Here is a 72,089-nt window from a genome sequence, read left to right as displayed (position 1 = left end):
TATTGATTTAACTCCCTAAATAAGAGCTTTTTTGTATCTGTACAGGGTTGGCTATTTCACAGTAGGACTGCTGGCCAAATGCACCCCCATTTTTGAAGGTAAAGCAGTGTTTGTGCAATTATATGAATATTTCATCACATTTTCCCTTACTAGGTTACAAAAATTAGTGGAGAAAGGAAAAATGAAAGTGCTGATGTCTGTGATAAGAAGCAGAGGTCTCATTAACTCAATGCAATTGAGGCAAAGATAGAAATCATTAGGCCTGTGGAAAGTGGTAAGTCATTAGCCTCAATCAGATGCTCACTGACTTCAAGCTGGTCAACCTTCTGAAGGGAAAGAACATGTATGAAATATATGAGTCACCAAGGATGATGCCTAAACGGCAAAGTGTGATTAGGAATGTCAGTATATTTTTCAGTTCTCTGGTAACAGAACACATAGGAAATTTTGTTTAAGTTTTATATATATATGACTTGCCACAAGTTTTTGAGAGAGAACGTTATGTGCAAACTCAGGGGAATGCCTAATTTAATGCATGGACTTTCACTCTTATAGAGTTGTTGCATATCTCACGTTAGACAAAATCTGTGATTGCAATACAAGTCTGCAATATTTAGATATACCCCACCATTTTTGTAATTACAAATATATTGGTAATTTTGATGACCAAATACCAATAGATGATAGGTACAAGCTATAGGTATAAGTTTAGGTACAAGTATAGGTACATGTGGGGCTTCCCAGATAGCTCAGTGGTAAAGAATCCACATGCCAATAGAGGGGATGGATGCAGGAGATTCGAGTTCGATCCCTGGGTCAGGAAGATCCCCTGGAGGAGGAAATGGCAACCCACTCCAGTATTCTTGCCTGGGGAATCCCATGGACAGAGCAGCCTGGCGGGCTACAGTCCATGGGGTCACAAAGAGTCAGACATGACTGAGCAACTGAACACACACGGATAGGCACAGTTATAGGTGCAAGTACGAATATGGGTGTGAATGTGAGTGTGGGTAGGTATGGATATATGTATGTACCCAGACACCTTAGCATGCTCCTTTTTCCAGAATTCAGTCTGTGAGAAAGAGTGTTTAAAAAAAAAAAAAAGAAATAGGGAAGTCTAAGAGGGATAATAGGATAGTGAAGAGAGAAAGGAGGAAAGTTTAGGGTTAGGGCCAATTCCCAGAACTTTCCGTGATGTTAACCTTCTATCTTTTTTTAGAGTTAGAATACCCCACTTATTCTGATTCTCTTTTATCTCCAGACCACCATCCCTTCTATTAAGACTTGAACCCAGTTATGCTTGGATCACGAGTTTTTATCAGGACTTTGGTTCCCAACCATCCTACCTGGAAAGATTCAAGCCTGGAAGATGAAGGAAGCTCAGGTTTTGATCTGGTCATCTATCTGGAGATGATGGGTAGATGAGGACAGTGGCCTCATCTCTTAACAAACTAAAATAGTAAAAATGTCATTTCAATATTTTCTTAAATAAATATTGAAAAGGCTTATTGTCATTATGCTCTGATACTTCACTGCTACATGAAAACATTTTGAAAAATGCACAGTAGGCATTTTTCCACTTGCAAATTTAACAGTCATGGCTTTGACAATGTGAGAGAGATCATGGGGGACTATGACATGCAGCAATTGGTAATTTTGCTAAGGCACTGATCTGAATCACCCCCACTGTGAGCTGGTATGTGGGGAGTTAGTCAGTTAGGGAGTGAGTGAGCCAGTACCTGCATCTGACGCTAGTTTGTTGCTCACCAGTGCTTTTCATAAATCTGGGGGATTCTTGGAAGTCTCAGGACAAACACCAAGTACCATTGTATAGCTCAATCCTGTTAGGTGTTGGAATTGCAATATGCAAAAAATGCATATTATCTTCCATGATGCAGATAAATCTCACTAGGATGATCACATATGACTGCCAGAGCCAATTGTAGGTGCCCAAAGTAGTCAAAACCAGGTAACTCACCTCCGTTTTACATTCTGTCAGGGCATTGGGCACAATAACTGGCATTAATAATTTAGGGCCAACTTGTTTGCATTGGGATAAACATTGATTTATCCCAATATAAAAATATATAGTTTTTAAAATTTATTTATATATTTAAAAATAGTTAAAAATATTTTGTCCACCAGTATTGAGTCCTGATATGCTTCTTCATCTGTGAAAAACACTGTCACTGCCTGCACTGTCCAACTTCCACCTCTTTCTTGCTAACACCCCCTCAATGTTTTCTATGACAACATTATATCCAGACCCCACTATGTCTAGGGGTGCCTGGCTAAAGAGATGTAAGAGGAAGCCATCTGGAGAACTTCTGGAAAATTTCTGCTCTCCAGATGTGGCTAAAACCATTCTCATCCCCCTCTTCCTGCCCTGAATATGGGCATGAGGGCTAGAGCTGTGGCAGCTTTCTTGCTCATGATTATGAGCCAATGGATAACAGAGAAAGGCCAGGAAAACTGCAGTAATGATGGATCCTGACACTTTTGAGCCACCAAATCAACCCTATCAGACTTTGTGTAAGAAAAATAAAACTCTATTCTCTTTAAACCATTGCAGATCAATATATCCGTTTCTATTGATGGGACAAATATAAATACAACAATAATAAAAAATCACAGAGTTTGAATATGTGATTCCTAAAGGCTCTCTAGTCTCATATTCTATGCTTGTAGAAATTTAGGAGGCTCTTTGAGTGGCAAGTTCAATCTCAGACCCACTTACTTCATACTTTTAGCTGGGGCATAGAGCTTCTATAAGACTCTTCCCTTCAATTTTTGCCACACTTTTTTCACTTTCCAAGTGAAAGACTTTTATCTATGGTATGTCATGATATCTCCTTGTATCTGTCTCATCTTGATGTCACATGTCTGTTACCAATGAATTATTTCAGGAAAGAGATGACTCCTTAGGAAGGACTGGCACAGGCTATTAATATTTTCTAAATCATATGAGAATCCAGGGCAGCCCGAGGCTTCAGAAAAGAGAACCCAGTGAGTCAGTGGAAAGAAACAGGGTCCCTCCATAGTTCCTGTGATGATCCTATGCATGTACCATGTAATACGAAACTAAGCAACCACTTTTCTAGGAACTCTACCAACTAGGAAGACATAAAGATGGTGCTTCTATCTGAAGGACAATAGAATTTAACTCAGTTATACTAACATCTTGAAAGCATCCACCACAGGCCAGATCCTGTGAGAGGAACCAGGAACATAAAAAGAGATAATGCCAGGGCCATGCTCCATGCTGAGACATGTACTCCTTTCACAGATAAGTCTACATTTTCATTTTTTAACCAGGTAAGGATGTAGTAACTTCATCTTCCTTAGAGATCCAGTGTCTCTTCATTTGTATTACTAAGCCAGATGCTGTTTACTGTACCTCAAGCTGGGGGTGCTGAGTGAGGGGGGAAAGGTGGGTGAGGCCCGTTAACTTACCATTCCTCCTCAGCCTATGCTGTTCTGCAGGCAGGATGCCCAGCCTGGGTGTCAACTTTTTACAAATAGCAATTGAAGCTGTCAGTTATCTTGATGAGTAGCGCTCCAGTGCAAGAACAGCATAATTGGGGGTAAAGTGTTAGTGAGCTAATTTTTTCACCAGCAACAAGAACAAAACATCTTTCTGGGGATAATGTGTTTACTGTTATTATTTGGTATGTAGCACAGAAATCCCAAATAATACAAGAATGAAAATTTCAAATTCCTCAACTTTAGGAAAGGCATAGTATATACTCTCTCAGGTTAAAAAAAAAAAAATACAGAGATTATCAGAACCTTATTTCTTTCTTTCTTCATAAAGTTTTCTCTCTCTCTCCTTTTTTTTTTTTTTTTTTTTTGTCTGATTTTAAACAGAAAAACTCTGGTGCTTATTTTTTGTTGGGTATTTGTATGCTTAAATATAAGGCATCAGGACTATAAAAAGACCCCAGTGTTTAAGCCTCAAGGCGAATATGATATGAATTTAAATAATCTATGACATTGTCCTCTAACACTCTGGATGGGTCATTATTCAGTGAACCAGAATGTAATTTCTCCATCCCTCCTAGTCTGTAAACCTAAGACCCCAGCAGCCTGCCCATTCTTGACCATCTTTTAAAATCTAACCCAAAAACTGAAATGCCGGTGGAGGATACCCTACCTTTGCCAGCAATGCTAATGTTTCTCTTCTCCAGTTTCATCCCTCTTCTGCTTGTCTCTCATCTGGCCCTCCTCAAACTGTCTTCTAATTGTTACTTGCCTTCTGTCTTCCCTCTGGATAGGGACTAAGTTTGTTCACCTATGTACCCCAGGGCCTTATGCAATTTCTAGCACATAGAATATCCTCAATACATTCTTGCTGAATAGGAAAAGGAAGGAAGGAATGTGGGAAGAGTGGAGCATCTTGGTAGGTGACCAGTACTCAGAGCAAGAGCTTCAGAGTCAAGCCAAGTGAAGGGCTCTGGCTCCTGGTACCCAGTAGAGGGCAACAGAGAACTAAGGAGCAAAAGCTAACTCCCCAGAAGAAAGTTCTCCTGTGATTGCCAATGGGAAAGGCCAGAGAGCAGGAAGGGAGGACAAAACCCATGACACCAAAACTCAGGGGTGCAGCATTGTCAGATGTCACGGGATGCACAGGCAGAACCCGGAATCTGGCAGGAATGTATGAGGAGGTTAGGATGAGTAAGAGATGCCTACAGTGGGTCCAAAATAATTTGGACGGATTGTACTTTGGGGGCCAGGCATCATCTGAAGGTTCATAGCCCTGGTCCAAGCAGGAAATGTCCCTCAGCTGAACTTAAGGTCTTGGGACTCCAGAGGTAGATAATGGATGAACAAACCTAAGCTTCTTACAACTGGATCACTAAGGAGAAGCTAGGACTTGGAGAGATGAAGATTAGACATTCCAAAAGCCACTGGGCAGGAGTTGAGCAGACAAAGAAACCCTTAATCAAAGGCAGCAGTAATGAGAAGGTCCCACTGGTCAGCCCAGGAATTCAAAAAGCACAGGGCCTGGGTGGGAGAGGATGACACAGCTGTGTTTTGAAGGAACCACAGAATTTTAAACAAATAACCCAAACCACACTCACAGAGGTTTGGTATTAGATTGCATCTCATAACTGCAAAGTCTTACCCTCTTGCTTACCACTTGCAAGCGTGGTCAATGGACTAGCACCTGCATCATTGCCAAGGAGTTGCGAAAATGCAGAATTTCAATCCCACCCCCAGGATCTACTGGATCAGACAGAATCTGCACTTTAACAGAATTCCCAGGTAATACTTTGGGACGCCCCCTTCACCACCAGCTGAGCCCTCACCACAAACACCTCTGACCATAACTTGAACTACTCTACCCATTGACCACGTTATGGTCACTGTGTATTCCAGTCATACCAACCTCTTTTGCTCCTGCAATATGCCATGTTTATTCCCAACACAGGGTGTCTGTTCTATCTGGAACCATGCGTTTTCTTGACATTCAGATTTTGACTTAAATATCAGCTCTTCAGAGAGGTCTTCCCCCAGCACCCAACCCAAATGAAATACCTGAGTACTCTCAACTACATTAAGCAACGCTACTTCTATGCATGGCGCCATTGCTCTCAACCTGGAGCAAACATCTGAACCATACAGAGAACTTATTAAAACACAAATTGCATGCCCCATCTTCCCAAGTTTCTGATTCAGCAGGTCTGGGGTAGATCTGAGAGTTCTGAGAATTTGCATTTCTAACCAACTGCTAGGTGACAACAGTACTGCTGAGTGGGACCACTGAGAATCATTAGCACTGTCTCACTATCTGCTGGTATTTTTCTGGTCACTCCTTTCTGTAGGGTCATCTACACTGTGCCAGAGTGTCTACCCAGGAGACTAAACAGTCTGTGTGTTCTGTTCACCCAGTGTCTCCAGGGCACGGTATGCAGTAGGTGCTTTGTAATATTTGTTGACTAAAGAATGGATTCATTAGTAGCCAACTTTTTTCACTATAGATTTTGCATCTTTTGTATGTGGCTTAATATAACTTAGCAACAGCTTTGTATTCCATTCTGTAATACATATAATCAGCAACCAGAGTTTTGTATTCATTAGACATTGTTTAACTTACAAAAATGTAAACCACACAGAGACAATTGAGAGTTATGTGTTATCTGTAGCTATCTGCTATTGATAGCACTTTTTATGCTGTTGACTTCATTGCTGGTCTTCTACTTGAAGACAGAGACTCTATCCAATCCCAGACCAATGCAGGGGACACAGGTTTGATCCCTGGTCCAGGAAGATTCCCACATGCAAGGGAGAAACTTCTGTGCCACAGCTATTGAGCCAGAGCTCTAGAGCCTGCAAGCTGCAGCTATCAAGCCCACATGCCTAGATCCCATGCTCCACAACAAGAGAGGCCACAGCAATGAGAAGCCCACACACAGCAACGAAGAGGAGTCCCAACTCACCACAACTAGAGAAAGCCCCCTCAAAGCTACGAAGACCCTGTGCCGTCAAAAATGAATACATAAATCTTTTAAAAATATGTTTTTTTAAAACCATGGCCTCTGTCCCTTCTGAGCACTTAATAATAAGTAGTATTTAGATACCAATTTTCACATACCTCATTTCTCTTAGTTTGTATTGATAACAGTATGAATACCTAGGAAATATTCATAATATCTATAAATCTTTAAGTTGATTCAGGAATACTTACATTCTTCAAACTATATCTCAAATTCATAATATCTGTTAAGTAGATATTACTACTACTATCCCCATTTCACAGAAGAAACTGAAGGTCAGAAAATTTAATAAATTTGAACCCACTTTTTTTCTTTCTCCTGGACAACTCACACAACCCTCTAGGGCACGATCTTTTCTGGAGACAGCAGCAGCAAATGCTAAGATATAATGAAAACTTTGATTAGTTTGGACATTCTTATGATGTTCTGGTTTGGCATCCGATTATTGAGTCTTAGGCAATAGCCCATTCTAGTTATCAGTTCAAACCTGTATACACTGAATACTGTTATTGTTTTAAACCAGCAACAAAATCACAAATATCTGCTAATAATATACAAGCAAACTTTGAGAATTTAATGTCACAACTGAAATCACATACTTCTTGAGGAAAAACATAAACTTAAAACAGGGAATATGAGATTTTATTGAGTCTACATTTTCGTATAATGTTTTGATTTCTTTGTATTCAAGTAAGTAAAGATATTTCCAATAAGAACATGATTTTTTAATTAGAAGTACTTTTTTCTTTTAAAAAATTATTTGCTTTTATTCTTCACAATGATTGCCCTTAATATAACTTATTAATTCTTCAAGAATGTTCCCTATCATAGTTACTTGGGATATACTGCTAGAACTGGGATTTGAAGCAATGTAGCAATTCATATGAATCTGTCTTCTGCTAAAGATGCTTTATAAAAGCATAATAAAAAAAAACTTCTAAAAATTCCATAATTGTACATACTAAAGAGGTATGAGGTAGAGAAAAGAACAGCAAGTGTGAAAAAGGGAGAAAGAATAAAAGGGGAGAGGCGGGGGAGAAGTTAGGAGTAGTCAGGAGAAGAGATAAAAGGAAGAAAGGGGGAAAGGAGGAAAGAAGAAAGGGAAGGAGAAAAGGGAAAAAGGCTCCCACTTTGGCTTTTGGTCTAATTCTGGCCTTTCCTACCCTCACTCCACATACCCGCTCCTCACACATGCACCACAACACACACACACACACACACACACACACACACACACTACTTCTTTGACAGTTGCCTCAGCCCTGTACATCTTGCACAGGATGTAGAAACTGGCAACATCCTGAGATCCAAGGTATTCCTTTCAAGAACACAAAATTATGGCCATACATACATCAATTATTTAAAAATTGTTTTAAGATTTAAAAGATTCTCAGAATGGAACCATTTTCAAAAATAGTTCCATGAAAGATTAATACTTAAGTTGCAAGAGAGTTCCAGAAAAACATCTACTTCAGCTTTATTGACTATGCCAAAGCTTTTGACTGTGTGGATCACAACAAACTGTGGAAAATTCTTCAAGAGATGGGAATACTAGATCATCTGACCTGCCTCCTGAGAAATCTGTATGCAGGTCAAGAAGCAACAGCTAGAACCGCACATGGAACAACAGTTTGAAACAGACTAGTTTCAAATCGGGAAAGGACAATGTCAAGGCTGTATTTTGTCACCCTGCTTATTTAACTTACATGCAGAGTACATCATGAGAAATGCTGGGCTGGATGAAGCACAAGCTGGAATCAAGATTGCCGGGAGAAATATCAATAACCTCAGATACGCAGATGACACCACCCTGATGGCAGAATGTGAAGAACTAAAGAGCCTCTTGATGAAAGTGAAAGAGTAGAGTGAAAAAGTTGGCTTAAAACTCAACATTCAGAAAACTAAGATCATGGCCTCTGGTTCCATCACTTCATGGCAAATAGATGGGGAAACAGGGGAAACAGTGAGAGACTTTTATTTTCTTGGGCTCCAAAATCACTGCAGATGGTGACTGCAGCCATGAAATTAAAAGATGCTTGCTCCATGGAAGAAAAGTTATGACCAACCTAGACAGCATATTAGAAACCAGAGACATTAGTTTGCCAACAAAGGTTTGTCTAGTCAAAGCTATGGTTTTTCCAGTAGTCATGTATGGATATGAGAGTTGGACTATAAAGAAAGCTGAGGGTGAAGAATTGATGCTTTTGAACTGTGGTGTGGGAAAAGTCTCTTGAGAGTCCCTTGGACTGCAAGAAGATCCAACCAGTCCATCCAAAAGGAAATCAGTCCTGAATATCATTGGAAGGACTGATACTGAAGCTGAATCTCCAATACTTTGGCCACCTAATGCGAAGAACTGACTCATTAGAAAAGACCATGATGCTGGGAAAGATTGAAGGCAGGAAGAAAAGGGGATGACAGAGGATAAGATGGTTGGATGGCATCACCAACTCAATGGACATGAGTTTGAGTAATCTCTGGGAATTGGTGATGGACAGGGAGGCCTGGCGTGCTACAGTCCATGGGATTGCAAAGAGTCAGACAAGACTGAGCAACTGAACTGAACTGAAGTTGTTTTCTACATTCAATACTCTAGAGTACTTTTTCTGGCTTTTTTTAAACAAAACACACTTCTTGAACAGATGGATGGATGATACACAGTTAGAGTAGGTATCCTAAATCACTAAACAGCATAGCCACAACCAGAATTTTCTTCCTGTGCCGTCTCCTGCACACATACCCACTCTGTTCCCCAATCCCAGGGGAGTATGATTCCAACATCAGAGTTTTGTCTTTGGGGAATATTTTCATTGTTACGAAGGAAAACAACATGAAATATTTCAGACTGGGGCTATCACATACACACTCACACATGCATTGACTCATGTGAATGTGTGCATGCACACACACAAGTACACGTGTGTACATACACACCAATACCAAGCATATGAAAGCTATACTCATATCATTCTCGCTCAGTGATAGATGAAGGGAAATGTTGAGATTTGGATTGTAGCTTTTGCCTCCTCAATAGAACCATATTATATTCCTGAATGAGCTGTCAAATATGCTGATGACACTGTTTAAAATTCACAATTGGGCATATGTTTCAATTTAATCTGAGAAATAGGAAGGCCTACTCTGGCCAGTGATATGCTGCTTATCTGTCACTTCCTCCTGGGTTGTCAGTGTTTCTGAAATGCCAGTGCTACAGGCAAAGCACTCTGATTAGAACGTCAACCTGCCTTTGAGCAAATGCTGCCAACTGCCAGCTTGTGCCTGGAAACTGAATGCCCCCTTAGCTCTAGGCCAGGGCTGGGGAGCCAGTTAGGAAATCCCTAAGAGATACAAGAAACTGATATGGAGAGCTGTGCTCCCAAAAGGTAAGCTGGCCTATTTAGAAATGTGAGTCAGTATTGAGAGACGCCCTTTGTGGAGGAATATACTCAAATATCCTCACTCTTTCTAAATCCCCATACTGTCAATGGGCTTCCCTGGTGGCTCAGAGAGTAAAGAATCTGCCTGCAATGCAGGGGACCTGGGTTTGATCCCTGGGTTGGGAAGATCCCCTGGAGGAGGGCATGGCAACCCACTCCTCCATTTTCCAGGCAAGAGTACTGGAGTGGGTTGCTATTGTTTTCTCCAGGGCTACAGGCTATGAGGTTGCAAAGAGTCAGACACAACTGAGCGACTAAGCACATACTGTCAATAGAAAAGAACTGTTTTATATTCATAAAGTAAATAGATAAAAAGAAAATAAAATCTGTCATTTCTTTTCTCATTTCAATTTGCATTACATACATACAATGGGGATATATTCATGTTGTGAAAGATTCAAACATCCAAAATTACATAATTTGAAACATGAATGCTTCCTTCCCCTATTCCTTGATGGGCACACTTCATATCATTTTTGCATGAACTGACTTACATATATGAACACTTTCTTAACACAAAGGGGATTAGATTCTACTATTCATCCTCTGACTTGCTTTCTTCACTTTAACAACACATCCTAGAGATCATATCATCCCATGTCTGAACACACGGCTCTATACCCTTTTTTTAAAGAGTTTACTAAACCTAAAACTGCTCTTAAAAAGTACACAAAATTTAGAGAAAGGTACGCAGATTTCCCATATATTCTCTGCCCTGCACACACGAGCCTCCTCATTATCAACATCACTCACTAGAATGGTACTTTTTTTTTTTTACCAAAGATGAATCTACATTGACACATTATAATCACCCAAAATCCACAGTGTACCTTAAGACTCAATTTTGGTGTTGCACATTCTATGGGTTTGGACAAATGTATAATGATAGGTATCCCCCAATATAGTGTCATGCAGCATATTTTTACTGCCTTTTAAATCTTCTGTGCTCCACTGGTTCATCACTCTTCCTCACCTTCTACCCCACAACCACTGATCTTTTCACTGTCTACATAGCTTTGCCTTTTCGAGAATATCAAGAGGATGAAATCACACAGCATGTAGCCTTTTCAGATTGAATTCTTTCACTCAGTAGTATGCATTTAAATTTCCTCCATGTCTTTTCATAGCTTGATAACTCACTTCTTTTTAGTGCTGAGTAGTATTCCATTCTCTTGATGTACCACAGTTTATTGACCCATTCACCTACCAAAGAATATCTTGGTTGCTTTCAAATTTTGGCAATTATAAAATTGATATAAACAGGCCTGTGCCAATTTCTGTGTAGACATAGTTTCCAACTCCTCTGAGTAAATATCAGAGAACTCAGCTGGTGGACTGTATGGTTAGGGTGTTTAGCTTTGTAAGAAACCACCACACTGTCTTCTAAAATACTATTTTGCATTCCCATCAGCAACGTATGAGAATTCCTACTGCTCCACATCCTCACTAGCATTTAATGTCAATGTTCTGGACTGTGGCCATTCCAAGAGGTGTATAATGGTATCACACTATTGTTTTAATTTGCATTTCCCTGATGGTACATGAAATGGATCTTCTTTTCATATGTGTTTTTGCCACCTGTGTATCCTCTTTGGTGAAGGATTTATTAAAGTCTTTAGCCCATTTTTACTTAGGTTGTTTTGTATCATTGAATTTTAAGAGTTGTGTGTATGTTTTTGAATGTTTTTATATATTATGTTTTTCTTCTTTTGTGAATTGCCTAATTTTTCTGGCACATTTTTATTGAGGTGTTTCCTATTTATAGTTACTGATTTGTTGGAGCTCATTATTGGATATTAATAAAATTGCCGTTCTATATGTTGAAAATTCTTTATATCAGTCTGTCCTCTCAACAAAAACTGAATTACAGCATAATTTTCATTAATTTGTCTTTTATAGGCCTATCTTTTCATTTAAGGTCATCAAAACTTTGGTTATGTGAGATGTGTGCATTAGGGTAATCTGGGAGAAGGGTGTACAAAAACTGTCTGAACTACCTTTGCACTTTTATGTAAGTCTAAAATTATTTTAAAATAATTTTATTATTTTTTAATTTTTAAAAATAATTTAATACATCTTTTTTTACTCAATTATTTTAAAAACTATTTTTAAATAATTTTTTTACTCATATTATTTTTAAATACTTTTTTTAAAATTATGGTAGCTTTTATAGCTTTGTTTGCTTACATGGTTGGTGGTAGTGGTGATTTTGCACCTAGTTTGTTAACACTCTTGGAACTGATTTTTGTGTATAAAAAAATATGATATAATCTAGATGTCTGTTTAGATTTTTTCCTGAATGAAGAGCCTCTGATCCCAATATCATTTACTAAATGGTCTGTTAGTTTTCTATAGATTGGATGCTTCATAATAAACTGAATTCCCACACTTACCTAAGACTGTTTCTGAACTTTGCCCCATTTTATTCTTCTATTTGGGGCTTCCCTGGTGGTTCAGATGGTAAAGAATCTGATTTATCTATTTGTAAATTAATACCCACACTTATAAAATTACTATTGTTGTTCAGTCGCTAAGTCATGTCCAACTCTTTGCAACCCCATGAACTGCAGCACATGACGCTTCCCTGTCCTTTACCGTCTCCCCAAGTTTGCTCAAACTCATGTCCACTGAGTCAGTGATGCCATCTAACCATCTTATCTTCTGTCACCCCCTTCTCCTCCTGCCCTCAATCTTTCCTAGCATTAGGGTCTTTTCCAATGAGCTCTTTGCATCAGGTGGCCAAAGTATTGGAGCTGCAGCTTTAGCATTGATCCTTCCAGTGAATATTCAGAGTTGATTTCCTTTAGAATTGACTGCTTTGATCTCCTTGCTGTCCAAAGGACTCTCAAGAGTCTTCTCCAGCACCACTGTTTGAAAGCATCAATTCTTTGGTGCTCAACCTTCTTTATGGTCCAACTCTCACATCCATGCACGACTCCTGGAAAAACCATAGCTTTAACTATACGACCTTTGTTGGCAAATTGATGTCTCTGCTTTTTCATACACTGTCTAGATTTGTCACAGTTTTTCTTCCAAGGAGCACATGTCTTTAATTTTAATTTAGTTTTTTGAATGCTGAGTCTTAGGCCAGTTTTTGCACTCTCTTCTTTCACTTTCATCAAGAGGCTCTTTAGTTCCTCTTCTCTTCTGCCATTAAAGTGGTATTATCAGCATATCTGAGATTGTTGATATTTCTCCCAGCAATCTTGATTCTAGATTTTGATTAATCCAGCCTGGTATTTAGCATGATGTATTCTGCATATAAGTTTAAAAAGCAGGGTGACAATATACAACCTTGATGTACTCCTTTCCCAATTTTGAACCAGTCCATTGTTCCATGTCTGGTTCTAACTGTTCCTTCTTGTCTTGCATACAGGTTTCTGAGGAGGCAGGTAAGGTGGCCTGATATCCCCATCTCTTTAAGAATTTTTCACAGTTTCTTGTGATCCACAAAGTCAAAGGCTTTAGCATAGTCAGTGAAGCAGATGTTTTTTGGAATCTCTTGCTTTTTCTATGATCTAGCAGATGTTGGCAATTTCATCTCTGGTTCCTCTGCCTTTTCTAAATCCAGCTTATACAACTGGAAGTTCTCAGTTCACATACTGAAGCCTAGCTTGAAGGATTTTGAGCATAATCTTGCTAGCATGTGAAATAAATGCATATGCTCCTTTCCTACTATCTTGATCCAATCTCTTAGAATTTGTAAAAACAAAATACCAAATCATAATCCCTCCAACTTTTACACAGGTATCTTTATCTTTTTATACTCCCTTCTGGTCTTTGTCCACACATAGGGTTTCATATTTTTATAATCAAAATGTACTCACAATTTTGCATTCTTCTTTTCCATATAATATGCCTTAAACATTTTCCCATGCAATCTTCATAATTACTACTTTAATGGCTATATAATTGTACATTTAGGTGATCTAGTATCATTTGTTTAACCACCCTCTAATTTTTCACTATTACAGACAAGTAGAAATGAACATTTTAAAATGCATCCTTTATTTCCTTCTGTTGTATTACTTCCTTAGAATACATACCCAAAAATGGAACTGCAGATAAGAGGATAGGAGCAGTTTTAAGGTTCTAGTGCTATTCTGTCATATTGCATCTCAAAATGATTTTACCAATGTATTCTTAGAATTTTGTCAGCATTGGACATTACTGTATTTGCTTCAAAAATAAGTATAAGAATTTGCCTGGTTTAAATGATGGTTAATTTTCTTTTTTGTAAGACATACACGTATTAAACTTTCTTAAACAGCTATTGGCTTTCTTCTACAAATTGTTAACTATTTCATTAATCAAATGAGGTATTAATTTTATTTCTTACATTTGAATGAGTTTTATACAGGATAGATATTTACTACGATGGGTATTCATTAAAACCTGTCTCAGAATAAGAGCAAATATCTCCCCTAATCTGTTGGGTGCCCTTTTTCAATGATAATTTTGACTCTTTCATTATTCTAAAAGTTTTCTATGTTATAATGGTAAACCTATCAACATTTTCCTTTGATTTTCTTCCTCCTCAAAACTATGTAAACCATCACTCATACAAATTCTTCTGATAAATATTTTAAACTTTTCTGATCAAATGGAGTTGATTTTGGATGGATCATTAGATATGGGGGCATTAGATATGGGGGCATTAGACACTCTGGAAATTCATCCTCAAATACAGAATTAAACTCAGTCAGTACCACTCTCCACAATGGATAAAGAATATTTCGTGATGTCCAATACTGTAGCCACCTAGCCACATGGTTGCTGAGAGCCTAAAATGTGGCTAGTCCAAACTGAAATGTGCTCTAAAAAAGTAAAATACATACCAGATTTTGAAAACTATGTAGGAAAAGAAGAAAGTAAAATATCTCATTAATAATTTTATATTTATTACATATATTGGATTAAATATATTTATATATTAAAATAATCTCATCAGATTTTTTTCATCAGATTTATTTTACTTTTTTAATGTGGCTACGAGGAAATTTTAAGTTGCCTATGTGGCTTGTGTACATGGCTTGCATTATGTTTCTACTGGAAAGAACCACTCCAACAAATACATTTTCTGTCACAGCTCTTGATAAGAAGCAGACCTAAACCCAGAGGATGATGGCAACTGACCCAGTTCTCTTAAAGGAGAGAAAATTTGCTTTACAATTTAATGAGACATGAGAGGGGACAAAAGTTTCATTAACCACTGTTGGCATTTTCTGTGTCAAGGCAACACCTGTGCTCATCTTTGAGCAAGATCCCCAAATTGATTCCTTGTTGAAAAATCTCTGGAGGCCCTGAAGAAGGGCAAGACTACAACACTAGAATCAGTCCAACTTTTAGAACCATACATTTCCAGCTCTTATCCTGGAAAAGTTTCTTAAAACACAAACCAGACTGGAATTCACCTTTCAGTTTTCCACACCTAAACTTCTCCCATTCTTCAAGGTCTTTGTGTAGCTCCCTCTAATTATTCCACTTCTCATGAACTGCCCTTCATGACCAAGTTCTTGCTCACTTGGTATCTGTAACACAATTCAGCAACTGTGCTTTTTGCTAACTATTTCTAGTGACACCCAGACGCCACATGGGGCATTTTAATGCCTGTCATAACTCCAGGACAGGTTTTTCTGTTTCAGCTTATGTGGCTAATAGTGTCCATGCCATTCTCTGGCCTAAATTACCTAAAAATTTAAAGTAACAATAACGTTATATTCTACTAGTATTCTCTTGAAATATTTCACTCTAATGATCTCATTTAAGTCCAAACAGGATTCAGATCTAACTGGCCAATTTTATACCTCTCTGTTCCATGATATATAATAATGCAGAGACAAAGTGAGGGATTCCAGTCACTGCTCCTCTACAAGGTACATGCCGTGAGAAGTCTTGATTCAATCATGGAACTGTCCAGAATTAAGTTCTCTTTTTAAAGCATTTGCTAGGCTGTCATTATACAGTTGCATTTTTTTGCTGTTACTAACTTTTCCCCACTTTGCCTGGCAGTATGTATTTATATGACAGTAAAAGTGATTAAATAACTAAGTGGACCTTGAAGTAAATGAGTTATTTCTTTTCCGCCATTATGTCTAATTCACCATACATTATTCAGTCTGAAGGCTTTTCAGAATCATAAGTAGCCAAGATCATTTTTCACCTCATCATCCCGTTATCCATAATGAGAAGATTTCTAAATGTGAAGATTACTCTTTCCAAAGACCCCTGGTGAACACTCCTATAGACATTAGTGAAATCTATTAAATATATTTTTTTCACAGCAGAAGGAAGATGTAGGGGCTGCTCTCAAGAATCAGGTTGCTTCCAGAGTATAAATGGGCCCTTCCGGATGACCCTACTAAGGTGGCGACTGACAACCTCACCACAGCTCATGGCATGAGATATTAGTGGGCTTCAATTCATACCAAAGGTTTTCAGGAAGAAGGCAAGTCTAGGTCTATCATGAAATTTCCTAGGGAATGTCAGTGGATCTAACCAGACTTAGTTTGATCCCTCAGCTCTAATAACTTCTCTATGCACTTTACAGTTTATAAAGGGCTTCCAAGCATATTATCCCATTTAATCCACTACATCCTAAAAGGTATTAATATTCATATTTTTCAGGTGGAGGAAAGGAGTTTCAGTGACAATCAGTGATTTACCCAAGATCACAGTTGCAGTTAACATTACAGTCAGACTCATGCCCAGGTCTTCTGAATTCAGATGTCAGGGGAAAAGACATTTAAGGAATAACTTAGGAGAACAAAATTCCAGCACCTACTTAGCCAGTGGAAATTTTGAGACTTTGGATCAGTCACTTTCCCCAAAATGAGCTGGACCAGAATATCACTACAACTCCACAACAGTTTTAACATTCTAAGGATTCTAGGAATCCAAATGTATTAGGCTCACCAAAAAGTTCATTGGGATTTTTCCATAACATCTTATGGAAAAACCAAAAAAAACTTTTTGGCCAACCCAATAATCCCCACTTTATGTCTATTCACCCTGGTTCTCATGCTGTACCTTCGACATACATTGTTTTCAAAGTTGGATTGGTTCTTTGGATTTCTGATCCATTTTCTACTGCGTCCAACAGGTTTCCAGTAACTCCACTGGGCCCAGCCCAGAGAAAAAGTTCTATCCAGGGCAAAAAGTCCATTCATACCTAAGTTTCTAAGTCTGCATGGAAAGTAATAGGGGAGGTAGAGCACTTCCTCTATTCAGGGATACCCAGAACCCTGTGGTTAAAAGGTAAAGCCAAGTTCATCCTTCCTTATTTCATAAGTTGGATTTGAAATAGATTAAAATTATTTCAAGAATAATCTTTATTATTAATGACTTAATAAACTGTAGAGATTTCAGGAAACACGAGCAGGGTGGGACACGCATGCCCTCTTTTTAAAAATAAGCTTAGGACCATCAGTCACGCATCAGATGATATAGGCTGGGTATCTAAGGACATCCACTTGTGATGAAAAGTGAATGCTCAGGTCAGGATAGATGTCTGTCCTTGGTTGATTTGAACACAATTCATTTATTTTTATAGTGTTAAAAATGTCTTTTTCTTCAGTTGTTTCCACAAAACTCTAACCAATAATTCATGGAATTTCTTACCCCCCGACTCGCGCAAAGGAGATACTCTCTCTCTTGAGAGACAAACCCATGAGAAACTTAGGTGATAGATTAAAACCAACTGCAAATTCTCCCTCTTTATTTTCTCCCCTCTTCTCTGCCTCTCTCTCTCTCCTCCAAGCTGAAGAAAAATTTCAGTGGCAAGCTTTGACTATAGTAGACAAAAGAAACATACTGCTTTATAGTACTTAATCTAAATCTGTTTGTTTTATTCTCTTCTGTAGCACTAGAGGTGCAAGCAGAAATTTGCTCAGGATTCTGAGTTGAACTTAGATATCATTTCAAACACTAGAATTAACATAAAAAATTTTAATCATATCCATAAAAATGAATATAACCCAGAACTTGAGGGGAAATTTTTTTTTTGAATAATCATTTGGTATGGTCCTATGCCTCTAAGCAAGAGAATTCAGTCTTCCTAAAAGAGATAAATACGTCTCATGTGCCTAGGGATGAAACACTGATCTTCCCATTACTTAATAATGCAAACTCTGCAGAGGTAATATGGTATAAAAAGCATATAGGACTTGCATTTATTAGACACTGGTTCCAGGCCTGGCTACATGTTTTACTTGCTGGCTGTATTGCCTTAGGAAAGTCACTTAACCTCTCTAAGCCTCATTTTCTTCAACTTCATTATAAAATTTTCATTGCATATTTTTACTATAATGTTTATTACAGTAAAAGAAAGGCTTTTTAAAAGGTCCTAATGAATTAACAGAGCTAGGTGTTGAATATCAATAGCTAATAACATGACATACAAAAAGAAATACCTAGATTATGAATTATTAAAGAAAAATAAACCTGATTCTGATAAAACCTCAAGATATAACTACCAGTTTATAGGAGACAGAGCACCATATTAAGCCACATCAGAGATGCAATCAGCAAAATTAAGACAGGAGGAAGCTCTGTAAGATAGACAGGCCCAGTGTCTTTGATGACATAACAGAAAAAAGTAGCAAGGAAAAGAAAAAAGAGAGAAAGGGGGGAAGAAAATATAGATCAAAAAGGACTTAAGAGATATATAAACATTATGTTGTATAAATTTGATTTGAATTCTGACTAAAACAAACAATTGTGGGGAAAAAGTTGTGGAGCCTCTAGTTTCCAATTAGGCATTCAGAGAGCTGGACAGAGCACTGCTCTCACCCTCACAGCAGCAACAACCGAGACAAAAGAAGGTCAGAAAACTGCAAACTCATGACTTTTTTTCAAACCTCTTAGAGAACTGAGATCTCAGGAAAACCAACAGATCCAAAATACAAGTAGATACCTATAGGGAGAGAAGAGATGTGACCACACACTTACCTGGGGTCAGTCAGTCAGTCAGTTTAGTCGCTCAGTCGTGTCCGACTCTTTGCGACCTCATGAATCGCAGCACGCCAGGCCTCCCTGTCCATCACCAACTCCCGGAGTCTACTCAAACTCATGCCCATCGAGTCAGTGATGCCATCCAGCCATCTCATCCTCTGTCGTCCCCTTCTCCTCCTGCCCTCAATCCTTCCCAGCATCAGGGTCTTTTCCAAGGAGTCAACTTTTCACATGAGGTGGCCAAAGTATTGGAGTTTCAGCTTCAGCATCAGTCCTTCCAATGAACACCCAGGACTAATCTCCTTTAGGATGGACTGGTTGGATCTCCTTGCAGTCCAAGGGACTCTCAGGAGTCTTCTCCAACACCACAGTTCAAAAGCATCAATTTTTCGGCGCTCGGCTTCCCTCACAGTCCAACTCTCACATCCATACATGACCACTGGAAAAACCATAGCCTTGACCAGACGGACTTTTGTTGGCAAAGTAATGTCTCTGCTTTTTAATATGCTATCTAGTTTGGTCATAACTTTCCTTCCAAGGAGCAAGTGTCTTTTAATTTCATGGCTGCAGTCACCATCCGCAGTGACTCTAGAGCCCAAAAAAATAAAGTCTGACACTGTTTCCACTGTCTCCCCATCAGGTAGATGCCACTAAATGGACACTTCTAAGAAGAGCTCAGCTAAAATAGTCGACGTACTATTAGCAAATCAGATTGAGCATTATGTAAAAAGAATAATAAATATGTCACAATCAAGTTTATCCTGGGAGTGTTTATTTGAAAATCAATCAATGTAATTCACAACGCTAAGAGAAAAAAGAAAAAACACATCTCATGGTAAAAACCTGAATGTCCCCATTAAGAACAAGCCGTTTCTATCCAACATCCTACTGGATGCACCATGCTGGTTACATTCTAGCCAATACAAGAAAAAAAGAAAAGGAAGTCAAAGGCTTACATGATTGTCTACATAGAAAATTACAAAATATATACCAAAAATATGTCTTAGAACTAGTATGTGAGTTTGGCAAGTTTACTGGATATAAAGTCAATTTTTTGTGACAAATTATTTTTAAATACCACTTATAATAGTATACCAAAAATGAAATTTAGTTTCATATGTGCGCAAGAATCTATATGGCGAAATTTATAAAACAGATAGTCACATTCATGGATTGGAAGGTTCAGTATTATTAAGATGTCAATTCTTTCCAATATGATCTATATATTTAACACAGTCTTTGGTATACAGTAACCTTCTACACTGCTTTTGAAATTCTTCTATAAATCTAAAATTATCTTAAAACAAAATATTTTTAATTTATAATATAATCAGGACAATTAAGGAATTATTGCTCATTTAGGGTGAGAAGAAGGTATTAAGGTTATGTCTTTAAAATCCTTACTTCTTAGAGACATAAGTTTGAATTTTAAATAATTAGAAAATCACTAAATGGCAACCTCCAGTTACTTATTTCATGCAAAAGATTCATAAATGCTAAAATTAATGAGTGAAATTGTTATGAGAAACAAGATATATACATTGTCTCAAAATATCTCTCCACAAGACACTTACTAAATATAAACAGAATAGTAATTTTACAGTGAAGTAATATGGCAAACATCTTAACCAAGTACCTCCTGATATGATACACAGAGAAAGACACAGTACCGTTTCTTGTATTCCTGTCCAAAATGTATCCTCTGACTCTTAATCATTTCAAAAGTATTACACAAAACCAAACTGAAGGACATTCTACAGAAGGACTGGCCTGTACTCTCTAAAAACGTGAAGATCCTGAGATAGAGACAAGCTGAATTACGGCTCCAGATTAAAGGAGACAAATGCAGTATGTGGTCCTGGGTGAGGTACCAGAACAGAGAAAAATATACTCTTTGCTGTTAAGGACATTAATGTGGCGACTGGCAACATTTAAACAGGTTTTCAGGTTGGCTAACAGTGCTGTGCCATTTTAGGTTACTGATGTTGTCTTCTATACATGGTTGTGCTATTGTAGGAGTCACACATGAAGTACTTGGGGAGCAAGGGCGTCATATCATCAACTCATTCTCAACATGTATTATATAGGTGTGTATGTATTATTTTCTTCTTGAATTATTTGAGAATAAGTATATAATAATATAATTATATTATATATAAGCATATAATATTACATTATAATATAATTTATATAATATTACAATGTAATATATAATATATAATATAATTTATATTATATTACATCATAATATTTATTTTGTATTATATAATATATAATATATTATATAATTATTATATATTATACCATATATACCAATAATATATAATTTATAAATCATATTTATAATTATAAATAATATAGTTATAATAATTTATAATTATGTCATATATTATAATAATAAATAATTATTACATATTACATAGTATTATACATATTATATAATTATATACAATGTATAATATATATTATATACTATAATATGTATATAATAATATATATTATATATTACAATATATATTATATACATTATATATTATACATATAATATTATATATTATATACATTATATTATATATTATATACAATATATATACACATAAATTAGATTATTTATTATACAGTTTAAGCAATGTGTTAAAATGTTAACCTTTAAGAGACCTATGTGACTTCTTTTGTACTATTTTTGTAACTTTTATAAAAAGTCTGAAATTAATACAAAATTTAAAGTTTTAAAAATTAACAAAAGAGGTTAATAATAACATCTTGAGTCTATGGCCTCCCTTACATCCACCTTCTGTTTATGCCAAAAGAAAACTGACTCTATGACTACCATTCATTAGACCACCTCAGCCACTGTTTCATTTTCTGTGGCTGATGTAACCTTTACCACAAACTTGGTGGCTTAAAACAACACAGATTTTTATCTTATAATCCTCAAGTCAGAAGTCCAAAAGAACTCTACTGAGCTATGACCAAGATGTCAGCAGAGCTGTACCCTTCCTTTCTGGAGGCTCTAGAAAAGAATTTGCTGCCTTGGCTTTCCCAGCTTCTAGAAAGTGACTGTATTCCTTGCCTCATGACTCTTACCTCCATTTTCAAAACCAGCATCATGGCCTCTTCAAATCTTTCTCTGACTCCCTCTCCTGTCTTCTTCATCCACTCTAAAGTACCCTTATGGTTTACAATGGGGCCTACCAGGATAATCCAGAATAATTTCCCTATGTTAAAGTCAGCTGATTAATTATCTTAATTTCAACTACAACCTAAAATCTTCCATGCCACGCAACATAATATATTCACAGGTTCTAGGAATTGGAATGTGGACATTTTTAGGGGCCATTTTTATCTGCCTATCACTGTTATCCTCTACCAGGAATTCCTGGAAAGTGTGCCCTACCCTAAAACCCAGATCCCTAAATCGTATCTCCTCTAGAAACATGTCCCTAGGTAACTGGAGTGTTGAGGTGGTTGCTTCAGATGTAACTTCCTCAACTTCTTCATCTCCAATAAACTTTACAGATTTTAGTTATTTCTGTTTTCTGTTTGTTTGCTTGTTAGTTGTACAGTCTTCCTTTCTTTGACTGTTATCCATTGACTGAGCCTATAAATTGGAAGACTGAGGCAGACAAGTAAAAAATGTCACTGATAAGAAAAACACTTCCTTAAGTCAGAAAGAGAAACACCAATAGTATATTAATGCATATGTATGGAATTTGGAAAGATGGTAACAAGACAGCAAAAGAGACACAGATGTAAAGAATAGACTTTTGTACTATGTGGGAGAAGGTGAGGGTGGGATGATCTGAGAGAATAGCATTTAAACATGTATATTACCATATGTGAAACAGATGACCAGTGCAAGTTCGATGCATGAAGCAGGGCTCTGAAAGCCGGTGCTCTGGGACAACCCAGAGGGATGTGGTGGGGAGGGAGGCGGGAAGGGGGTTCAGGATGGGGGACACATGTACACCCATGGCTGGTTCATGCTGATATATGGCAAAAACCACCACAATATTACAAAGTAATTAGTTTCCAATTAAAATAGATTAATTTTTTAAAATAAATAGATAAATTTTTTTTTAAAAAAACACACTTCCTAATGTCTTATTTAAATCACTTTTGTTGAAACGTGACCACAGTTCTTCCTGTCCTCACTTTGGAAGTAACGGTAAGCAATAAGTCAATATTAACCTGATAAAACCTTTTAATTTAGAGTCTTTTAATGGAAAACACACACATGCATATATAAATACACACACAGAGACATCATATGTCGACCAACCAGCCAATCCAGAGTAAAAGTCAGTCAAGCTGCTTTTCAAACGGTGGAGTGATCACTCAAGAGATGGAGTGATACAGTTAAGCCCTCGGATAAATAACCATCCAAACATAACCCATTGATGCCTCCAGCTTTTCTCCCTTCACCAACATAACCCTACTCAGTCCTTGTCTATTTCCTAAAGTGCTTATGGTTTAGGTTGCCCTCTCTTAGTTCTGATTCTGTTCAAATTGGACCTGGGGCTTTTTCCTTGTCCAACTGGCAGCATCTTTCTCATCTTTCAAGGCTTCTCACGTGATCCCTTTCTCCCCCAAGAACAATTTGCCAATCTCTTTGTGCTCCCATTCGATGTGCTGGGGGGTTCATACCACCAATACAACACATAACTTGTGGTGAAAGTCTCTACATTACCTTCCGTTTCGAACTCATGTCTCATTTCCGGACTATGAACTCCAAAAAAAGCAGCTACTGTTGTTACCTGTTGCTGCTGCCTGTTACTATTTATTAAACAAGTCCAGGATTTCTTACTACCTCTCTGGCTACTTCTTTTTCTGTTTTCAGGTTAATTTTCCTTTACCTAGAGGAACTCCACCTCAGCGTCGGCATCCTTCAACACTTGGTCCTTGACCCTCCTCTCTTCTCAGTGTATACCCCTCCCTCTAGTTAACTGCACCCACTCCCTTGGTTTCAATGAGTACTTTTGTGCAGATTACTCCCAAGGTATGCCCAGCCCGGAACTCTCCTCTGAGATTAAACCCACACATCCGTCATCTATTGAATGCCTCAAACACATGTTCAAGACAAAAGTCAGCAACTTTTCCATGGTAATGAGCACTTTGGTGGGCGTAATAGTCACAGTGACAGCTTAGCTGGGGCTCCTAGAGATAAAATTCCTCTTTCTAGATGCTCAACATCACTCATTATCAGAGAAATGCAAATCAAAACCACAATGAGGTACCATTACACGCCAGTCAGGATGGCTGCTATCCAAAAGTCTACAAGCAAGAAATGCTGGAGAGGGTGTGGAGAAAAGGGAACCCTCTTACACTGTTGGTGGGAATGCAAACTAGTACAGCCACTATGGAAAACAGTGTGGAGATTTCTTAAAAACCTGGAAATAGAACTGCCATATGACCCAGCAATCCCACTTCTGGGCATACACACTGAGGAAACCAGATCTGAAAGAGACACGTGCACCCCAATGTTCATCGCAGCACTGTTTATAATAGCCAGGACATGGAAGCAACCTAGATGCCCATCAGCAGATGAATGGATAAGGAAGCTGTGGTACATACACACCATGGAATATTACTCAGCTGTTAAAAAGAATTCATTTGAATCAGTTCTAATGAGATGGATGAAACTGGAGCCCATTATACAGAATGAAGTAAGCCAGAAAGATAAAGAACATTACAGCATACTATCACATATATATGGAATTTAGAAAGATGGTAATGATAACCCTATATGCAAAACAGAAAAAGAGACACAGAAGTACAGAACAGACTTTTGAACTCTGTGGGAGAAGGTGAGGGTGGGATGTTTTGAAAGAACAGCATGTATATTATCTATGGTGAAACAGATCACCAGCCCAGGTGGGATGCATGAGACAAGTGCTCGGGCCTGGTGCACTGGGAAGACCCAGAGGGATCGGGTGGGGAGGGAAGTGGGAGGGGGGATCGGGATGGGGAATATGTGTAAATCTAGGGATGATTCATATCAATGTATGACAAAACCCACTGAAAATAAATAAATAAATAAATAAAGGGAAAAAAAATTCCTCTTTCTATTTGATGGTTTGAGTATGTGATCATCTTGTTTCACTAAGTTGTCACAGGTACCCAAGAGACTGATTCTTATCCCACTGGTCCCAAGACAAGCCATTCCTAAGGCCAGTTTACCCTATTTTTTTATTTATATAAGTCAACTAATTCTCTTTCTGGTTAAGCAAGTTTGTATTGGGCTTTCTATCAGGAGGACCACAAAGAAACAGATACTTCCCCTGGTACACCTGACCTTCCAGACTGCCCCAATTCAGTGAGCAGCAGCATCATCCATGGGTTTCCCTGGTGGTTCAGATGGTAAAGAATCTGCCTGCAATGCAGAAGACCTGGGTTCAATCCCTGGGTCAGGAAGATCCCCTAGGGGAGGGCATGGCAACCCACTCCAGTATTTTTGCCTGGAGAATCCCATGAACAGAGGAGTCTGTCAGATTACAATCTGTGGGGTTGCACAGAGTCAGACACAACTGAAGCAACTTAGCACGCATGCATGCATCATTATCCACATAGCTTTAAAAGTCAGACACTAAGGAGTCATTTCCAGTATCTCCTCCCTTACCTGCCATATCCAATCTGTCACCACATCCTGTCAATTATAGGTCCTAAATATTTCTCAAATCTGTCTATATCTTTCTATCTTTACTGTTGCCACTCTATTCTAACTATTTTTGCCAGCACTGCTACAAAGAACTAACTGCTCTACCCTCCAATCCATTTTCCACACTGCAGCCAAAATGATCTCTTTTAAGTGCTAAAGTGCTAATTTCACCATTCTGTTCAAAACACTCAATCATTTTCCATGGCTTTCAAGACAAGACAAAACATCATTTGGGCAGTGACCCCAAGAAGCCTGAATTATGGGTATTGGAAAGTAAGTAAAAAACTGAGAAGAAGAAAATTAATGAGCGAGTTGACCACTGCCATGAGCAACCATGATCAATACCTTGAGGAACTTCTGAGGACTGTGGGGAATGTATTTCAGAACTGTCCACCAGAGACAAAGAGGGGAGCATTTACCCATAGACTTTCATCTGCCAATGGTTGAGAGTTGCCCTATGGTGCTAACTCATTGACACTTCCAAGTTGCTCACATGTGACTGTCAATGGTCTCCTGCAAGAGCCTCAGACCTGGGGACCAGAAAAGGCCCAGACATACTTAGAATGAGGTCAGCATAGGATCAGTGGGAACTGGTATAGCACTGTCCCTCATAGCCCTGGCTGGAATCAGACTGAGGCATGAAGTGGTGCAGTAAATGTGTCTGATACTACGCATGGTCCAGCTTCTACCTTCCTCTTCCAGCCCCTTCTCATTCTCTGACTTCATTCAAACCATACAAGTATTACAGCCGCTGGACTCCACATGTTCCCACCCACCAAAAGGCCTTTGAACATGTTGTTCCCTGCACCTGGAATACTCTCTCCTTCCCTCTTTGTTCAGTGCCCTCGACTTATTATCAGGACTCAAGTCTAACATCAGTTTCTCTGGGAAGCCTTCCCTGACTGTCAAAACCATGGTAATGGGCACTCACAGCTCCCTGAGCTTCTCCTTTAAGGAACATGTGAAAGTTGCAATTATCTACTTGTGTGATCATTCAAAATTGTCTGCCTCCCCCAGGATTATAAGCAACCTGAAGAAAACTATAGAATTCCCAGCATTAGAACAGTATTTGGCATGTGCCAGGTGGACTCAATAAATCACAACTGAAACCATAAACAAATGTATCTTTCTATTTTCACTAGTTGGAGAAAGAAATGGCAACCCACTCCAGTATTCTCGCCTGGAGAATTCCATGGACAGGGGAGCCTGGTAGGCTTCAGTCCATGGGGTCACAAAGAATCGGACACGACTGAGCACACAGTACATTTCCACTAGTATCTGGAACAAATAGGTGCTCAAATATTTTTAACATATGTAATCGATTAATTAATGCAGCTAATATTTTAAGAAGCAGAAGTGTTACATTCTGGCAGAATGTATCTAACTTTCACTTAATTGCATTCTGTTTCTTAAAACTGCTATAGTGAGACTTCTCTGGGGAGTCCTAGAGCAGACATTGTTTTGTTTTTGCTTTTTTTTTTTTTTTAATATGTAATACCTGTAGACAGCAACTGAATTCCCCCAAAAAGAACAGTTGAGAAAGAGAGAACAGAAATCATCAATGCAGATAAGAAAGCTACATTGTGGACTAAGACAGGGATGCGATCTAAAAAAATGGGTAGAGGTTATTGACCACAGGAAGAATAAAATTCACTGGGATGTGAAAACAAACTCCTGGAATCACTCTGAGCTCTCCCTTTTAGCCAGCACCATCAATTATGATTATTAAGTGCCTGCTCAGCTGCTGTGCAGTGGAAGAGGCAGGGAGGTTTGGTAGCTAGGCAACAGCCTGGAAACTCTAAGGGTAGGAGTTGTGATTCTGGCTCCTCCATAAAAGTGATAAGTGGCCTTGGGTAAACTCCCTGTGCCTTGTTTTCTTCATCTGAAAAATAGCATCACCAGTCTGCCTTTCTCTACTGAGGGAAGAAAAACAGAGCAAACGATACCCCACAATTGTAGAAAAGCAAGCTAATGGGGCCTAGGCAGTGAGGAACTCATCAGGGGACCAACTTCTCAACCAAAGTCACCACTTTATTACAAATCATTTGAGCCTAAGGCATCACCGACGCGATGGACATGAGTTTGAGCAAGCTCCAGGAGTTGGGGATGGACAGGGAAGCCTGGCGTGCTGAATTCCATGGGGTTGCAAAGAGTCAGACACAACTGAGCGGCTGAACTGAACTGAATCTGTGCCTCAGTTTATCCACCTTGAATGATTCAAGATAATGGTCAGGTTCAGACTTATGATACTAATTAAAATACGTGGTCTTTATTTCTATAGGATCTAGGGGGAAACTTGGGTGGAGGAATCTCTCCCCAGTAAGCGTCCTCAGAATTCCTCAAGTATCTCTAACCTCTAAGCATCTCAAAAGAAAGGTCACAGCTGCCTGATTCACCACACAAACTCCAGAATCTGGCCCAGAGTCTAGTACACAGTTAGCACGCAACTGTGTTTACTGAATGAGTACATTAGTTATTTAAATAATATCAACTCTTTAAATAGGGAAAAGACAATAGATAACTAACTTCAAGTGAAACATAACTAATCTTAAATTTTAAAAAAATCCATTGAACAATCTTGGAGGATGTGGCCCTGATCTATACTCTAGGGTAAAGATAATTCCATGCCAGGTCATGAATAGCCATGAAACAAGATTATACTTTGACTAATTCTCTTCTGTTATTTTTACTATTATTTAGAGCAGAACCAAAATTACAGTTACAGCTCAACTGCATTCCTAACTCCAAATATAACTGTCATTCCTGTAGAGTAAGTTTCAGAAATGTTTATATATTATCAAAATTAAGTTTCAAAATGAGCTACAGTATCTGGAAAAAGGGGATAATAATATTTCACAGAAACTAATTGGAAACTTGTTTTGAAATAAAGTAGTTATTATTTCCATCATGGAGAGATGAAAGTACAGAGATTTCCTTTTATCTCACAGCCTAGTATCTTACATTATTTATTCAAACTAAAATTAAAACCTGGCCAAATCCTACTGAGGCATTGCATATCAGTTAGAGATTATTCTTCTGGAAATGAACTTTTGTTCGCAAATTTCATTATGCAGTTACAAATGACTATTATTAAAATGTAACATATAAAACTAAATCGTCTTTTTTTCCTGGCCATGCACAAAGTTCAATTTCCTACGCAGTATTATTCTTTTCTTCTGGACTTAGTGGCATGTTGTCCCTCTGCCCATTGCCTCAGCATCCAGAGAATCTCAAAACACCTTCTCCACCCTCCCAATGCCACTGTTTTATTGCTCTATCCTTTGTATCCCAACAGACAGACACCAAAGAACATTCTCCACCTGGTGACCTTGCCAAGGCCCATTTTTATTTTTTCTGCACACTCAAACCTCAGGCAAAGTGACTACCTACAAAGAAGTACCTGGAGCATGATGCTAAACCACTTTCAGCTTTCTGAGTGCCTAACTCTGAAGCTCTTTCTCACCCATCCCCTAGGCCTTGGCCTTGCCACCTCCTACTCACTTTGTCTTCCTTGATCACCTAACTCTGACTTACCTAACTCTGACTTGCCTTTCAGGTCAGCTCACATGGAACTTTCTCCAGAAAGATTTTCCTGACCTACCTCCCAGCTATGAGATCAGGTACAGCCTCTGTGTTGCCATGGTACCCTGTACTGTGTAGCTAGCACTTGCAACATCTTAATTGGCTCTACGACTCACCTCCTAGATTCTAAGCCCCATGACAACAAGAATTAGGTCGTGTTGGTTCACCTTTTTTTTCACCAGTTCTCAGCACAGTGATGGGCACATAGCAATTGAACAATAAATAGCTCATGAATTCTGGATTTAAATTCAACTCTGATATCTGGCCTCTAGGAAGATCAATCTTCCATTCAAATTCCACTCACTCTCTCTGGGCTCTCCTAGAATTGAAGTAGAAATAATTTGTGGTTCTCCTTAGTTCTTCACCTTCAGAACTCTCCTCTCCTCATTTCCTTCCACTCCCGGAAGGTCCTGTATAGCACTTCCAGGGTTTTCTCCTCTGGTCAATCTGTTTGAATTGTGCTCATTAACTAGCTTTTAAACCTGGCCCTATTTCTTAGTTCTTCAGTCATATCTATCCAATTTCCTGTATACCCAGGCCAGCTTTTGCTTTATTTCCACTCTCTGGTCTACTCTTTAACTCTCTCTAACTCAGCAAGGATGAGGCTTAGTATGTACACTAGGGGGACATTAAGGGGAAACCTAAAAATGCATCTAGGCACTGCATAGATTTTTATATGGACAACAATTTTAAGAAACTTCCAATGTTAGTTTTTGTGCATCTAAACATGACCTGTGCCCTTCATGCTACTCAAACTGTCCCATGTCCCCAGGACAGTGACACTCCACTACCTCCTCTTCTAAAAAAAAAAACAGCCTCCCACCACAGCTGCTCTGAAAGTCGTTTTCCAGCCAGCTCAGTCTAGCTTTCCTCTCTGGCTAGGTGCTACCAATAGCTCCTTTTTCATCACAGGCTTCTAGGCTTATTTGTCTGTCTGTTTGACCCTAATGAAAGGTAGAAATAAGGGCAGGTTTTCCCAGGGAATTGGGGCTTCCCTGATAGCTCAGTTGATAAAGAATCTGCCTGCAATGCAGGAGACACCCAGTTCAATTCCCAGGTCGGGAAGATCCGCTGGACAATGGACAGGCTACCCACTCCAGTATTCATCGGCTTCCCTTGTGGCTCAGCTGGTAAAGAATCTGCCTGCAATGCGAAAGACCTGGGTTCAATCCCTGGGTTGGGAAGATCCCCTGGAGAAGGGTAAGGCTACCCACTCCAGTATTCTGGCCTGGAGAATTCCATGGACTGTATAGTCCGTGTGGTTGCAAAGAATTGGACAAGACTGAGCAACTTTCACTTCCCAAGGAATAGTCAATCCCAGTTATTTTTGCACAAGCTACTTAAAGACAATCTTGGTTCATATCTTGGCTACATTTGAAGAAAGGAAGGAAAGAGTATTGCTTGTCTTCACTCTTATTGTGTGCATCATTGGAGGTATGAGCGAATCAAAAAATAATATCAAGTTCTCAAGACTGTATTAGGAAATAAGACAAGGAAGACAGACAAATAGAGATCAAAACACCAGCATTATCATTATTACTGATAAAAACTGATTTGAGAATTTGGCTTGATGTTTGGGTACAAATGGACTTGCTAATATTACTTCTCAATTAGGCAGATTTACCTACCAATCACAGGCATCAATACACCACTGTACAACCCTCTAGAACCCTACCCACCCAGGCAGGGGCTGCTTCTGTATGTTTGCAACATGTGTCCGTATCCTGTAGAATGGAGACCGCCAAGAAAGAAAGATGTGAGTTAAGTAGGGTTAGTTCTTTCTCCTATCAGAAAATGCCAAGAATGTGATGGTTGTTATGACAAAGGAAATCTGTCATAAAAACACAAAGGCAGGGGAATGGAGAGTCTCTCCTTAGAGCAACCATTCAAATCTGTCAAAGCATCCACCAAAGTCCCTATTTATGGTCCAAAGATCTGATAGCACAGGATGAGTGAGTGCCTGCAAGTTTACCTTTTCATATTGCTATGAAACCATATTTGAGGATTCCCATGAGGTATCGTGGGTTTGTTTAGCTTCATCTGGAACCAAGACATGCTTTCCTTTAGCATTTAAATTAAGTCAAAAGACTTGGAAGTGAGTGTACTGGTTACTTGGATTCCCTGATTAGGAAGAAATTCTTTTTTAAAAAATTTCAAGCCAGATTCAAATGACAGACTTTATAAAGAATTCATCCATTTATTTTGCTGCTGCCATGAGCACACTAAACGTAATTTAATCTTTCTTTGATGATTCATAGTCTTTGACTCATTATTTACATCAATTCTAACTGTTTGGTCCTGGATACACAGAAACACAAGATACAAAAATTGGATTGAAGGGCCCCTAACCACAAGACAAACTGTGGCTGACCAGAAACCTCCCTGATGAGGTCAGTCTCTTTAAAATACATTTGAAAGATGACAGGAATACATTAGAAATGATGATAGTGGTGCTGGCTGTGATAAGCACTTACTATGTGACAAACAGAATCCTAAGCACTCTATGTGTATTAAATCATTGATCTCAAGTCCTAGGAGGCAAGCATCATTATCTCCACTGTACAGGTGAGGCAAATCAGGTTCAAAGAAGTTAAGTAACCTGCCCCTGGTCTCACTGCTATAGGAAATGGAACAGCCAGGATTTGCCCTTGGACAATGTAGTTCTGCCTGCAATGTGGGAGACTTGGGTTTGATCCCTGATTTGGGAAGATCCCCTGGAGAAGGAAATGGCAACCCACTGCAGTATTCTTGCCAGGAGAATTCCAAGGACAGTTCAGTCCATGGGGGTCGCAAAGAGCTGGACACAAATGAGCGACTAACACACTGAGTAGTTCCGGAACCTTCACTCATAACTGATGCTAAAATGAGAGAAAATGTGTACAGAAGCACTGAACTGAAAGAACATGACAGGAGTTAGGCCCTCGCTACACCGTAGTGAAATATGCTTAAACCTTCCATCCACAAACTCAGACACACACACACACCCTTATCAGCTATAATCAAAGCAAAAAGGATGAACCTAAAAAACACACTGCTTGGGGCACATGATACAACATTAACCAACAACAAAGAGCAAGTCATATATCTCAACTTCTGTTGTATTTCCATCTTCTTTATCAAGGAGAATGATCTTTAAACTCAGGAGGGTTGAATAAATGTAGTTTAGAATGAATTGAAGTATGAGATAAGTAAGGTGATAGCAAGAGACCATCTTGCTGTTTTAAATGAGTTCAAGTCTGTAGGCCTAAACAAATTACATCCCAGAGTATGGAGAGACTTTGCAGATGTAATCTAAGAGTCACTGTCAGTAATCTTTAAGGGATCACAGAGACGAGAAAAGGCACCAGGGCAATGGAGCTAGAAAAATAGTATTCCAATCTTGCAACATGAGAAAAAAGGTGTATTCCATGATGTATACAGATTTTCTCCAATCTTGTAAGATAATGTTTGCCTCTATTGTACTCTGAGTACCTTGTTTTATTTTTCTACATAGTTCTTGCAACTAGTTGATGTCACATTATACATCGGGCTTTCTTTGTGGCTCAGCTGGTAAAGAATCCACCTGTAATGTGGGAGACCTGGGTTCGATCCCTGGGTTGGGAAGATCTCCTGGAGAAGGGAAAGGCTACTCACACCAGTATTCTGGCCAGAAGAATTTCATGGACTATCTAGTCCATGGGGTTGCAAAGTCAGACACATTATACATTATAGCTCTTACTATTATCTGACATTGTATTATATACACTGACACTGTATCTTACATATATATGAGGTGTCTGTATGTGTGTATGTATGTATTTATGTACATATGTCTATCTTCTCTTGCAGAGTCAACAAATTCTATGTGAATGAGGTCCCCACGTTTTATGGTAGCCCTGCCCTTTTGAATGACAGCTCCATGAGGGCAAGGATTTCACTGCCTTTTTTTTTTTTACCACTATAATCCCAATCATTAGAATAGTACTAAAACACAGCCATGCTCAATAAACATTCATTTCTCAATAATATTTGATTAATTAATGGATGTCAGGCTACAGAATGGTCTCTAGAAGCTATATGGCTCTGTTCTTAGCCCTATCCAAAATATTAAATTTGACTCAGATGAGGAGAGAGAAAATAAGAGAATTGGTTCCAAGTCCATGTCACAAATAATTTATTATTATTATTACCAAAACCATCACCTACTCAGCAATAGGTACTTATATTATTGTAAATGCTCACAACAAACCTAAGAGGTAGAATTTATTATCATCTTCATTTTAATATGAGAAAACTGGACTTGGGAAATTCAACATGCCAACATAAGACAGCAGGTACAGGAAGCTGGGATTAAAAACCCAGATTGTCCCACTGCAAAGCACATGCTTTTTTACAATAATATGATAACACTTACAAAAAATGGGGAAAAAAACTACTTAAATTTGTAGCTGACAGGAAAGCCTGTATTAGATGAAAAAAATCAAGATTTTACAAGAGTTTGACATATTTGAATGGCAGGTCAGAATTCAAAAAACATATAAAGGTAAAGTCCCATATGCAATTTTAAGAATCCAGGGCACAGGCACATGGTGCAGGGAGGAAGGGGTGGGGGAAGTACTCATTTATGTGAAACAGACCAAGAGGCATCAATTGATCACAAGCTCGATACAAATCAACATTAAGATGTGGTCATCAAAGGAACTAAAATGGTATCACAGTGTATTATTTGAGACTTTTTAAAGTGAGGGGGACCCAGTTCTATTCTGCAGAAGTTAGACTAGGAAAACCACAGTCAAAGTAGGGTATTAAGGCCACTAGAATGGTGAAAATCTTGTTATGAACAGAAAGATGAAAGGGCTTGATGAAGCTTGGCCTGGGAGAGAAGAGACTTATGGGGATAAAATAACAGTTTACCTATCTGAAAAGGACCATCACAATAAACAGGAGGACATTCTCTGTTGATCTGATGAAACAGGTTTGACTAAAGACACAAAACAGTTTACTAATAACTAGATGCCATCTGAGCTATTCACTCTGTCAGGGGAGATATTCAAGCAGAGGCCATCTGACAACCTGGTGCAGATACATTAGTATCTACCCAGTGAGGTATGAAATTTAGTTGATTTTCTGTATTACCATTCATTCACCTCCTTCTGCATACAGTGACATTATTTTCTTAACCCCAAACCAAGACCTATGGTCCTAAGAAGATTGTGTTGCTTCTGTCTTTCAAAGACAGTCCTGCAGAAATAATGCTATTGGCTACCAAAATACCGAGTTTCTAGGAGATATCAATGATTGAAACAATGGGGAAAATATTTGAAATGAGGACTTTCCTGGGAAAAAGAATTTGTAGAACCACTTTAGGGCAGGCATTTTCCTCTCCTGGAGTTCAGTTCAGTTGCTGAGTCGTGTCCGACTCTTTGCAGCCCCATGGACTGCAGCACACCAGGCTTCCCTGTCCCATCACCAACTCCGGGAGCTAACTCAAACTCATGTCCATTAAGTCAGTGATGTCATCCAACCATCTCAACCTCCGTCATCCCCTTCTCCTCCCACCTTCAATCTTTCCCAGCATCAGGGTCTTTTCAAATGAGTCAGTTCTTCACATCAGGTAGCCAAAGCACTGGAGTTTCAGCTTCAGCATCAGTCCTCCCAATGAATATTCATGACTGATTTCCTTTAGGATGGACTGGTTGGATCTCCTTGCAGTCCAAGGGATTCTGAAGAGTCTTCTCCAACACCACAATTCAAAAGCATCAACTCTTCAGCACTCAACTTTCTTTATAGTCCAACTTTCACATCCATACATGACTACTGGAAAAACTGCTAGAGTACTCATTTTTTAATCAGATAGGCAGAAGCTCTTGGTTAGCGTTCACTTGTTTTTTTCCTAGTATAGCAAGTTTTTCTTGAACTATGGCCTCTTCTTCCAAAAACTGAGAACAAAAATATAAGTAACTACTTCAGTTCATTTGTATTCAGAAAATCAAGAAGCTCTCAGAAAAGCTTCTTGGCATATAGTAAAAGTTCAGGCCCTCCTATAAAAGCTATGCCAGTGTTAGGGGAAACACTGACTGAAACCACTCACCCAGGCCAGGCAACATAGTATTCACCAGTGTAAGTTATTTTATAGCAGGAGGTCCTGGTAAGGAACCCAGAGCTAACAAGCCACCCCCAACCAGAAGAATTCAGGAAAGATCAAAAGGAGATGCCATATGTCCTACCATACTTCCAGAATCCTCCTCAATGGAATCCATCTTGGCTTAGCAAGGCGTGCACCATCAGGAAGGACCCTGAGTCAGAATGATTGACCAGAGACAACCCAGAAACTAATCCCATCACCAAAAAGCCCGAGACTGTGAGCCACGTGGCAGAGCAGTTCTCCTGGGTTTCCTTACCCTCCTGTTGTCTGCCCAGGCTCCCTTTCCCAATAAAGTCTCTTGCTTTGTCAGCACATGTGTCTCCTCAGACAATTCATTTCTGAGTGTTAGACAAGAGCATGCTCTCGGACCCTGGAAGGGGTGCCCCTTCCTGCAATACCAACCCTTTCCTCATGGCATCACTTCTGCCTTTGTGGGGATACTCTATTCTGTGCAGCTAATCAAAGTTGCAAACTATCCTGGTTCCTCCATCCTGGACCAAACAGCCTCCCAACCAACTCTTCACCTTGGGATTCTTGCTCCAGACGTAGGTGGGGCAAAAGAACTCCCACCCCAACCCTTGGTCAAATCTGGACTCTCTATCTTGGAATTACAATACTATCTTTTAATACCAGATAGCATTCACTGGACTGGTATCAGCTGTTTCCTATTAGACACAATGTTCTTTTCAATAGACTACTTTGTTTCACACTGACAGTCATTTTTCACCCTGCATGGAAGAATTTCAAAGGCAAGAATCCTGTATTACACTGTAAACAAACAAAATTAGACTCAAAATTGCCTTTTTTGATTTTGATATATTAATCAACTCTTCAGGAAAGCTTCTAAACATTTTCAATTACATAAAAAACAGGCTGGCAACATTTTCCAACTTCTCAAAAAAAAAAACAAGCTTAATTAAAGGTTTGTTTTCTATCCCACAGATACTGTATAATACATATTTGCAACTATTTCTGTTTTAGGACAGATTGATTAATAGCATCAGCTCTAAAATCCCAGCATGTCCACAGGGGGTAAAAAGTATTTCTGTCTGTGATCTTTATTAACCAAGGCAGATATATCTATTTTGCTGTGTTTGCTTCTTCCTGCAGCAGCAGCCTTGGATACCTGCACCTCTCGGATACTACAGGCTTCACTGTTGCCATTAAATGCTAATCGTTGGTCAGGTGCACACTCTAGTGATAGACGGCAAATAGTGGGTTAAATGAGCCCAGGACAAAGAAGTCTTGATATGCCAAAGAGCTGGCCTCCCTCCTGTACTTGACATCTGTCTTGACTGGGCAGGAAAACTGGCATTTCAACTAACAATGAAAACATCCTAAAAAACAAAACAGGAAATATGGTATAGTTGACAGGGATAAATAAAAGAAAATGTATACTGGACAATTATGTGTTTAATAGATTAGATGACAACAATAGCTAAAGTGCTTAAATTATGTCTGTTACTTAAAGAAGTGGAAATCATAGGAAGAATGCTACCAAGACAACTGAAATGTTTACACATCCTTCCCTAAATGTATTCTTTAAGAAAAGAGCTTAAGACTGCTCCTGCTGCTAATTGCCAAAGTTTTTTTGTAACCTTTAGAGGACTATCTTATCTACTAGTTAAAACTTGCAAGTTATCAGGATTTACTGAATCCCTGCAGTTTGCAGAGTGTGTCACATGCAAGAATACAAAAGAATCAGAATACAGAAGATCTGCTGATAAAGGGGGCTTACATTACAGGGTAGAAACCAGACAAAAAATTTGCAAAATACATAAGAATACTCTGAAATGTGAAAATGAATATAATCTGTTATGTAATTATTTAGGGCTTTATGTGACCCAAAAAGCCTTGGGATTTCACCTCCCTTACTGGCTCAGGCGGTAAAGAATCCACCTGCAATGCAGGAGTCCACCTGCAGGAGATGCGGGTTTGATTGATTTGATTGATTGATGCGGGTCAGGAAGACCCCCTGGAGAAGGAAATGGCAACCCACTCCAGTATTCTTGCCTGGAAAATCCCATGGACACAGGATCCTGGTGGGCTACAGTCCATGGGGTCACAAGAGTCAGACAGAACTTAGTGACTAAACCACACCACTGAAATGAAACACAGAACTTGAAAGCTTTCAGCACTTGAAGGAGTTTCCCCAGAGGATGTAGGGACTAATCAAGTAATCACTGCTCTGTCCTGTGATTTCTCTCTCTCTCTCTCTCACACACACACACACGTTTTCTTGGCACTCCTTAATACAAATGAGACATACTAAGATTTTCAAAAAGACTGTTATTTCACTTTGTGTAAGATTCTTAAAAAGCAGTCAAGTTTATGGAGTCCAGCACAACAGCTACCCAAACCCCTTGGCCCCAACAAATATTCACATTCTTACTCCCCAGAGGAGCTCAACATGAGGCTGGGGGTTCATGGACACCATTAAAGAAAATTTTTAGGGCCTGTCCTAATATTCTCCCAAATTTGAGATGCCTCTCATCTCCAGCAAAAACTGCGCTTAAATTCTTTATAGCAAGATGGGGAGAAAATTTCAGGAGGCCAGAAGATTGAGACTCACACGATTTTCACTTCCTATCAAATGATACACCAAATAATATCTCAGTATTACTCACACTACTTCCTGAATTCTGCTTAAAAGTGAAAGAATTTTAATTTTCCAAGGCTGGTTTCCTTAGGGACTGAATTGGAGGAAGGTTTCCCAGAAAGCAGAGTCCTAAAAAAGGTTTTGAATTGTCTATGGACAGAAATTAAAAACCCACAGTGACATCCTTTACACCTTCGTTTTGCCTTGCATGGGACAGGAAAGAACAATTTCTTCCCAGTCTCTCTCTACAGATGTACCTACTAAAAATTGCTGGCAAGCAGGTGTTCTCAATTAACAGGCTTTAAGCAGGTATTTCTTAAGCTTTATGCAAACGTTTCTCTTTTCCTCATTCTAAATATACAGCAGCCTATCTACCAGAAAAGGGGATGGGGGTTTTGTTCTTTGATTAAGAAGAACAGTGATCATCATCTATTAGTCTATTTAACACCAAGAAAAGAAGCCATGCCAAGGGCCCACGCCCCAGCTGGGCACTTTCCTACCGGTCTCTCTGAACAGGCCCACCTGTGCAGCTCACTCACAGTTGGCTTCGCCTAGATGACTGATGAAATACCTAAAGAGACACTGTCACCCTTTACTGAGACCCTCCATCATCTACATTCATGGTCTGGTAACTAATAACAAATCTCTTGATGAAGCCATATGAAAAGTGACTCCTCCTTTACTATTATAGAAGGGGAATACTACTCTGTCAGTAACTCTACACAGTAAGAGTGTGAAGAGACAGTAGCCAAAATGCAGTGTCTTATCCAGTAGTGAAATTAACTGAGGAGAATTTCTTAAAGGTGTTAAGATCTCCCTGTAGACTTGATCATTCTCCAATTAACCAAATGTATTTATTTTATAAGTCTCCTATAAATTGTAACCCTGGTAATTTACATGAATCAATTAATGCCTATGTCTAGTAATCATCCAAAAGAAAAATTAAATATATTGAAATATATGTAAGTTAATTTTTTGTTTCACTTATCACAACATGAATCCTTTCTCACATATGTTCGTTCAGTCTTATTAATCTACAGCTGCTATTGCATTATTCTGTGCTCATGACTTTTAAAAAAGGAGGAAAGTTAATTTTAAGACACCCAAATTAAGCATTTTTGGTAGGAAAACACTATGTCAATTCAAAAGAGATTGCTGTGCTAATGTAACGAAAGATCTACAGCATTCCTTACACTGAGAGAAGTAACCCCCCATTCAGGTTGGCCCCAAAATGATGGGGTACCCAAAAGGAAATGAAATCACAGCAAAATGGGACCCTATGAGGGTTAATAATTTTATAATTTAATATTTACATGATTATAACTAAAACATTAACTCCAAGTATAAAGAAATGTAACTGGTTAGTACAAGTTTAAATACTTACAGTTATCAAGACAGTGGTCATTGGCAAGTGAAACCATGAAAGGAGAGGTCCCTGCTATGCCTGGTCCTGCTGAGCAATTTTCAGACCTCAGCTCATTCTGGCAGCTACAAGCAAATATACAGAAACCAGAATTATAATTACATGATTTTACATTGTATCAATTAGCATGCTTCCACTGAAAATAGTAAAAGGCTGAGTAAAATTGGTTTCAACAACGACTTTTATTATATCACAAAACAAGAGGTCCACAGGTAGAGTAGCTCCAGGGTGAGTTCGCTGGGTAACTTAACAACGTCAAATAGGAACCAGGCCTTTCTGTCTACTCTGCCAATGAAATCATGCTGGCTTGTCCCCCTCCTCAAAGTCCTAAGACAGTTTCTGCAATTCCAGGCACTATATAAAGATGGCAACATTAAGAGGCAGAAATGTTTCCTTCTATGTATAAATTTTATCCAGAAGCACCCTCCTTCCCAAAGACTCCTCTCAACTCTCATTGGTCAAAACTATGTCACAAACTCATGTCTAAATCAACTACTGGAAGGGTAAGAATGAGAATTAGAATGTCTGGTTTTGACTACTCAAGATTTACCTCCCTGTAAGGTTGAGGGTTACTCCAACTTCCCCTAAAGCCTAATATCTGAGGGAAAAATAGGATTCTAATAGCAAGAAACTGTGTTCCTCCAAGGAGGTGTATTTTACGTTAGTGGAGTAGGCAGCCTAAAATATCTGCTACATACATCTAATAAGTATAGAAATAGACCTTAACTCCCTACACATGGCTCAATGCATAAAGCTGACACTAATGGTTTAACTGATGGACAGTATCATAGATCTAAGATTAGCCATTGTTGCTGCAGAGGTATATCTTCATAGAAACCTGCAAAGACATGAATCTCTCTTTAAAAGGCAGTAAGTGATTATAATTGAAGAACAAATCATGGCTAAATCCATATTATCTATATGAACCCAGAAAAGATATTTCCTCTTTTATTGAAAAATCAAGGATTCCCTTTACAAGAAATTTCTCTTCCAATGAGTTTCCTGTAATAGTTTCACATTCCAGATGTGCATTTGTAATAAGCTTGCGTTGGTTAGTTGGGCTCAATTTATCTAATGAGCCACTCAAGTGGACAATTCTTGATGTAAATTAGGAATTGTGGCTGCATTAAAAAGTAATTTATTATATAAAGTACAATCTGAATATACTCAGACATACATCATTTAATTTTTTCCTTTCCATTCATTTATTACATGGCCATCTCACACATGGAAAAGAATAGCTAAGATACTTGTTAAATATGCTCTTTTCTAAAATATTTTATCAATTCTAATGAGAAATAACAGTGATGAAATATTTTTAATGCCATATCAAATATATTTAAGTGATGTCAGGAGCGACAATGTGGCACAACCATAAAGCAATCCACTGTGAGGGAAGAAACATGAATTCTAACAGCATTTCTTCAGTACTCACTATGTACCAGGCACTGTGCTAAGCATTTAACTCACATTCGTTTATTTAATCTTCATAATATCCCAACAAACTATGTACCATGACTATCCCTTTTTAAGATGTGGAAAGTGAGGCACAGACAGATGACCTAGCTGGCACAAGATCACAGAACTAATAAGTGGCAGGGGCAGGCTGTAGAACTTCAGAGGCAAAACACGTATCCATAGTTCAATATGACCTCTCTAGTCCTAGAACTGCCACTAGTTGCTTAACTTTGTTGGAACCACCGTTTCCTAATGAGTTAAATAAAGAGTTGAGTGGAGATCTTTAAGAAAATTTCTAGCTCTAACACTTAAAATATCATGAAAACTGTAATCTTACAGAGTCATCCTCTGTTAAACTCTTTATATTAAAGTTGCATTTATCACAAAACCAAACACCCATGTCTGGATACTTACTTTCTAGTAACAACTGGAAGACAATACAGAGGAAGAAATAACTAAAAAGCCAATCATGGTATATAAGTCACAGGAAAATACATCTCCTTGGAGGAATACAGTTGCAGCTTATCAGACCTAAACTCATGAATCTCCTCAGACTCTGGGTGTGAGACCTACCTAGAGGAAAGGTTACATAACTGGGTTTTCTATAATATGGTTTCTAAATTACCTAAAAGCTTCCAAAGCATGTACAACATTTTCTGACATTAGTCAGTGGAAAACTCTTCACCTTTCAGAGCAATAAGCCCCCTTCAATCTGGACCACCTAACTCTCACTTTCAAAGGAATTAGAATTGAATTATTTTAAAACATCTAAACAAACATAATTACAAGTACTTATAAGATGATTCCTCAAAATAACCTCTTTGGAGTATCCAGACAGAGACACAGAGTAGAGCTATACATTTGCAGAAGAATTAATATTAAATTATTTCTCCAAACACTGTGAACTACCCATTAGAGTGACCATTCAGCTTATCTGAAGCGCAAAATTTTAAGTCTAAATTACTAAAGCTCAAATTTTATTTTAATAATGCAACCAGGGTTGGGCAGTGTCTTCTTTCACTCTGTGAAGTACATGCTGTGCTTTTTCACTGTGTGTGAAGAGGGCATCAAGTGCTCTAAGTTCTGGAAGACTGACGGGCATTTTCTTAAAATCTACAGAACTCCTGTTGCTCCCTGACAGGATAAACACAGAAAAGGAGTGCAAAGGATAGAAAATTTCAAAACACACATCTTTTTAAAAAGTTAATTGAATAATTTCAGCAAATTTTTGTAAGGATCAGTTTTCCTTGTTTAGAGACAGTTTTCTTTTGGATACTCAGTAATATCTCAATTATCCCCAGTAAGTAAAGGATATAACAATATATAGAATACATAAATAATTTTTGTATCCTACTATGTGTGTTTGTAGGTATTTTGTTATATAGGCTATTTTGCTTTCCTATTGCATTTTTTATGTTAAATCATATGTTAATTTGTTATTCCTGAACAACAACAAAAATATACTCTGAGAAAGCCCAAAGCATTGCGAATGCCAATGTCAAGTTGCGAAAAATAAATCTGCTACAGTATGCAAGGACTAATCCATAACAACTTTCTTAAAAAGATAGTTTTAGCATGTTTACATCTATAATGTAAAATGTATCCCAAATAAAAGTGCTGGGCACCTCTATTCCCATATACTCGTAATTCCGCTGTCCTACTCATTGCAAAAGACCCTGATGCTGGGAGGGATTGGGGGCAGGAGAAGAAGGGGACAACAGAGAATGAGATGGCTGGATGGCATCACTGACTCGAAGGACATGAGTTTGAGTAAACTCCTGGAGCTGGTGATGGAGGGAGGCCTGGCATGCTGAGATTCATGGCGTCGCAAAGAGTCAGACACTACTGAGCAACTGAACTGAACTGAACTGAACTGAACATTTATGGAACAGATAAATTAAGAAGAGCTTTATAAGAATTTTCAGCAAGAAAGAAAAGTTAGGAAGCTGGATAACTGCACATAAAGCCGCTACTGACAAGAACCTTCTGCCTGTCATTTAAATGTTTTTTATATTAGAAAAGCATGATGCTCTTTTGAGGTTGTTTCTCCCCTTAGTCCTTCGGGCCAGATTCTGCAGACAATGGGGGGAAATGAGAGGAATTACTACTTGGTCTTGCCTGAGCTATTAAGTTTATAGTAAAATAAAATAAGGTAAAATATTGCAAAACAAAGTAATTAAAGCTAACATAGATACTCAGCAACAAGAGTCAAACAAGTATGAATTGAAATAATGAAACTCATTCTGTAACTGTGAGACCTTCAGATCCAAGGGAAGTGGAATCATCAGTCAAGTTCATGAGCAGGGAAGTCCCAGCACCTAATTTCCAAGCCTGGTCAGCCTCTTCCAAACTCTGGCAAATTATTTAACTGCTCTAGATCACGTTTCTTCATAAGTGAAATGGGAATACCCACTTCAAAGGGTCATGGTAAGAAACAAATAATCAGATTGAAAGCAACTGTCAAAGTGTCTGCACCTAGCCAACACTCTATACATGCTAACTGCTACTCTTATTAACCCAGGAGTAAGGATTATTCAACTGAGGGACACTATCTGAACAGAATAGCCTGATCTAAAAATGTCTCTTTTGGATTAAACTCTCTGGCTAATTCTGTTATCTTAAAATGTAAATTATGGGAGTAGGTCTGGTCTTTACAAGGATGTATCCTGCCTGAGGACAATCTTTGGATTAAACCTTCTGGCCAACTCTGTTATCTTAAAATGTAAATTATGGGAGTGGGTCTGGTGAGGTCTTTACAACCTCCAGATATTCTTTGGATTCATTGGAGAGTATATAACTCCATTACTAACACTAGCAAAGGGGGTACTCTTTTGCCCCCTTCTGATGCCTATGTCAGAAGCTTTCTCTATCTCCTTTATACTTTGATAAAACTTTATTACACACAAAAAAAATAAAATAAAATAAAAATGTCTCTCATTTCTCATACTGATATAATTTAAGTTGTTCCTTTCATGAATTCTTTTTTGAAAACTTAATTTCAAAAGTAATACACATATATTTTATAAATAAAAAATACTAAAGAATATGTTAAGAGTCCTATACCCATCTCTAATACCAACTGTGACTATCTTACTTTAAAGGTAACAACTATTCTTGGTTTGATGTATTATATGTGTGTCTATGCTTTTACATGTTTAAACAAAAATAGATGTGGTTATTTATAATCCTTTAAAGTAGAAATTGAATCATGTTATAAAAATCACTCTATTATTTGGTCTTTCACTTATCAACATGTCCAGGATATCCTTCAGTATATGTTACTATATGAAGATTTATGCTGTTGACATAAGTTTAATATTAAATTTTAAATAAGGAGAAAAAATGATGAAAATAAAGAGGCAGCATTCTTTCATCATGTTTGACTTTTAAGAGCAATGACGGCTTTGTGATTACATTGATTTTTAAGTCCTTTACCATTTAGAGATATCCACTGAAACATTTGGGCTTCCCTGATAGCCCAGTTGGTAAAGAATTTGCCTGCAATGCAGGAGATCCTGGTTTGATTCCTGGGTTGGTGAGATCTGGAGAAGGGAAAGGCTACCCACTCCAGTATTCTAGCCTGGAGAATTCCATGGACTCATGGGGTCACATAGAGTCAGACACAACTGAGCAACTTTCACTTTCACTGAAATGTTTACCAATAAATTATATCATACATAAAGCAGACACATTACTTTGCCAACAAAGGTCTGTCTGGTCAAGGCTATGGCTTTTCCAGTGGTCATGTATGGATGTGAGTTGGACTATAAAGACGGCTGAGCGCCGAAAAATTGATGCTTTTGAACTGTGGTGTTGGAGAAGACTCTTGAGAGTCCCTTGGACTTCAAGGAGATCCAACCAGTCCATCCTAAAGGAGATCAGTCCTGGGTGTTCATTGGAAGGACTGATGCTGAAGCTGAAACTCCAAAACTCCAATACTTTGGCCACCTCATGTGAAGAGCTGACTCATTGGAAAAGACCCTGATGCTGGGAGGGATTGGGGGCAGGAGGAGAAGGGGACAACAGAGGATGAGATGGTTGGATGGCATCACCGACTCGATGGACATGGGTTTGAGTAGACTCTGGGAGTTGGTGATGGACAGGGAGGCCTGGCATGCTGCGATTCATGGGGTCGCAAAGAGTCAGACACGACTGAGCAACTGAACTGAACTGATTGGCTTCAAAATAATTGGAAGAGGGATAGAGAGAAGGAAACTGATGGGACAAAAAGAATGCAAGATTGGCCATGAATTAATAATTAAGCTGGTTGGTGAGTATATGAGTGTTTTTATTTTTCAGGGCATGTGGGATCTTAGTTTACCAACCAAGGATCAAATCTGCATCTCCTGAATTGCAAGGTCGACTTTAACCCACTGGATCACCAGGCAAGTCCCCATATGAGTCTTAATTAGACAACTCTCTTCTCTGTATTTTTAAATATTTTTGAAAGTTTCTATATTGAAAAATTTAACATTTTTCGATCTGTAAATTTTAGATGCTAAATTCCAAACAGCTATGAATTTAACTTACAGTAATTAATTTCTGATTAGGTAATTTAATCAACAAAACCAATGGTTCCCAACACCCATCCCCTAAGCAGCACAAACAAACTTAGCTTCCTCATAGTCTGAATGTTGCTATAAAAATCCAAATACAATAACCAGCCCAGAGAAGCAATATTCACTAATGTTATGGGAGTATTTATTGACAACAGTAAATTATAAACTATTATAATTATTGCTTTTTAGAGTTAATGACAGACAAAGTGTTTTTCTCTTATATTGAAATTAGAGCAGCTGGATGAAAATAGAAAAACAGTTCTTTAGTCTATGTATGGCAAGAAAAAGAAAAAATCAAGAAGATAATGCTGAGTGCTCTACTCATCCAGATAAAAAGACACAATCTTTTTATCTTTCTGGTGTACTCACCAAAGCTCTGCCCCCCTGAAGCCAAGAGGACACCTCTGTATGTCACTGGAGTAGAATACTTTCTGAATCTTTGGTTTGTATTTTTCTCTATATACACCTCAATAGTTTCAAGAGGGCAGACAACCCCTTAAGATCTTAAAGTCCACAGAACACAAGTTTGCATGGATTCTACAGTTCTTCCTGACTCTTGGCAGTGTCTACACTCACTGAAGAAGTACATCCGTGAGGCCTGAAGCCAGATGGGATAGCCAGAGTACCTTCTGAGGCAGCAAAAGGTAAAAGGAAAAGTTTTCTCAATATTAGAAAGAGGTCAGAAGGATTCAGAAGGTCTAGTGAGACACAGAGCATGCAAGACAAGAGGGTGTCTGTGTGGTACACCCAGAGAAGTTGAACACTTGGCCCCCTAGTCCTCTCAAAGATTCCTAACACCAAGCATGGACTACAAACAGTGGTAAAAGAGAGTCTAGTGGACCTAGTTAGCTGGACAATGGCATCTCCAATGAGGTCCAATGATCAATTACAAGAGCTATGATCTTCACTATGATTTGGCACCATTTAAGATCCTGAACCAGAGTCTCCTGCATTGCAGGCGGATACTTTACCAACTGAGCTATCAGGGAAGCCCATCCCTGATTGGGGAAGATCCCCTGGAGAAGGGATAGGCTACACTCTCCAGTATTCTTGGGCTTCCCTTGTGGCTCAGCTGGTAAAGAATCCAACTGCAATGCGAGAGACCTGGGTTCAATCCCTGGGTTGGGAAGATCCCCTTCTGGCCTGGAGAATTCCATGGACTTGACAGTCCATGGGGTCGCAAAGAGTCAGATGTGACTGAGTGACTTTCACTCACTCAAGAACCTGAGTTATTGCACAATGTTTGGCACAGGAGAGTATTACATAAATATTTAGATTTAATTCCTGCCATCCCAGAAGTATGATGAGGTTTTACTTAGATCTTGATTTAAGTGACTTCAAATAAAATAAATATGTGCAATAGTTTTTGCAGATCTGTGAATTTTGTTTAATTCACACAGATGACTCCATTTAAAAAGCAATCATGCCAATAAAACTGGCTATGAAAGCAACCCGCATCCATGCTATAATGATAATCATCTTTCACATCTGCACAGCTTTGTACATTTGATAAGGTGTTTTCACCTGTTATCTCATTTGATCCTCCCAGGGTTAAGAGGGTTCAGTAGCTATTAAACTGCTGAGAGTAGATGGGGCAGGAGCAAATGACTTACTGGAAGAGAGGATTTTCTCCCAGGTATCTGGTCATTAGTTATTTCCTTTGCTCAGCTGCATTCTCTCTCTCTCTCTCTCAGAATAAGAGGAAAATTTTATTCAACACTTCCTTTAAAAACATCTGTGCAAAGTCATCATTTCTCAGATGAATTTCACAGAACCCAATGAGGATGACTTCTTAAGAGGTTGCAATTTAGGCTGCCACCCAATGGTGGTAGTAAGTCATGGCCAAACCTTCTCATGAAACAGAAAAACAGAACAAAACAAACACTCCCAGGCACAACGGCCAAAGAAAATAAGTTATAACACTTTGCAATGCCTTCTTACTATCAGAAACAGATATCTTTCTTAAAGTTAAAACTATTCAACAGACATAAAGTTTATTTAGAGAATATTTTTCTATTTCAAACTTTCAAAGCCAAAGGATTTCACAGAAGTTGTCTGTAAGAAATGGGAGTTCGGGGAACGAACAAAGCAGGTAAGGTTTTCATTTCTCTACTTAGTGCATTTGTGTATTTTTGTATTGGTTATGATAAAATGTATTAATCTTATAGCACGCTGTAGTTCAAAAAATAGATAGTTTTTAATCAAAGGAATCTAATATCTAATTCAATTATTTTCCTCTTTTTCACAAAACATCATTGCTGGTTCTCTTTTCAGGAACTGAAAAAAGAATACCTTCATCTCTTTAAGAGTTCACTTTTGTCATGAAAAACCCTGCCCTGGCTTGTCCATGTCTTCTAGGCCAGAAATTTCCAACTGTGGCAAGAACACCAGAGAAGGACTCAGAACAGCACCAGAATGAAAATCTCACTCTCCATCAACCTACACCATCTGGTGAGCATACAAGGCTGAATGCATCTGCCACCACTTTTTCAGGCATACTCAGAGAAAACAGGTAGTAATCGAGGAAAGCGGGGTGGGAGGCAGGGCTGGGGGTTGTTTCTTTTGTAAAGTTGTAACAGGAAATATTTCTCCAAAAGGCAAAAATGCATTTTCATGTCTGTAAAACTTACTACAAATAGTAAATAAAATAACGATAGCTACAAACATAACTTTCTTTGTAAGAAAAAGAATGGGCTTTTTATTTTTGCAGTGTGGGACTCATATTCCTAAGAGTGACAGGGGGATATAAAACAGTGAAAGCCACTGATTTGGCTTGGTTCAAAGTCCCAGCAGCCTCCTTTTCAACTACTGGCTTTGACATCTATAATTTTTTTCAGGAGTAAAAACCTGTCATAGGTAAAGAGAAAACCATTTAGTCTCTCCAGCCCTCTGTCTAACTTTTCTTTTGTTCTTCCTTATTTTTAGTAAACACACAATTTTCCCTCGAAGAAAATAAACACCCATCTTAACTATATCTTGACTTCTACCACCATAACATGTTCCCCCAACAATTCATTTCCACATTCTTTTCCCCTCTGTGAACCCCCTCCATCAAATAAATGTCTTCCAGGTTTAGACATGGTAGCTTCATATGCATAAATGTGATCATATTCTTAAATTTTTTGTCTTCTCAATCCCCATAGCAACTGGCTTCTTTAGAAACTTCCACAGAAAGTCCAAAGATATCATTATCTTTTAACTGAATGGAATATTTTGAATAGAATTAGTTCAGGAAAATAAGGTGGTTTCATTACCACATCCCTGGCCTTTCATTTCTCTGATTTTTTTTTCTTTTGTAAAATAAAAATTTTAATGTCAATTTTGCTAGATAGAATTGGTTAGGTGTTCTGGGGCTTATCAGTTAGTTATTAAAGAATGTGTGTAATTTTAAAAGATGCTATCTCACCCATTTTAAAGAACAGTTTTTCACTTACTGATTTGAGTAAGTATTTATTGAGTATACTAAGAACCGTTTGAAACTGTGAAAGATTCAGGTAACTATAAAGCTCAGAACTGCCCTCCAGTACCTGCAATCATGTTAGATGACAATAAAAAGCAGTGTGTAATTAAACACTGAAACTGTAAAACAGCCCTATCAGCAATGAAGGGGAAAAAAAGAAAGTCATCATTTTTGGTTGATGTAAGAGGAAGATGAAATTTGAATTGGATTTTGAGAGATAGGCAGGATTTGAAAAGTTGAAAAAAGAGAAAACATTATTCCGGGCATCATTCCAGAAATAGAAGGCATTATGAATATTTACATGGAAGGTGAATATGAAATGTTTGGAGGCACAGCGAATAGATCAGTCTGGCTAGAGGAAATGAAGTTGAGGCATACAGTTGAGTTCAGTTTAGTCGCTCAGTCATGTCCAATACAAGACAGGGCCAAAAAGGTAAGAGATAAGGCTAGAGGGCAGGTGTAGAAAGCCTTGTAATCAGTCTGGATTTTATCTAACAGATGATAGGATAAAGTAGTTAAAACAGGAAATTAAAAGAAATTAAGAAGATTATCTTTTTTTTCTTTTTCTGGCTGCACTGAGTCTTCATTGCATGCAGGCTTTCTCTAGTTGAGTCATGCAGGGGCTTTATGCCTGGGACAGGTGAGATCTTAGTTCCCAGATGATGGATCGAACACATGTCCCTCACATTGGAAGGCAGATTCTTAACCCCTGGACCACCAGGGAGTTCCCAGGAAGAGTAATCTGAAAGAACATTTGAGATTACTTAAGGGTTAGACTTTCTCCCTCTCTTGTTTTTTTTCTTCCTCCCTTTACACTTTCAGTTTAAATTCAGTCTCTAAACACTTTTTATTGAATTATAATTAAAATAAACTATTAGTTTCAAGTGTAAAACATAATGATTTGGTATTTTTATTCATTATGAAATAACCAAAATAAAACCAGTTACCATCTATTACCATATAAAGTTGTTACAATATTATTGACAATATTCCCTATATGCACATTACATCTGCATGGCTTATGAACACAGGGATACAAATGAACATAGGGCTACAAAAGCACATGGGGATACAAATATCTTTTCAAATCTGTATTTTCTCCAGATAAATAGCTACAAGTGGAATTGCTGGATCATACAGCAGTTCCATTTTTAGTTTTTTGTTTTTGTTTTTTTTTTGAGGACTCTCAGCAGTTTTCCACAGTGGCTGAACCAAGTTACACTCCCACCAACAGTGCACGAGGGTTCCCTTTTCTCCACATCCTCACCACCACTTGTTTCTTGTCTTTTTGATAACAGCCAGTCTGACAAATATGAGGTATCCCATTGTGGTTTTGATTTGCATCCCCTCATGGTGATGTTGAGCACCTTTTCATGTGCTTTTTGACCATATATTTGTCTTCTTTGGAAAAATGTCTACTCAGGTCCTGATTTTTTAATGGAGTTGTTTGGGATTTTGATTCTGTGGTGTATGAGTTCTTTATTTATTTTGGACATTGACCGCTTGTCAGATATATCATTTGCAAATATCTTCTCCCATTCCATGATTATCTTTTTGATCTGTTGGTGATTTCCTTCACTGTGCACAAGTTTTTTACTTTGATATAGTCCCATTTGTTTATTGTTGCTTCTGTTTCCCTTGCCAGAGAGGACTGCTAAGACTAGTGTCAAAAAGTTACTGCCTAGTTTTCTTCTAGGAGCTTAACAGTTTCAGGCCTTATGTTTAAGACTTTATTCCATTTTGAGTTTATTTTATGTACAGTATAAGAAGTGATCCAGTTTCATTCTTTCTCATGTAGCTGCCCTATTTTCCCAACACCATTTATTGAAGAGAATATCTTTCCCCCATTATATACTTTAGCCTCCTTTGCAATAGATCAATTGACCATAAGAGCATGGGTTTATTTCTGTACTATTCTATCCTATCGTTCTATGCGTACACTTTTGTGCCAGTACCATAATTTTGATTACTAGAACTTTGTAACATGCTATAGCTTTAAGTCTGAGAGTGTGATACTTTCAACTTTGCTTTTTCTTTTTCAAAATTGCTTTGGCTATTTGGGGCCATCTGTGGTTCAATACAAATGTTACCACTGTGTTCTAGTTCTGTGAAAAAAGCTATGCAAATTTTGAAAGGAACTGCATTGAATCTTTGGATTGCTTTGAGTAGTATACACATTTTAAGGATATTGATTCTTCCAGTCCATGAGCATCACATCTCATTTCATTTATTCGTGTTGTTTTCAAATTCTTTTGTCTTTGTCTTATAGTTTTCAAAAGTACAGATCTTTCAATTCTTCGGTTTATTCCTAGGTAATTTTCTTCTTGATGCAATTATAAATGGGACTATTTCCTGCATTTCTTTCTCATAGTTTATTAGCATATAAAAATTGCTAACAAGTTTCTGCATATTAATTTTGTATCCTACAACTCTACTGAATTCATCTATTACTATTACTATTACTTCTAATAGTTTTTGGTGGTCAAAGTAGTATCTCAGAAAGTAAAGAATCTGCCTGAAATACAGGAGACCAGGGTTCGACCCCTGGAGAAGGGAATGGCTACCCATTCCTCTCTTCTTGCCTGGAGAATTCCACAGACAGAGGAGCCTGGAGGGCTACAGTCCATGGGTTGAAAAGAGTCAGACACAACTGAGCAACTAACACTGTCACTTTCTTTACTTTCAGAGTGCTCTTAAGATGAACACAATTCTACTGTGCAATTCTGAAATGATGCCATTGTCCTGGTAAAACAGTTTAATAGCTTCACAGGAACTTTCAAAATCCTACTGACTTAACACATGGCCTTTTCGATCTGGCCCTAGCTTGCCTCTCCACACTTGTAACTTACACAATTGCTATCATTGAAAAAAATTTCCATCTGAATTAAATAACTCCTTCATTCCTCCTGCCCCTTTCCCTTTTTTTCTCTGGCATATGCTTAATTAATCTTGAGGTCTCAACTTAGGTGTCACTTTCCCAAGGAAGACTCTCCAAGCTCCTGAAATCCAGATTAGGTTTCCTGCAATAAGTCTTATCTCAATGACAGCATTTAAGACCTATATCCTTGTCTACAACATACCATTAGGAAGAGATAGTTTCCCTACCACCTACCAAAGGGCCAAGAACATAAGAGGTATTTAATAAAATTTGTTGAAGAATGAAAAAGGTATAAGGCAGAAAAAATAGGAGTCTATGATTGTTACTCATATAAAAGTAGTACGATTTGGCAGCAAGAGGGAAAACATCTTGTGAGAAATAATAGATCTGATGTTGTGTGTCAATTTCCCAACTGATGCTCTTTATTTGTCCTCCATGGCTGTGTCAAGGAAACTCTCTTCCTTCCTGCCTCAAATAGATACTTAACCTTGGCTTTGCTGTTTGGGCTATTACAATGATTATCTTTTCTTTGGGTTATACACCCAATTTCTCTTCAAAAAATTACCCTCCCCCATTGTGTATAGTCCTGAAGGGACTATATATCGGGTCTTGCCCTCTCTTGGCTAAGACTCAATGAGATTCTCTCCTTGACTATGAAAATTTGAAAATCCTAACAACAATCATCTGAAGCTCTTTATTTCTGCAGTGACACTAATTCCTGCTTCCTAGATACCTGTGCTGCCCTGGTTTCTGTCCTTTTAACTTGCCCTTTTCTCCAGCCTTGTTATTAACTATTAGAAATGTCCTTCTAATAAATCCCCATTTTACTTAAAAGCCATGATCAATTTCTGGTACTTGCAAAAAACAAAAGAACAAAAGCTAACAGAAAGAAATAAAAAGAAAGAAGGGGAGTGAGAGGGAGAGAGAGAGCATAAAATAGAAAAGAAATACAACAGTAAAAGAAATTATATGTATAATTTTAAATTTTCTAGCAGACTCATTAAAAAAAGAAACTGATGAAATTAATTTTAATGTTAGGTTTTATTTAGACCAATACATCCAAACTCTTATTTAATTTAAACTTAATTTAAACTCTTATCCAAACATTTAATCAATATGAAAAATATAAATATTTTACTCTTGTTCCTTCCAAGTCTTTGAAATGTATATATTTTACACTTACAGCACATCTCAACATAGACAGGCTACAGTGAAATACAGTCTTGCCAAAATAATAAAATGTGTAAAACAGGAAAATATTTACACTGCTATAGTTTTTAAATTTAAACAAATATTCCATTATGCAGTCACCTTAGCCACGTTTCAAGTGCTCAGTAGCAAAATATTAATCATAGGCTTACTGTACTGGGCTGCATAGAAATGATCAGCTCCAAGAATGAAGAGACTCAGGGAACCTTTTCTTAATGGGTCTAGTAACTGGAAGGATTTGGAGGTTTTCACTCATCCAACAAATTCCATTATGAAAGGATTCAGAATTGGGTGAAAACCTATGAAAATATCTCTTCCCCCCAAATGATGTTTCTTTGGCTGTGTAACTAAAACAGGTTAACACATTATTGAGTGTGAAACCTATCCTCTGTATTCTACAATTCAATAGCAGAGAGAGATGAAGGAGTTATCTTCCCTGTCTGAGAATTTAATTCAAAGTTAAAACTACATTATTACTTTTTCTTTCATTTATTTTTATTAGTTGGAGGCTAATTACTTTACAATATTGTAGTGGTTTTTGCCATACATTAACATGAATCAGCCATGGATTTACATGTGTTCCACATCCCCATCCCCGCTCCCACCTCCCTCCCCATCCTATCCCTCTGGGTCTTCCCAGTGCACCAGCCCTGAGCACTTGTCTCATACATCCAACCTGGGCTTGGCGTTCTGTTTCACACTTGATAGTATTTGTTTCAATGCTATTCTCTCAGAACATCCCACCCTCGCCTTCTCCTGCAGAGTCCAAAAGTCTGTTACAGATGTATAGAAAATTACATTATTACTCTTAAACCACTTTTAACTCATTACATTTTGATGGGTAGAAGCTTTGGGAATTTGTTTTAATTATAAGTATTTTCTATGTCAAATAAAAATGCATAATTGAAGGTTGAGGAATTTGACCTTTATCCCTCAGACAACAATATTCACTGTAAACTGTGGAGCAGGAGAGTGACCATAATGAAGCCAATGTTTTGGGAAAAGGAATCAGAATCCAGTGTACAAGTAGATTGGTAACAACAGAGGTCCAGAGGGGAAGTGTAGAGCTTCTAGCTTCCTTAGCTGGTGTGCATATGCTCTTCTTTCTTCAGGAATTGTTTTCCTCTTAAATCTGAAAAGACATGTGCCTATCTTTCAAGATAGTGTTCATAGTCAGCTATTTCCTGGATGCCTGGATGCAGATGGCAGAATGGATCACTTCTTCACCTTGGCTCTCACAGAACCTCTTTCAAAATCCTGACCAGAAGTCAAATTCACAGAAGCAGAAAGTAGTATAGTTTGCTGCGGGGAGAGGGAATGAGGAGTTTTTGTCCAACGAGTAGCGTTTCAGTTTTGCAAGTAAGTTTTCTGTGGATGCATGGGAATTATGGTAGCACAAAACTAAATGACTAGAAGGCTTTTCCTCAGGCTAACTCCTCCACCTTTCAGATCTCAAATGTCACACCTTTAAGAGAACTTCCTTTTCCAGGCCAGAATGGTTTAGATGCCTTTTCTATATCCTCTCATGAGTCCCATATTTTTCACATAGGGCTCTTATTATAATTGTAATAGAGAACTAATTTGGTGTCATAACAAAATAGTATGACCAGGTGGCTTAAGCCACAAAACTTTATTTTCTCACAGTTCTGAAGGCTAGAAGTTCGAGATGACGGTGTAGGCAGGTTTGGTTTCTCCTGAGACCTCTTCTACTCAGCTTTTAAATGGCCACCTTCTTGCTGTGTCTTTCCTCTGTACATGCGCAATCCTGGTATCTTCCTGTGTATTCAAATTTCTTCTTCTTATTAGGACACCAGTCATATTAGATTGCCACCGACCCTAAGGGCCTCATTTTAATTTAATCACCTCCTTAAAGGTCCTGTTTCCAAACGCAGCCACATTCTTTTAACCTTTTATTTTATATTGGAGTAGAGCCAATTAACAACATTGGGATAGTTTCAGGTGAACAGTGAAGGAACTTAACTATACATATACATATACATATACCCATTCTTCCCCAAACTCCCCTCCCAACCAGGCTGCCACATAACACTGAGCAGAGTTGCATGTGCTGTACAGTAGCTCTTTGCTGGTTACCTATTCTAAATGCAGCAGTGTGTACATGTCATCCCAAACTCCCTACCCCTTCCTCTTATCCTTCCCCCTGGCAATCATAAGTTCATTCTCTAAGTCATACAGCCACATTCTGAAACAAAATTCTGATGAATCTTGGAGGGACACAATTCCACCCATAACATGTGATTACCTCTACTGTTCCCACTTGGTAAACTCTATGACAACTCATCCTGTTCTCATTACAGGACTTTCACAGTTGCTATTCCCTCCCTTTGGTACACTCTACCTCCAATCCTTGATACAACAAATTTTTTTTCAACTCCCAAGCGTAGGCACTATCATATGACAAGAGCAATCCCAGATCAGCTTATCTAATGTCACCCTAAAAGTCTCTCTAACACATCATCCTTTTCTTTCTGCCATGGCTCTCACCAGATGGTCAGCTCCAAGAAAGGCAGGTCATGTGATTTTATGCATCAGTGTAGCCCAGAGATGAACCCAGTATCTGACACACAGACACGAATGAGTAAGTTTCTATACCCACTTACCATATTAAAATGACTTTTTTTTCCTCCTCTGAGAAAACCTGCCAGGGCATGACTATGTTTTATTCAAGTGTCAGCTCTGTGATCAATCTTAGCTCTAACACTTACTAGCTGTATAAACTCTGGTAAGTCCCTTAATCTCTGGGCCTCAGGTTCCCAAACGATATGAGGACCACAATACCTTCTTCAGAGTTCTTATGAGGTTCAACTAAAGTAACACACACTCCCAGGGGTAAAAAATAAAATATAAAATTAAAAATAAATTTTTTTAAAATAGTAAAAAAATAAAAGACATGAGGTACCTAGCACAAGAATTCAGCATATAGTGCACGCTATCAGCGGAAGAGCTATCAGGATTGGTGTTTTTCAAAGTGTGGCAGCTAAGAATGGCGTGAAAACTGTCTTTAGGTGGTAAAGCGCAGCATTAAAACTATCATCTTGGCAAAGTTATTTTAACTCTTCGTATGAAAATAAGGTCATGTTTTCATGCTCTTGTCTTTGACATCTACCTCTCCCTATTCTTCCTATTTAACTGGCCACTAGGGTTTAAAGACGCACACTCCAATTAACAGGTGGATTTGACACTGTAAAGGCCATTCGGCAGCCAAACTGCCTGGGTTTACCCCCACCGCTCTCACCCTGGCTTTGGGCTGGTTCTGGAACCTCCCTGTAGCTCAGATTATTCAACTGCAACAGGAGGATAACGACGGCCCCATGGGGTTATCAGGAAAATGAACTTATTACACACATGGAGTGCCACAGAAAACCCGCCTGCCACGTTAGAAACAATTCAAAGAAACGGTCCGGGGGGATGGTTGGTGTGGCCACTGTCTCAAAGGTCTCACCAAGGCAACTGGGTCGGCGACGCGCTGCAAGACCGGGTCCGTGAGGCGGGTAGCAAGAGGCCGGTGCGCAGCCCTGAGGGGACCAATCGAAGCCCTCAGGGAAGGCTGACGGCGCCCAGGACTACGGCCTCCTGAGGCAGCGGCCGCTTTGGGGTCTCCCTCTCTCTTGGCGTCAAGTCGCTCTCACTTCTGCTTTGACAGCCGTGTTTACCCTGGGCTTCTTCGCGAGGAAAGCACCTCCTGAGGCAAATGCTCTCTGAGGCGACGAGCAAAAAGCGCGGGCCAACTCAAAACGCGAGAAACAGGGGTGGAGCCGACGGGGCGGGGCGACGCACGCTACGTATGACGGGGCCCACGCACACGAGAATCGCGCATGCGCGGTGGGTCCAGTTGCAGACCGCGGAGCCCGGTGGGAGTCAGTATGGCGGCCGAGCGCAAAACTAAGTTGTCCAAGAACTTGCTGCGCATGAAGGTGCGGGGACGCGAGGGAGGCGGGTCGGGCAGTGGGGATACTCAGTCTTTCCGACCTGGCTAGAGACGAGGCGGTGGGCGTACGAAGCCATTAGAGAAGCCCCGGAGGACTTCCAGCTCTCGCGTTCATTCATTCACTGAGCAGCGCCTGCTCTGCTTTAGGCACCGGGAACTGGTTTATAAATTCCGGCGGATTCTGTCTTAAAACCGGCGGTCGGATAGGAGAGACAGACGCATAAGCAGGCACTTAAAATATGATGTACTCAGTGCAGTGGTGCTAGAAGCGCCGGAAGCCTCTGGAACTTACTTGGGCTTCTGCGGGAAGTGGCATCTAGTAGACACTGAAGGGTTGGTGGGAGGGTGGGGGACAGAGCGACCCAGACTGGGGGAGAAGCGAGTTCAGAAGTTAAAGAGGCAAACCACCCCCACCCCCCAAGTCCGTGATTTCCGAGAACTAAAGGTCATTCAGTCTGTCTGGAAGACAAGTAGCAAGAAATGGGCCTGGAAAAGGAGCCAATAATCACAGCATGCAAGGAGGGAATTTTAGGCCAGATTAGGAATTTTTTTTATCTTGTGAGCAACATTGGGAAGCGATTGAGCACCGGGGCGAGTGTTACTAGCTGTGCTTCTTAAGTTTTCACCGTTACTTTCACTGTCCTGTGGAGAATACATTGCTGGCAGAAAGACCCGACAAAACTGCAGTCGTAACGACCAGCTAGGACTGATGATCTGGGTGAGGGATTTCAGTGGTGTTGGGAACAGAGAGAATTTTAACAGTTGAGGTGGAAGTGGAATTATGTCACCAACTTTAAACAAAATTGATTTTCAGATGAGATGTGCGGACAAGGGTAGATAAAATGAATACAGGAATTAATACAGGAGAAACATGTAAGCCTTAAAACTTAAGTAATGTTAGTAGCGAACATTTCTAGCTCTATGTGCTAGACACTGAGTGATTTGCATATTATAAGGCAGGAAAACCACATAATAACCGATTGAGGTGGGTACGATTATTATCCTTCTTTTACAGCTAAGGCATCTGAAACAAGAAGTAGGTAACTTGCCCAAAGTTACACAGTTTATAAATAAGTGTAGACAGGGCTTAAGCTCAGGCAGTCTGGCTCTGAAGCCCCTGCTCTTAATTATCAGTACAACTCTGTACTGCTTGTCACTGAACACCACCATCTAGATGCAAACTGCTAGATGTCTTGTTTACAGATTAATGGAGTTTGCAGTGAAGGGAAGCAGGGCATAAATGTTTTGAAACATTGGAGAGTAAATGTTGCATGTGCAAGACGTGAGTGGAGTTGAGCTGGAGTATAACCTGGGGTAAATAGGGTGAGTGAGGATGGAGAGTAAGTAGTAGTGTAACTAATCATTTCTGAAGTACTTCTTTGATATGTATTAGCAAAATTTGGATCTTCAGTGAACAGAGGGTTTTCTTTGCTTATGGTTTGTAATCATGTAAATTTCAGGGAAGTATATTGGCAAAGCAGGCATTGGGAAGATTTTAGCAGTTGTTTTAGTCTTGGAATAAGTCGAATGAAGATATGCTGGTTGTTTAGGGCTCAGACCAACAATCTGACTCTGTAATTGTGAAGGAAGAAGTTAACTTTAAAAAGTTATCCTCCCCTGCTTGGGTGGTTGGGGAGCACTCAGCTGGACACTTGGAGCAAAGGAGAGAGAAACAATTACCCAGCTTCTCTAGCAAGTTTGGCCATTGCCAACAAAAAGCCTTCTGGCAGAACAGCAGGAGACAGAGTATACAGATAGAGTGGAGTATCCTATGAGAAGCAAGGGAGCAGCTGCTTTAGGTTTCCTTACCTAGTGTAGCTGTTCGGCCAGAGCTAAGTATAGAGCAAAAATGAGAGGGTTGAGGATTTGGTACTGACTTGTTTATTTTCTAGTGTACTGGAAGTCCTCTTGTCTTGGTCAGCTAAGCTGTTTGGTCACCCCACCCCCACCCTTGAGATGGGATTCCCAGAGAAACGAGGTTGTTGGGAAAAATGTTGCTGACTCTGATTTTGTCATGTTTTGACAGTTCATGCAAAGGGGACTGGACTCGGAAACCAAGAAACAACTAGAAGAGGAAGAAAAGAAAATCATTAGTGAAGAGCACTGGTACTTGGATTTGCCTGAGCTGAAAGAGAAAGAGTAGGTTTTTTATGACATGTTGGAGGTTCACATCCCCGTAAATGTGATTCATCATTCCAGTGACATAAAACCCATGAACTGATATCTATTCAGTTTCTTGAGTTAGCCCTGCAAATATTTTTTTAAATTATTAAGTCTGTAAGAGTTCTGCTTGCATTTTATGTTTTTATTGATGCTCACCATCATTTATAACTTTGTTCTTTTTTTATATTCCTTATTTAGAATAAAGGAATCTAAGCCATGTGTCTCTGGTGATAGCTGGTGACCTTTTAAGAAAATCTGCAATGTGCTGTCTATGTAATAAGTTCTGAAGATTATTTGTGTACTTCAGGTCTCTCCAGTTTTGTTTTAGTAACAGAATTCTCCATAAATTGAGCTTATATAAAGTCAAGAGTGTTTTGTTTATTTTCTTTTTAATTTTTACTATTAATAGCAGTCATCTTAGCTAATGTGTATTGAGTCTTTAGTGTATACTAGGACCTGGGCAAAGCACTTTGTGTCTCTTAATTATTTAATCCTCACAGCAAACTTGAGAGCTGGCTACCATCATTCCACCCATTTTATGGTTGAGGAAACTGAAGCTTAAGGGAGGGTAAATTGCTTAGGGTCACCAGATAGTTATTACTGAAGCAGGATAACACACTAGATCATTTCTCTTCCACCTCTAAGCTTGGTTGATGCATGATAACTTTTTAATGAAGGAGTGATGATTCACATCGTCAGTTAACTTTTCTAAATGTTTCTGAAAGCTGTGTATCATTTCTCCTTGATTCTTTTCTTAACCTTGATATCCTCTGTGGTATGATAGTTTTACTTAAATTTTATTAAGTGACTAAAGATGCGGCTTATTGTCTTCGGACACACTTACGTTTTCCCTTTCCATACCTTATAATTTATTTTTTTTTTCTTTCCAACACAGTTGTTGTCCATTGTTTACTTGGCTGATCTTCTCTAGATCTTTCTTGGGAGGTTAAACATCCTTCTCTAAAGATAGAAAGTACGTCCCACCAGGAGGGATGGAAGGAAAGGACTTTGTTTTTTCTGCTTACTTCTCAACTTGCTTTTCTCTTGCTTCTCAGAGGAGGCAAGATGTCAGGAAGGAGAAGGTGATGCTGAAGGTGGTATGGATTTGGGAGCAGGGGTTGGTAGGAAAGGGACTGTCAGTGGTAAGGAGGTCTAATTTAATTTTATGCCTTGGCTAAACTTGCTCAAGAGTATTCCAGGTGTTTTGTTACTTATTTTTAATGAAAAGCAGGACCATTTGTATCTTGTTTTTAGTATTCTTCCCGCCCCCCCCCCCCCCCCAAAATAGTGTATTTACTCCCAGGAAAATGACCTTTAGATTCCTTTCCTAGGGAGGTATGTGACATAGTCTGTTCAGATTCTGTGACAAAATACCACAGACTGGGTAGCTTATAGACAGCATAAGTGTGTTTCTCACAGTTCTCGAAGCTGTAAGTCCAGGATCAGGGTATCAGCCTGGTCGTGTTTTGATGGTGGTCCTCTTCCTGGGTCACAGCCAGCACCTTCTTGCTGTATCCTCACCTGGTAGAAGTGGCTGAGGATCTCTGTGGGACCTTTCCTAAGGCCCTAATCCCATTCATGAGGGTCCCACAGTCATGACTTAAGCACCTTCCCAAGGCCTCACCTCCTAATATCCTTATCTTTGGGGGTTAGGATTTCAGTATATGAATTTGTGTGGGGACATGAACTTTCAGATCATAGCAGTAAATATTGATAATAACCTTTTGCATTCAGTGTCATATTTATGTTTAGAAATGAAGATTGGTTTAGGACATCAGCTGGAAGAGATGAAGCTGTCAAGTTGGGCAATCTGAGGAGCATACAACAGAGACCCCCAGAGTGTGGGCAGCGGTGGGGAAGGCAGCTGTGGGCAGTGTGGCACCTCAGTGACTTGTGTAATAGAAATAACTTCCCCTGGCCTGGAGGGTCAAGGGGAGGGAGTGGTTACTAAATCTGAAGATGGGCTGTGTGGAGGGAGCGTCTTAAAAGAGTCACCATCTTTATCTGAGGGCACAACCAGCCCAGGTAATCCTATAGGAAGGAAGCCATTCCAGGTATTACATTCAGATCAGCTTCCCAAGGTACTGATGGTGGGGGCTCTGGGGGAGTGAGAAGTTGACCTGGAGGGTAAATGGATGACACGTCCCTGGGGTGTGTGTGTTTTAACACCCCAGATAGTGGGATGGATTGGTTAATTTAGTGCATGGGCTCTGGAGACAGGCAGACCTGGGTGTGATGCCCACCTCTGCCACTTGCTTGCTTCTGATCTTAGACAAGTTATTGAACCTCTCTCTTGTCATTGGTATATTGGGTGTGATAGTATGAGAAGTAAATGAGATAATACATGTGAAGCAGTGACCACAGTGCTAGGTATAAAGCACAAAGTGTTAACAGTGTATGTGTTTCTTTATATTTGAGTGTTAGGAAATTCAGCCACTCTGTTCATTTGTGTTTGTGAAACCTTACTTGGTAGTACCACCTGAATTATTCCAAAGGGTTACCGATCTCTGTGAAACTGGAGATTTCATTGTGTATATGCTCTGGGAGTCTAGAGGTTGCCATTCAGCTATATTGGACTGTAACTCAGTGATGACCATTAGGACTATTCATTGTGCATACCTCCCCTAGCCAGTGACCAGGCCCTGTAGGTGGATTAAAACCCGCTTGCTTTGCCTCAGCTTGAAACAACTGCAGGGCTTCTTGGAGCTCTGCAGCTCCGACTCTGGAGCTCCCTGTAGGGGCTGAGGTCTTGGTGTAGCCACGCTGCAAGTCAGCTTCTCCCTCAGCCCAGTCTTGCAGCCCTCACTTCCATAGAGGGGTATCTCCCAGCCAGCACTCCCCAGTGAAACTTGCGCCCAGACCTCTGTCTCAGAGTGTTACCAGGGAACCTAATACAAATTAGTATAGAAATAGAAGTTACCAGATCAGAGATTTTGCTCTGTTGTTGCCATGTTGTTTTTCTCCAAAGGATGTGCTGTGGTTTAGAGGATGTGAGTATAGCCAGTTTAATTACTCGCCTGCCACAGGATGATGTTTAAAAAGTATTTTTGGCTACTGTGCTTCTTGTGCTTGTGTATTGTGGCCTGGTGAACTTCAAGAACTGTGAGGTCTGAGATTGATCCTACTTGCAAACTAAGAAGTCAGCCCACTACAGTTTCATGGACAACTGGTGGAAGGTAGGAGAGTTCTGAGTCAGAGACAGAGGACTTGATTACTCACAGCACAGCAGGCCACTTGAGCCTCACGTTGGCAGCATTTCCTCGTATCCCAGGGAGGATGACATGGTACTCACAGGAGGTTAACATCAGAACAGAGAAGTCCTGAGCTTAGGTGCCCCGAGTATTTGATACTGCATAGCAAACAGACTTGCCCTTGGCCCCAAGAGAAGCAGTATCCTTATGTTGAGCCTTAAAGCAAGTCAATGCATTGCTCCGGCAGAAGAAGGGAGACAATAGCTTAGCCTTTCGAAGCTGTTCACTGTGCACGTATTCTTGGAAAAAAAACGAAAGGACATCTAGTGCGTCACTCACAGGTGTTGCGGAAATGAAGGAGACCCACAGAGAGTTGTTCCCCAGCAGTGAGTTTTTGCCCTGTTTTGCAGTTATTTGTGTCCCTAGGCAGGTGTGTTTATTTTTTCCTGACCATTCATTTCTCGTCTGCAAAAATTGACAAATTTGATAATTTCTTGGATGTGTTTTAGCTCTAAAGTTACGGATTCTGATTAATAAAAGTAGGAAAATTGCAGAATGTTTTCGGTTATATTTTGGAATATTTCCCTTATTTGCTAGCTGCATGAGTGTCCCTCACCATTGAAACTATGCTTGTAGATAACAAACCACCTTTTCATACTAATGTTATTGAGTCAACAGAAACACATGAGAAAGCCCTCCTAGGGGCCAGTGGTGCTTCTATGAATCCTTTGCTGGCCTTTGGGTCCACCTTTTGACTTAAGCAAATTTTTAAATGCATATGTATGATGCTTTCCTGAGGGAGGTGATTTGCTTGGGACGTTCGTGATGTTTTATCACCTGCACTCTACAAGAAACAAGATTGGCCAGTTGAATGAGAAAGACTGAACAAAAAGTTCAGGAGAACATGTGCTGTAGTCAGATGTGCTCGCTTGGGATAGGGGTTATGAACTGGTGACTCATGGGAGAGTCCTTCTTGGTCACTGAAACATCCCCACCTGCATGCTGTTTTCTGGATGCCCTCTGGTGTCCAGTGTTGAACCCTCTCAGTAGCAGTGCCGTTTTTACTTGGATGATTTTGGTTTGGGGTCACCTAGCCACTCTTATTTCTGCTCATTTTCCAGTCCCGCTCATCCGGCTCTCCCAGTGTCTGTAAGATACCCTATATCCTTACAGTAAATTACTTCTCTGCTTAAGTTATCCAACACCAGTCATTGTTATTTTTAGCTGAGAGCTCCAACTAAGATACTCACTAAAGCCACCTAGGACACTGATTTCTGCAAATTTAATAGAAACTTGGGGGGGAGCATAAACATCAAGGAAACTTAACTTTACATTTGGAAACTTCAAGTGCCCTGTGTTCTTGCCTCCCAATGCTTTTGTTGACTAAAGCAATCTGTTTTTATCTCTAACTTTAGGTTAGAAATCTTAGTGTATTTTTCCTTGATTCCACTGAGAACCATAAGATCTATTTTTCATTTGAAATCTTGACTTTTATTTGCTCTGCTTTGCCACAAGTAGACATGCTGTTAATACAGGTTTATTTTCTCATTTAGGAGTTTCATTATAGAAGAGCAGAGTTTCTTGTTGTGTGAAGATCTTCTCTATGGAAGAATGTCATTCAGAGGATTTAATCCTGAGGTTGAGGTATTAAATATAATTGCTTCAGATTTAAAATTTTTCCAATTGAATTCTTTCTGCTAATGATTGGGTTTAGGTTTTTTCCCAAAAGATACCATTTCTCCTCATTATATAGAAAATAACAAGTCTTAAAATATTGCCATAGCTATTTAAAGAAACTGCAGGCATTGCAGTCTAGTTTTATGTTAGAATTGAGTAGATGATTTAATTTAGCAGTATATAGTCCCTGACAGTGCCACAGTAAGTATTAGAATTTTAGCTCAGGTCTTTTACAGGAATGTCAGGATTTTATTCATTTGATGCCATTATGAAAAATTATTTTCTGGCATCTATAAATCTATCTTTTCTAATGGAAAAAGTGTTACTTAAAAATTGAGTAATTTGACTTTTTAATGGACAGCTTTTAATCCAAGCTTGTAAATAGATTTTTAAATGATTCTTTAGAAAGTTTGTCTTCAGAGGAAATATTCACCTTATAACTGAGTTCATTTTAATCTTCCTGCCTCAGGTTTGTAGAGAAGCACAGACCTCCATTTAACAAATAATTATTAGAACTCTGGCTCAGGTATTGAAAGCTCTCCTATCAGTACTTAGCCAACCAAATGGAGGTTTGTGATAACAGAGCTTTCCTTTGGTAACTATCTTATGAAGCAGCGGTTTCTTAGCCCTGGGACTATTGACATTGGGGCTCAAATTTCCTTTGTGGCAGGGGCTTTCCTGTGCACTGTGGGATGTTGAGCAATATCCCTGACTTCTGCCCCCTACCCACTAGATACACACATACACACTCCAGTTGTGGCAACCTGAAGTGTATCCAAACATTATAGACGTTGCCAGGGGCCCCTCGGTGAGCAGAATCATTCCTGATTGAAAACTGGTTCTCTAAGGATGCCTGGAGCAACCACAGTTAGCCAAACTAAACACCAGTGTTTATTTATAAAGACTGCAGGTTGATTTTCCTTTGTCTCCTTTTTTGAGTGGGTGTAGTAATTAAGGTGGTAAAATCGACTTTACATAACATCAACGCTGGAAGTGTTTGTTTTTAATATGTCTCCTGTTCTGGGCTGCTGAAAGCTTTAGATTAGGAGGAGAATGAGAGCAATGGGGTAAAAGGTAAAAAAAAGATAGCCAAGCTTACTCTGAGCAAATGATGTCCAGAGACTAGGGTATTGGGTGGCAAGGACTCCAAAGTGATACAGTGGGAAAAAGTGTTGATCTGACCCTCCAGATTTGATGTGGGATGTTATTAGAAAGTGACTTTAATTACCAGCACTCTATAACACTGAATATATTCTCTCTGGGAAAAGGTTTTGAACTGTTTGGCGCACAGGTCTGAGCTGTCAATAAATTGTGAGAAAAGTTCAGTGTACCTAGTTATAAAAAGAATGATTCCAACTTGGGAACACTTACTTTATTACAAGCAGGATGTACTTAGAACACATTTCATAGTATCTGTGTGTTTCAAGGAACACCTACCGTGGGGTTTATTCAGTAAATATTTACTGTGTACCTCTGGTGCGTCAGCCCTGTGGAGGCACTGGAAGTGCAACAGGGAACCCAAGTCTGTGCCCCCACAGAGCTTGTACTGAGACGGCTTCATCTGCAGTCCTTTAAACGCTGGAAGAGCTAGTCAAAAGTGATTTCTACTTTCCTCTCCTGGTCCCACCTTTGTGATAAAGAGGATATTGTTTTTAAGTCTGTCGAGGGATACCTATCAAGAAAAGGTTAATGTGAGAAAAAGAAGCCAAGGAAGGATCCATGGCACACAGACATCATGTGGACATCGGTGTGTTATCCACCCGTGTGTTTAGGGGTGAGGAGGCCCCTCCGTTACACCAGCGCCAGCCTTCCAGCATTTTGCTGCTCCCCTTCCCCAGCTGCCACCAAAACTGCGTTTAGAATTACTGTAGACTGTAGCGTTTCTCCCATTTGGCTCAAAAGTGGGCGGTTCAGAGGACACATAAAGTTTACTACTGCTTTCCCCCACTCTACAGTGTGTTAGCATGCCTGCTTTAGAGACAAGTAACTAATAAATTTCTGATCTAAAATACAATTTAGACTCATTAACAGTAAGTCTAATCTAGTGGGCTTTGTCTTATTTTATTAATTGAGAGCTGGCTTATATCAAATACTGCAGAGTAAAGTTGGTTAAATTTTAGAGACTCCCTTGTAAGTTTTGGCTAGTCCTGTAGATTCTGTGGCTTCTGTTTCTCTACCTTCAAATGTGTTTGACATTAATTCCTTTAACAAGCTTTTTCTAGGCCTGCTAGTCACCACCATTGTGTTTTTTTCAGAAATTAATGCTTCAGATGAATGCTAAGAACAAAGCAGAAGAAGTTGAAGAGCAAACAGTGGAGCTTGATGTCTCAGATGAAGAAATGGCTAGAAGGTAAGTGTTGCCTTAGACCAGGTTTATAATCTGAGCCCAATATTCACTGACTAATGTGTATACTCCTCCCGCCCGGTGATGGGTCTGCCGTACCTTTGAAGGGAGTACCCCAGCAGAAAGGGGACTTCCTGCTTTTTCTAACATGACCTAGGGTGGATTCATACCTGTTACAGGCTGGCAGCTGGGGGCTAATTTCTAGTGCTGCTTCTAATACATATTTTAAAATATACATATTAATTTACTAGGATAATGCAAAAAAAAAAAAAAGTGAATTGTTTGCAGAGAAATTATGAATTTTAAATCAGATTATTTCTTTTAATCATAGTTTTGGTTTTTCTTATCATTCTTTGTTGTGTATTTGGCTTGATATTCTTGACAAGTTGATTCCTTTTTTATTTGAAACTAAACTCGTTCTGTTTTTTGTCTTAACAGATATGAGACCTTGGTGGGGACAATTGGGAAAAAGTTTGCCAAGAAAAGAGACCGTGCCATTTACGAAGAAGATGAAAATGGAGACATAAAACCAATTAAAGCGAAGAAGATGTTCTTAAAGCCCCAAGATTAAAGTGGAGGCCTTAGGGTATGGCTCAGGGATGAGAGCATATTTTGGAACGCACTGTCAGCTCCTCTGTAGTTATTAGGGCCGTAATGTTTATGTGTAAAGGAACGTATACTTTTGGAAACATGCTGTTTTTGGAACAGACGTGTGATGGATGTTATACATCCTTTGCTTAGCGGTGTTCATCAAGAGTGGACTTTTAACCCTTGGTCTTCAAATGTACATAGGTATGTGGTAGCTTCCTAAAGAATATTTTATCTCAGATTTTTTTTTCTACTATAACTCTCCAGTTACTAACCTTGAATTGAACTCATGAAAACTAATACCAGTGTTTAAATTGCCGTTATGTTTATAAACATGTCAAGTCAGTTCATACATATATTTTGGAATCATGTCATGAGAATTTATTATATGTTAATTCATCAAGAACAAACTTGCCTATTTAGGCTAAGAATTTTCATGCTACAAAGTCAATGTCAATGTGTGGAATTATGTTTTTTGTTGTTGTTTAAGCCTTTAATTAATTTTTAGACATTGTTCTATAATAAATACCTGTTTTCGTATACTTTTTTGTTCTCTTATGAAATAATAATTTTAGTCTAATTCAATATTGGAACTTTTGTCCAATTGGTAATGTCCAACAGCCATTAATTTAGAATATGGTGATGTATTAGATTGAAATTTTTATGGGCCAAAAACAGTGATCAATTTTTGATAGTTCAACCCAGTAAAATTTACCACCAACCATACCACCTCTTAAAAGTGCAAGTCGCTCAGTCGTATCCAACTCTTTGTGACTCCATGGGCTATCCATGGAATTCTCCAGGCCAGAATACTGGAGTGGGTAGCCTTTCCCTTCTCCAAGGGATCTTCCCTGCCCAGGGATCAAACCCAGGTCTCCCGCATTGCAGGCAGATTCTTTACCAGCTGAGCCATAAGGGAAACCCATTCTCCAGTGGATCTTCCCAACCTAGGAATTGAACCAGGGACACCATCTCTTAATCTGAACCTTATTCTAGATAGTAAATGAGAGGCCCATGGAATTAAATGTGTATGTGTATCCGTCTGGAGATGTTTACCTAGGACATCTGAAAAATACTGATTTCATCTAATTATGTTCTAGCAATTGAATGAGGTGCTTTCCTCCTCTCTCTCGGAGTCTCCTTAGATTCAGACTGCTCTGTGACCGCAGTTCTCTGGTGAGTTACAAAAAAGTTGCGACTTTGAAGTTAATTTGGCTCTTAATTCATCCTGAAGGTGAGGACAGCGCACCTTCCTGCTCTCTACATCCTGGGGCACAAGCTGGACGTTTCTCCCGGCACCACAGTCCCTGAATTTATGGAGCATCTCACCCACCCTCATGATCCTCTCCACCGTAATAGGACTGTGGAATGGTTACTGAAGGTACAACGCACCATGGCCCTAGGTGGGATACAACACTCTTACCTTACAAAATGTAACTGATGCTTTGAGTCACTGAGCACTCAGCTGGGTGAAGTCGCTCAGTTGTGTCTGACTCTTAGCAACCCCATGGACTGCAGCCTACCAGGCTCTTCCATCCATGGGATTTTCCAGGCAAGAGTACTGGAGTGGGTTGCCATTGCCTTCTCTCTTGGGTCGCTCTAGCAGGTGTCAACCCTGAGCAGTTGAGATACTGGCTGAGGAAAGAGGAAATAGGGAGTGTGTAGGGAAAAAATAAAGTTGATTAACTTGTGACTAATTACGGAAACAAGCTACCAAGCAGTTTCACACATTTTCTTTCTTGGTGTGTGTATGTGTGCTCGCTTCTTCATCTTAGTATTGTGTCCATTTTTTTAAAGAGGGTTAACTTTGCAATTTAGCCTTGAGATAACAATATTCAGATGAGTCTGACTAAAGTCTAGGTATAACTGACAGGAGATAAGATGAATAGTGTGACTGTTTCCCAGAAACAGATACAATGTCTGCTGGGATTTTGGAGAAGAGAGTGAGAACATCTTTTGTACAAAGGATGTTTGCAATTCATTTGGGAGAAATAAGAGTTTTTCTTCTTCTGGGAAGTTTAATCACATTTAAAAACGTGTGTACGTGAATGCTGAATGGCCCACTCAACGGACTGTAGCAGATACTAACCTATTGTTTCTCAGATTCAAACGCTTCTATACTCAGCTTTAATGCTGGGCTAAGTGAAGAAGTGAAGTGAAAGTTGCTTAGTCTTATCCAACTCTGCGACCCCATGGACTACACAGTCCATGGCATTCTCCAGGCCAGAATACTGGAGTGGGTAGCCTTTCCCTTTTCCAGGGAATCTTCCCAACCCAGGGATCGAACCCAGGTCTCCCGCACTGTAGGCAGATTCTTTACCAGCTGAGCCACAAGGGAAGCCCAAGAATACTGGAATGGGTAGCCTATCCCTTCAGGGAATCTTCCCGACCCAAGAATCAAACCGGGGTCTCCTGCATTGCAGGCAGATTCTTTACCCACTGAGCTGTCAGGGAAGCCCTCAGCAAATCTCGTTTCTCTTTTGCCAGCTGCCTCCTTACTGGGATCTGCTGATGGAGCCCAGAGGAGACAGCACAGCTCGCGGGGAAGGAGGGCTCAGTTCTTTCTACCTCTTTGCTTCCTATTCCCTTGCCCACCGCACCCCTCCCCTAGTACCTCTTCACCCCAACAGAAGCTAGCATTCCAGGCACAGTTGTCAGTAACACTTGATGCCCTCTTATGTCTATCTGGTACCCTGGCCCACAGGACCCCCCACTCATTGCTCAGAGACACTGGTTTTAACTGAGCAACTGCTTGTCAAAGGATCTTGAATTTCAGCTGTCTGGGGTCCACCAAGCTTCTAAAATTGAACGATTTCAGCCTCTTCCCTAAGAGTGGCAGCTTCCTGCATGATAACCTTCAGTATTCTCTCTGTGCCTTTTTGGCTTTTTAATACCCGATTAACAGTTATTTGTATTGAATTTCCCCTGTTAAAAGAAGGGTGACTTATCTCCTGACTAGATTTTGACAGATACAGATAAAGCAGTAATATCTGTGAAACCATGGGCTTGGTAGAGCTTGAAATCCTTTTTTCCCCCCTTTTCTTCCCATCTTTAGTGAGGCATAGTTGACAAATATGAATTGTATGCCTTTAAGGTATACATTTTGATACATGTATACATTGGTATATGATCACCACAGTCAACCTAACACATCCATGACGTCACACAGCTACTTTTCCCCCCTTCCCTTGCCCCTTCCCCTCCATCCCTCCTCTCTTTCTTGGTGGGAACACTGAAGGTCTACCCTGTTAGTATATTTCAAGTACACAACAGAGGGTTATTAACTCTAATTCACATTGCATACGTTAGATGTCCAGAGCAAATTCATCTTGCCTAACTGAAACTACACCTGAACCAACACCTCCCCATTTCCACCTCCCTTTAGCCCCTGACAACTATCATTCCACATTCCGTTTCTAGGAGTTTGGCTCTTTTATATTCTATATATAAGTGAGATCATGCAAATTTGGTCTTTCTATAATCTGGCTTACTTCATTTAGCATCATGCCCCTCAAGTTTACAGCTATTAAAGTAAAAACATTCAACCCTTTACACTTCCTGGAAGTTATCTCATGGAAGCCGTAGTTAGCATAACACTTTTTGAAGAACACTGCCCAACACAGGAATGCCCGTCAACCTGGTTGCTGAGTTGTTCATGTTCATCTCTGCAATTGTCAAGCTAATTAATGTCCTGTAGGGCAGGAACTATATCTTTTTTCATTTGCCTCTGCACCTAGCAAAGAATATAGCTCATATTAAAGGTTGTGATAAATGTTTCTTGAATGGATGAATGAATGATAGTTGGATGATTTGGGAACAAGTTGGTCTAACCACACTGCTAGATGGCGCTAGTGGTAAAGAACCCGCCTGCCAGTACAGGTAGATGCCCAGAGACAAGGATCTGATCCCTGGATCAGGAAGATCCCCTGAAGAAGGGCATGGCAACCCACTCCAATATTCTTAGAGAAGCCCGGCAGCAGGCTACAATCCATAGTGTCACAAAGAGTTGGACATGACTGAAGCAGCTTAGCACGCATGCATGCTATGGAATTAATGACCAATCAAATGAGAAAAAATAAAGACTTTACTCTGAACTTGCTATATAGCAAGGGAGTCAGCCACCATCACTTGTGCTTTGGCAGAGACTCAAAGGGAGGTAGAGAGTGGGAGAGCTTTATAGTGGAGAAGAAGGGAGGGGTTGAGGATACCTTGATTGGCAGCTATCAATGCCTTGAAAAGCCCCAGGCAGCCAACTAGAAGCAGTATATTGTAAGTCACTGGTTAGGGTCATGTATTTTACGTTCTCTGGTGGGGGTGGTTTAATAGCTAAGGCATATCTGACTCTTGTGACCCCATAGACTGTAGCCCACCAGGCTCCTTCGTCCATGGGACTTCCCAGGCAAGAATACTGGAGTGGGTTGCCATTTCCTTCTCCAGGGGATCTTCCCGACCCAGGGATCAAACCCATGTCTCCTGCATTGCAGGCAGATTCTTTACCACTGAGCCACCAGGGAAGCCTGTTATTTTCTCTAGTTGGTCCCACATTGGAAGTGGGGACAATAATTAGGTAAAATAATTGTCAGTTATTAATCAAGTTCTGACTATTTGGGGCTGACTATTATGAAGGTTTTTTTTTTTTCTTTAGCTCACTGGAGACACTAACTGACTTCCTGCCAAGTCTGACATTTAGCAGGCTGGCTTCCTAAGTTGTTTATTAGAGATGAAGGTTTGATTTCTTGGGCAGGTTACTGCAGGTTATGAATCAAAGTTCGGTTTTTATATGTGGCCTGCCCATTGTCCATTTGTGTATTCAGTCTCTCAGTGCTCAAGTTTATTTCTAATCGTACTGTAAAATACAACCATTTCATCATGTCTCTGAGGAAACGTGCACCCAATTTAAAAACAGAATGCCACTGATGGGATCAAGGATGTCTGTGGCTCCAGTTGTTAAGGGAGCTATCTGTGTTGGAGGCAGACACTTCAGTTAATGCCGCAAAGACAAAGCCACCAAATCAAGCAATTAAAACCTTTTACCATCCCAGATCTGGGGGACAAAAACTGAATACCACTGGCTAATGGATATAAAATTCAATTTAAAAGATATCATCATTCCACTCACAGGTATACAACCATCCATTCGCTGACATTCAAGTTGGTTGACGAACTGTATCAAAGTGGGCTATATTTGGAGAGGAAGAGAAGATATAGCTCTAAGAGTAATTTGAAGAAAATCCCCAGAGAACTTCCACTGTTTAATATGTCTTTTATGAAGAAAAATCAGTTTCTTCGGTTTCTCCACTTGCCTGCCAAAACACTCTTTCATTTTCCCAATCCTGGCTTC

At 39.3% G+C, this 72,089-nt stretch overlaps 1 protein-coding gene and 1 long non-coding RNA gene across 2 annotated transcripts; one reads left to right on the top strand and one right to left on the bottom strand.

The window, feature by feature from the left end:
- Positions 1–36,352: 36,352 nt before the first annotated feature.
- On the bottom strand, positions 36,353–56,640 carry LOC133053805 (uncharacterized). Its single transcript, XR_009692333.1, has 3 exons — positions 56,300–56,640; positions 39,234–39,337; positions 36,353–36,587 (listed from the first exon to the last, which is right to left on the bottom strand). It is a non-coding gene; the product is annotated as an uncharacterized LOC133053805 (long non-coding RNA).
- MPHOSPH6 (M-phase phosphoprotein 6) lies at positions 56,639–67,290 on the top strand. The gene is made up of 5 exons (XM_061138269.1): positions 56,639–56,771; positions 58,812–58,924; positions 63,693–63,783; positions 66,072–66,166; positions 66,599–67,290. Exons 1-5 carry the CDS (start codon positions 56,673–56,675, stop codon positions 66,729–66,731), a joined length of 531 nt encoding a protein of 176 aa, XP_060994252.1. The 5' UTR covers positions 56,639–56,672; the 3' UTR covers positions 66,732–67,290.
- Positions 67,291–72,089: the final 4,799 nt, after the last annotated feature.

This window comes from Dama dama, chromosome 4 (genome assembly GCF_033118175.1).
Source record: "Dama dama isolate Ldn47 chromosome 4, ASM3311817v1, whole genome shotgun sequence".
NCBI lineage: Eukaryota > Metazoa > Chordata > Mammalia > Artiodactyla > Cervidae > Dama > Dama dama.
This window is presented reverse-complemented; position numbering and strand designations above follow the sequence as displayed.

Excerpts from the sequence above, each read along its gene's own strand:
- MPHOSPH6 (XM_061138269.1), top strand. The coding sequence starts at position 56,673 with ATGCGCGGTGGGTCCAGTTGCAGACCGCGGAGCCCGGTGGGAGTCAGT. Across the intron at positions 58,925-63,692 it reads CCTGAGCTGAAAGAGAAAGA|GAGTTTCATTATAGAAGAGC; the intron begins GTAGGTTTTTTA and ends TTTCTCATTTAG. Across the intron at positions 63,784-66,071 it reads GATTTAATCCTGAGGTTGAG|AAATTAATGCTTCAGATGAA; the intron begins GTATTAAATATA and ends TGTTTTTTTCAG.